Raw genomic sequence first — 72,089 nt, forward strand, 5'->3', positions numbered from 1 at the left:
AGTAGCATGCCGTTCATACATAACCCTTTTAAAAATTTAAAGTCTACACTTACAGGTCTGAACGCTCGTTATTTATTAAACTCCGTCTTACCACAGACGCTGTAAGGTGTTCTTAATTGTGTAACACCTATATTATTTTGTTCTATATGTACAATGTATATTGCTCTATACACCTCTATAATAATTGTTTACTGCAAGTAAGATTATTTATTATTAACAATAGAACATTGTTGTGATATATTATGTTTGTGATATATTGTGTTGTATATTTAATATTTTTAAGCTATTGCATAGCTTCTATCGCGGGCCTTGAGCGCGGGGACTGAATCCAGAAATAGCGTAACGAAAAACCTCACGCTCCCCACTCCGACAGGCACAGAGGTGTGGCTTGAAGGCATGCTATGCAATAGCTTTACCGCGGCAGTCCCCGAGTCTTCAAAGTCATGAATGAATGAATGAATGAATGAATGAAACATTTATTTAAGTCACACGTCTTTTTTTGTTTGTATTGTAACAAATTTTACTTTGCGTATCCATTCTCCTTAATTTCGTATCCAAACTTCAATACTAACATAACCATAATGTTTTAACATTCAATATGTTCCATCAAACTGTAACTTGACGTGATTTAACTCGAAACACAGATAGATACCCACAAACTTTGCCATTAATCACAAAGGACAGTTAACGGAGTACCCTGTCAACACATTAATACATGTCATATACGTGAAGCAACCCTTCAGCCAGACACTCGCTAATCAAGGCCCATAATAACCAATTTCAAAATAATATTAAAGAGATCCAAGCCATTTTCAGGCAATTTCCGCCATGATCGTCACCCTTGTTATTGTGAAGGAACCGTGCAAATTACTTAGTGAATTTCAAAGGAAATCTCATTAATTATTTGTATAGAGAACAGATTTAGTGATTCTGCGAAACATCTGAGTGCTCAGTGAATGGTTGTGCTAATATTTTGTTTCCACTTTTAATTAGCACTATGGGAATATTTTGAATACGTAAATAAATGTAGGATGCGGTATGTGGAGAATTTTCGTACAAGTTCATTCAGTGGATTCAGGTTGATTAAGATGCGAAATGCTTTTGCGTTTATTAAACTATTAATTTTTATATTTTATTATTAATTTTTATGCAATTTATTTACATTTTTTTAATAAAATAATGTTTGAGAATTACCTAGGTATGTTCTCTTAAAACTGATCTTACATCACTTTAAAAATACACATCAGTTACGGCATGAAGGAAAAAAAATACGAAAAATAAAATTGCTGATTGATTGAAAAAATTCTCCTTAGCGCCTATTAAGAAATCTCAATATTGTATAACTACTATTGCATAACAAAATATTTAAGTGTATAAGAATAGCTTAACAAACCGCATCCATAAAAGCATTTTATTCCACCACAGCACACTCATTTATAATAAGTCCACGACTCTAGTCTATATTTGTCCACTGAATAGTGTAATTAGAGCCAATTTCGCCCACAAAGGAAAATAATTAGCTGAACTAAACTACAGTAAAATGTTAATTTGAACGCTGAACGTCCGGCGACTGCATTTTCGTTTTTTGTAACATTTGGAATGCTAGTTGGTAATTCAGTTGACCCATCAGGGAGCCGGAAAAATTCTGCGCCATTTTAAAATGGCCGCTTTTTGTCGTTGCAAGAATACTATTTACTCCTAGTTCCTTGTTGAGAAAATTTGCATCTGTGATGTGATAGTCGGATGGTTGGCGTTGTCTTTACGGGGTTAATGTTTAAGTGCCAAATTTTATTAAAAGACCCTTTAAAATTGAAATTTTCAGTGACTGGTCAGAGTTTACTTCAAGATTGTTGTTTATGTTAAGCGATATCCTTCGACTGTTTATTTTTTAATACCTTACAGGAACTGAAATTATTACGCTTGAAGTCTTAAAATTATCCAACAGAAATAATCCATATTTTTAAGTAGGTACCTGTATCATATTACCAATGTATTTTTATAACAAGTTTATGGACGTAATTACATATCTTGTTACTCGATATTTACGACCCATTTTTTATCAATTTACCACACCAATTGGAATTACTGCCAAAATTTTAAAGTTCATTGAACCCAACAGGGTAGGGTTTCCACCCAAGGTATTACACCAATAGATTAGTATCAAATGATCAAGGCTGTCTATCAATACACAGGCCACGTCCCGCTGTCTAACAATGCAATACAAATTGGCAGCGTGAAGCCACGCGTGACGGCGTGCTGCGTGACACCAGACTCGCTTTAATTTCACCTAGGGTTGCCACATGATGGAAAACTAGATTGATTGAGATAGAGCTTTGCTCTAGCTTGTCGATAGGAATGATTTATACGTGTATTGCTTAAAAATTTGTAATAAAAATTACATTTATAATTAGAAAAAAGGTTTTAGCTGATGTGAGCTGACGTGAACTTGCACAAGATTTACTTTTATAAGGCTTTAAATAATTATCTATTTACTTATCCTACAGGGGTATAACACAGTGACTAATTTCATCTAGTAAAAGTTTGGTCAAACACAAATAGAACTTTTGAGAATATGTATTTCAGGCCTTTAACTTAAAAATAATGATTCAGACGACATTCCTTTTTAAAATGGTTTACTACCACACAATACTTTCTTATTTTAGTTTGATTAATATAAAACTTTACCATGCATGCATATTTACTTCTTTTATTTATAGGTACCAAAGGTTTTTCTTAATTTACTAACATGGGACAACCCTATTGAACCCTTCAGATTGTTAATAGTGTGAGCTCCACATACCTCACTATGCATCAACTAAGAACACATTCGGTGGCGACCGTCGGTTTAATTTGAAAACAATTAATTTGTGTTAGGTACACAGAAAACTCGCTTATTGAAATTTTCTTTGCAATTTTCCCTTCGATGTTACGTTGATAAAGAGTTCAATACCAAAGACATTTTTTGCCATCTGTTGCATTTAATTTGTATTTTTTTATTTGTACAACAAAATGTACAATAAAGATACAAAATGATAAAAATAAAAAGAACAGAAAGATTTGTTATAAACTGAATTATTCTTAGAAACGACGACTTGATGAAGGATGCTGGAAGCCGCTGCATCCTTGGTGATCAATCGTAGTAGAAATGTTTAGAGCCTTTATGTAGCAATGGATGTCCTGAGGCTGAAACAAAGACAAATTTTTCAATATCCTTACATAGTTTACAGTTTAATCTGTAGCGAGCAAAATGTTAATATTTTTATTTATTTTATCGTCGCAATTATTATAATCCACGATATATTTAACCCCGGCTTTACCTAGCTGTGTAATTAACCTATTTAATAAATTAAGAGTATACAGAATATTTATTAGATAGATTTCCTGAGCCGCATGCATTTCTAAGTACTAAAAACAGAATTAGACTACAGTTTCAGGCACTTAACATTACATAAATAGTCATACTATTCATAAGCAATAACTAAACTTAGTCTAAAGGCAAACTAACTCAAACTGTTTTAATAGCTCTAACATAAACAGTGGTGACGCATTTGAATTAAAGTTGTTAGCTTTATTAATCGTATTCAGGCTCAGGATAGACTAAAACTTTAATATCTTACGTCTTAGAGATAAGCCCTTGAATCGTCTTAAACTACATTCCCTCATTCGATGATTTATTTAACTTGGCATAATATTTGTGTGCGTCTCAGTGCCTAATTAGTTTAGTAGTTATGTTTAGAGAATTTGGAATTTCTTGGTTCGAATCTTTGAAAGTGTTATTGGAATTTTCATGACTAAAACAGACAGTTGTCCATGGTAATATAAGTGGTAATAGGTAAAGAGAGAAAAATTCGGTCACTTTGGCACTTCACAGTCACTATTTCCCTCATTCCTTCTGCTGCTGAAAATTATATTCTTAACAAAAAAATATGTTTACTGTTCTGTGATATATGTCAATAGATCTAGACACGCGGCAGCGTGTCAAGCCGAGTTCAAGCGAAGAGAACTGGCGAGCAGCAGCCGTGTGTATATTTACACGAACCATTTCGAGCCACTTTTCACCCCCTTATAACTCGAAAACTATTTAAGTTAAATAAACCAAATTTGGTACATATCAAGAGGACCTCAAGATAAACAAGAACCTTAAATTTCATAAATACAGATTAAACAGTTGCGTAGATATTAATATCCAAAAATCGCAATTTTTAAGACTGACTGACTTATAAATATATACAAAACCTAACCCACTTCCAGATGACCTAGAAAGTTCAAATTTTGTAATCAACTAGGTAATAGTGAGTGTACAAAGACAGACAGAAAATACTGAATTTATTTGTATTTAATTTTTTTTTCAATGACATTAATTTTTTTTGTATGGAAAAATGGAAAAGTTTAAAAAAATAGAAAATAGTATATTCACCTTACTAGTCTTAAAAAATAGATCAAAACTAATCAGTGGCCGAAAAAAATTTTAAACCCCATAATTTGATGAGGCTAGTTTTACATACTATAAAAATATAATTTTGTGAGGTTCTAAAAACTAGCCTCATCAAATTATGGGGTTCAATAGGTCATTAGTTGTTTGCTTTGTGAAAATAATTATATTATTCAAATTAAAAAAGTTATATTTTGGAATAAACATTGTTCTCTAAGGGAAAATAAAACAATTGAGTTTTCAGTCAACCTAAAAACTTAATACATCTTTGTAAATAAATTTCTGGACTGTCTGCAGAACTTGGCACACATTTAGATCTCATTTCTTTTTTTGGCAAATTAAGTCAACGATTGAACTCGGCTCCAAATTTTACATTTATGTTTTTGGTGGGATTTAAAACGTACACAAATATTCTTATTTTTCAACTATTCTCATAATCATTTTCAGACACGTGGTCCCTTACAAAATTTTCTCCATATTTCTGCAGCAGGCCAAAATTAAACATCCCTTAAACCACGAGACGTATTCAGCCACAGGCTAAATTTATTTAGTCTGTGGTTCAAACATTGTATGTATTATTTGTATACTAACGTAGAATAGCATCTCATTTCGTTTGGAAATTAATAATAAAACAAACTCTAAGGAATGATACATAATATTATTTTCTGAAAAAATAAGGGCAATAAGGTTGTTGCAAAATTTTATTAGCTGAAAATATATTGTTATTCAATATACCTATAACTCACAACGATAGATATAATATAAGATACAATAACTTATAGCCTCACTAGCTGTGCCGCACGGTTTTACCCGCATTGCTCCGCTCCTATTGGTATAGGATTCTATAGTATATCATCACGCTAGGGCTATAGCCTTCCTCAATAAATGTCAGAAGTTCCTGATTAGCGCGTTCGAACTAACAAGGAACAAACTTTTTAGTATAGATTATGCCTACAACAAAAACATCATCAAATCAATTCACAAAAATCTCAACTCAACACAAAAATACACAATCACTAACCATATGGAAATGAATTCAACTCGCACACATATACGTGTTGGTTTACACCCATTCTAACCCTTACCACACTATGTTACGAATGCAAACTAAGGCCTCAACTATTAATTAGCGGTTACTGACTCAGCTGCGATGTTCAAATAGGTCTGAACATACAAGAATTTCAAACTATTTTTAATATAAGTTCGTGCTACGCGTTTTAAATATAAAAGTTGGCGTCGAAGCGTCACGTTTTGAACTGCGTTTAAACAAACTTATCTGGTGAAAACATTGGATTCGGAAAAAATATATAGTTAATATCTCTTTCCTTGGCTGTATCCGTCTTGACACGGGAAAAAAGCTGTATTACTCGTTGGAGATAGAGATCGCCTCGATAGAGCTTTCTTTCAGTAATTTTAAAAACGACGAAATCATTCTTAACATTCTAAGAAATTATTTCATCTTTATTTTATTTATTAATTGACATTTTATTGAACAGTATACAGAAAGATTAAAAATTGAGAAAAACTAAGAGTGATTTCTTCCAGACAGCCCAAGCTGTCGTACATAATAATCTTTTTATGATATGAATGCAGGTCTATTCATGTATACAAACAATATATAAATAAATAAATAAATAAATCATTTTAATACAAGTATTTCATAAAGCAAGGTTTTATGTTTTTATAAACAGCAGAGTTTCTGTGATCTGTGCAGCAGATTCATTAATTTTTGTCCGGTAGGTTTTGATTTGCTATGTATAAAATAATTGTTTTCAGGGCGAATAATTATCTAAATATCTAAATTCTAAAACAAATAAAGAAGAAAATTAACAGATACAGAAAATATTGTTATTTTTTATAAATTAAGCCAGAACGAGGCTTCGTAATGGATTTTCAATATTTGTATTGACAGACAAACAAAGGGAGCGAATGACCCTCGATTGGCAAGTCGGCGAAATGACGTTGTTTATTTTGTATATTTTACAATATAAATATATCTCATTTGTATGAACCCTTTAGGCGGTGAGACTGTTAGGGTAGGAACAATTTAATTATATGTATATGATATGCTGTTTGGGACTTTTAATTTATTAGGTACACTTTATTGTACATAATATTATATGAAAGAAAATAGAAAATGCATGATGCATGACTACCTATACGTAGTACAATTGGTGGCCTTATAACTATGCAGTGACCACTGCCAGGCAACCATTGGGAGATGGTAAAAAAGAGAAATATGTTGGTATTTTAATCATATAAAATTATGTACCTAGTCGAAAAAGAAAACAGATTCCATACTTTTGTTTTCACCTATTCAACACTTTTCTGATGATAATAATCTGAAATAAATACTAAAAATACTTAGATTACAAAACAAAAGGTAAAAATACGTTGAATTATTTTCACTCTAATAACACAAATACATCATTATTAAAACAAAGGAATTTTCGAAGAACGGAGGTCGAGACAACCTTTTATCGTTAAATAATGAAAGCTATCTAATTTTAGCAATTTAGGTACTTTGTACTAAACTTAAATTATTATTATATTATGAAGCTTCTAAAAGAGATATCAAAGATATCTATTTATAAGTAAACCATTTTAAACGGCTTATATCGGTTCAGAATATTCTTATATAAAATATACAGAGAATAATGAGTATAAAAGATTTTTTTAAAGTATTTATAGTCTAGCAAACATTCGGCCTGCGGATTCGCTCGCACGCATATCATAATATTATCACGTAACTTTCAGTGACATCAATTTCTATTTTTTTTTTTTAACAAAAAGTAGCCTATGTCTATTTTCCAAAGATTAATCTAACTCCGTTGTAAGCATAGGTACGTAACACATAAGCAGAGGTCTGTTTACATTAATTATATTATTAATTATTATTTTATTAGGTACTATTGATTTCAGCATCATTTTGTCCAAAACTTTCGATTTTCAGCTAGAATACTCAATCTCAAAGGCTAAGCAACTGTGAAGAAAATATTGTAATAATAATTTGAAGTATAAACGAACAAAAACCCACACAAATCAGAATCAATAAAAGTCTACAATAACCAGAATTCTATTACATTACGCTGTACACTAAACTATACCTTACTCGCTTGGATTTAGAACACAAAAGATTTACTGACATAGAAATCTTTCGAACAGCACAATAGAAAATTTGCCTGTATTTGATACCTAATCCAGCTTTATTTAAATATACCGACCCAAGTTACACGTAGATACGTGATTCATGAGAGTTTAGTATTCTTCGAAATTGTTTCCATCCGCATTGTATTGCTTGCTTTTATAGATTTGAGCTGGGTTTTAGGGCCTATTAAGTTGAATACGAGTTTAAATAATAGGTGTATACGACATACGTACTATAATATGGTTAATACGAATTCATATTCTTTGACGCTTCTCCTCGTACATTAGTATTTAGTATATATGTTACAACCCTGAACCAGTCAATAACCTTATTAACTCATTTAAAGAGCAGACATTCAGTCAATATAGGTTTGGGCAAGTAAAACAATAGCGAGTCGGTTCTGGCACTCGCCTTCCGCTGCCGCGGCACGCTCGCTTCGCTCGCTCGGCTCGTGCGTGAGGGTCGCAGTTCAAAGTTCAAACCTAACCTAACCTAGGTACTGGGTCGAATTTGACACTTAAAACTTTCTGTAATGGGCAAGTAAAATTCGCTTTTGCTTCTATTTTACGTAGTATTAATTAAAATATGTCTTCTCAGGTAACGGCATATCTTCAACCTTATATTTAATTTTTAAATATAATGAAACAATATAATTATGTTTGTTAGATTATTATATATATTCTATGCAATGATGAAAGAATTTCTGAACGTGGTTCAGTAGCTTCCGAGATAAGCGCGTTCAAACAAACTCTTTAACTTTATATTATTATGAGTACAACGATTACAACACGTATTACGCGACAAGTATAACGATTTTATTACTTACTAGCTTTCCGCCTGCGGCTTCGCCCGCGTTTTCAAAGAAAAACCCGTATAGTTCCCGTTTCCGTGGGATTTCCGGGATAAAAATCTAGCCTATGTTACTCGTGGATAATGTAGCTTTTGAATGGTGAAAGAATTTTTAAAATCGGTCCAGTAGTTTATGAGCCTATTCGTTACAATCAAACAAACAAACAAAGTTTTCCTCTTTATAATATTAGTGTAGATATAAAATTGTCTGAAAATCAGTGGAAATGATAATATTTTGTTATTATGACAGGGACGTGCTTTTCAGGTTAAGTTTTGGCTCATGAAATTAGGATCTACCACAAAGCTATTAGTGTCGAAATATTGTCCTGAAATTGAATGGTCCTAGATTTTGAAATTACCATTATAAAGTGAAATATGGATAGAACGTCACTTAACAGACTTTATTTTTCTTTATTCATCTTAATAAAAACATGACACACATAAATAAAACAAGAACAAAAAAAAGTCTTCAGGGATCTTGCTGCAAATTCTCCATGCAACTTATTGCTTAACATTCCAATTATGTAATTCCAAAATCTTAATATTCGCTCACTTCTACATAACAAACATTACTTGGCATCTATTTATTCATAACTTTATAACAACAATCATTGCCACAAGAAATACATGAAACATTTGCTGGGTAAAGACAAAAATACCAAGCAATTCCACTTTCTAGAGAGATCACAACTTTTATACGACGACCGCTCGATCCGTGGACCTATGTAAATTTTATCGTCGCGGATAAAGTGCCTCGCCAGCTCTAAGGGTTGCCGTTTTATAAATTTCCGCAACGCGTTTTTGGGATGAGTTTCCACTTTTTCCTTGATTTATATTTTAGTTTTGTAAACTATGGTATTGAGTTGACTATGTTTCAAAAATTTGCAAATTTGAATACAAAAATATTAACTGTGATTCAATGTTTCATTGATAGTCAATGATTGGCTGACTATCTGTCCAATAACAAAGTATAAAATCTTTATCATAATATGATAATAATAAATGCCGACTGAGATACCTCTTACCAGATCATTTTCACTCCTTCTGGTCTGATGTTTGTTTTGCTATAAATAAAATAAAATTGCTATCAGTATTAGTAACCGAAAAAAAAAGTCTAACTGTTCTATTTAATTCACATTGATAATGTACAGAACTTGTACAGAACATAAAAATATAACTCATATTCGAGATACATATAACCTAATAGAGAAGATAGTACCTACTCTGCAAATGGTCGTCACTGATTATTGTAAAGGTCAGTTACCATTTGAATGCATAAAGGCTCTTGAATAACGAGAAATCATGGCGTAATTGCAGTCTAAATTCTGAAAAGCAGCCCGACCATTTTCGAGAGGTACCGTTCGAAATACACCCGCAATTGTCAATTAGGCTTCATTAGTTTGTCTGGGTAGGCTAACCCTCTAATGGGAGTTCCGTGTTAGGCTTTTTAAATATTTACTATTCTGGAAATACACACTCATACATAAATTCATACTTTTAAACCGCTTTTGGCGGTGCATAACGTTCGTTTAGTATTAAATAATAAATTCGTAATTCCAATATTCTGGTTTTCAGATTAGTTTTTATATAGAATCGTCGAAATAAGTATTTTATGTTCTGGCTTCCGGTTTATCTTCCTTAAAGTAAATAAATAAAAATAATTGGGAGAAGGAAAAATAATAACGGTGATCCTTATCGAATTGAATGCTTACATTTTATTTTATTGATGAAACACGAAAATAGCTTATCAGAACAGAGCATCGATTTTATTTTTATTTCTTAAATGATACTTTTACAAATCCTTCATAATTTAGCAGCAACATCCTTTCTACTAATTCCTACTAATATTAAAAATGCGAAAGTTTGTGAGGATGCATATATGTGTATTGTGTATGTATGTTTGTTAGTCTTTCACGCAAATACTACTGAACCGATTACAAAGAAATTTAGCACACAAAACGGGTTTTATCCCGGAAATCCCACGGGAACGGGAACTATGCGGGGTTTTTTTTTGATAACGCGGGCGAAGCCGCGAGCGGAAAGCTAGTTTTCAATAAATGTGTAACAGTAGATATTCGTACACGTCTCACGTCAAACAAGAACTTCTGCACCCAGAGATTTTTGACCATGCAACTTTAAAACAGAATCCACTACATATCAAATAAATAAAATAGATTACCTATCTCATTCTGGCGTGTACGTGATACGACTGGATCGCCAACACAATTCGGTAAAGTAAATTGGAAGGAATTGTAGTTAGTTTGAGGAAAAGGCCCTTCCTTGGAGAACCATTTTTCAAACTAGCTACATCAGTGATTTACCCCTGGCAGCGTGATTGTGGTGTGCTTTATTGTTCTGGAGGATTATGTTCTTTGTTTTGTTTTGATTATGTGTTATTTTTAATAGGATATGTTTAATAGGTCTACTTAACCCGTTTAACAAGACATAATATGATTTAAATTCGGGATTAATTAAAATAACATAACCTCTCTGTAAAAACTTACTGTGATTTTAAAATTCTAAATATTCTTTATTATATAACATAAAATTGACTATCCGACCAACCGACCGTGAAAATTTTATAAAATTATAACAGCAATATTAAGCTATATTTATTATAGATACGTATTTCTATAGATATAGATAGATTCAAGTACCTATATACTTACAACATTAAAATACACAATGTAGCTATATCAATACTGCCCCGCAGTTTCACCTGTGGATAATTCACTATATAGAAAATACTAAACATTTCGAGTTTTTTGGTACATAAACTATTATATACCTACTGACGAATTTCGTCAAAATCCACACAGAAGTTATGGCGTGACTTAGTTACAAGGATCCTGCTTTTATCAAAACTCCCTTTGTATATGCCTATGTCTCGTATGGATAATATACTTACCTACTTGATGTTTTAAGGATCCATTAATCAAAACTTTCCATTTTATTATACTCCTGTATTCGTAGTATAGATAATAGACATGGTGTATGTTTTAATAAATGCGATGTCTCCATTTCAACACACCATAACGCGACCGCATCTCTTGCTCTTATCTTTTCAATTTACGTAATGCAGTTTTCTAAAATATTACGTGCAAATCGCGGCAAGGATCAAAGGTAATGCTATCAAAGCAGATAAGGAACCGTGGATCTTGGGTTGACTAGATATGACTTGATCCAACTGAGCTATGATACCTAATGGTAAGCAACACCGCCCATGAACATTTACCATCTATGCAAATGCTTTGTTTTAAAGTGATACAGAAGAAAAAGAAAGACGATGGGGAAAAAAGTAGCGGTTGGGATTCACAAGTATAAACAATCATTTGAACTGCTACCTATTGTCGAATTATTAGTTCTGAATGCTAAATGTTTCGCCGGTTTAAAAAAAAAAAAAACTACGAATTTAATAAAACTATTTCTGTTAATGTTTCAATTTTCTAATTTGTGTTCTATGCACTGGCAATTTAGCTAATTTGCACCTGATTGAATATAGGAATACATCTATAATAATTATAAAATGTAATACGACCTTTTTATTAATTAACTAGCTTCCGCCCGCGACTCCGTCCGCGCGAAAAATTAAGAAAAATTAAGATTTTTTTTCTACGTATTAAAAAGTATCCTATTTTATGCCCAGGATAATAAGGTATAATTATACCAAGTTTCATCGAAATCGAACCGTTAGTTTTCACGTGATGCCTGAACATACAGACAGACAGACAGACAGACAGACAGACAGACAGACAAAAAATTTTTTAATCACATATTTGGGCTTGGTATCGATCCAGTAATTTTCAATGTACAGAATTGACCCTTTTACAGATTTATTATCTATACATATAATAAATATGTAGAAGGGTCAATTCTGTACATTGAAAATATTGAAAAAATAAATAGCAGGGGGTGTTACTGGATCGATACCAAACCCAAATATGTAATTAAAAAAATTTTTGTCTGTCTGTCTGTCTGTCTGTCTGTCTGTCTGTCTGTCTGTCTGTCTGTCTGTCTGTCTGTCTGTCTGTATGTGAAGACATCACGTGAAAACTACCGGTTCGATTTCGATGAAACTTGGTATAATTATACCTTATTATCCTGGGCCTAAAATAGGATATTTTTTATCCTGGAAAAATACGTAGAAAAAAAAATAATCTTACTTTTTCAGTTATCCATAGACGTTGTTCTGTAGAACCGCGAACACACGTTGCGTATTATTAATTTATTATAGGCCTAGCCGTATTTGGGTCAGATAGATATTTATAAGATGTCATTGTCAGAGTTACTCAAAATGGAGAAACAAACCATCCACGCGAAGACCGACATCCGCGCGGACGGAGTCGCGGGCGGAAGCTAGTATGTAATAAATAACCGAATGCTATGCTGTATCCAGCACTATAGCTCCTTGATAGCAACGGTTCGATGCAATGATTCGTTTTACCCCACGATTCTAGAGACTATAAAAGTAAATTGAAAATGTGTTGGAGGGTGATTTCTTCACCTGATAATCTATTGCTAATCCGGAAGATATATACCAACTTACATTTTCTCGAGATCTGAAGTTTTGGGAAAATCTGCGTTTAAAGGTAGGTAAAGTTTATCTGTGGTTCCTTTGTAATTTTTAAAAATTTTCTCATTTATTATCTAAGATTAAAGATTAATGAAATTTGACGCTTCTATAAAGGTATTATTAAAAAATTGTATCCTAACAACTCACGTAGAAACATGCATTATTTTCAGTAACTTATTTTTCATATAAAATTATCGTATAATTATATTACGTAGGTACATAAATTCTATTTATTATTAATGCTATAAATGTATAATATTTAATTGAGAAATTAAGTATTTCAATCAAATACCTTCTGTTTGATTATAATTAACTAGCTGCTCCGCGCGGTTTCACCCCTGTGGCTCCTCTCCTGTTGGTCGTAGCGTGATGATATAATAATATAGCCTATAGCCTTCCTCGATAAATGAGCTATCTAACACCGAAAGAATTTTTCAAATCGGACCAGTAGTTCCCGAGATTAGCGCGTTCAAACAAACAAACAAACAAACTCTTCAGCTTTATAATATTATAGTATAGATTAAAACTGAAACAACAATTTATGATATTCATTAAAAGGTTATCATTCTGAATTGCGTTCAGTTATTACAACAAGCTTAAACAAGTGGATTCTCTTGAATAGATCATGTTGGAATAATTTGGTGTAATTATTTAAGTAGATTTATTTATTCTAAAAAAAATATATGCCTATACAGGGTTACTTGTAAAACACCAGCAACCTCGCAGGACAAGATAGCTAACATCATAAATAACAACATTTGTTCTACGACTTTTGATAATTTGTTAGATTTTATTTTCATACAAAAATAAATATTCATTTAATTTTCCGTTTGAATATTATAAACTCTACGCGCATTTCAAAAATTACGTAAACAAGAAGCGAACGGGAGGGGAAAGGGGACGTCGCGTCGTCCTTTCGATAATGAATAGAACATAGACTTACAAATGTTAGGAGAGTACAATAAAAGCTTAAAAAATCATTTAAAAATAATTTATTGCGTTATGCCAAAAGTCGTAGAACAAATGTTGTTACTTATGATGTTAGCTATCTTGTCCTGCGAGGTTGCCGGTGTTTTACAAATAACCCTGTATACATTATTTTAATATCAGTGAAAGAATTACATGAAAGTATTATTTTATTGTAATTTTCGTTATTTCAATAGTTTTTAGTACGAAACGTACAATCAAATCTCTACCATAAATTTCGACAAAGACCACACAGTTACATAAGAAAATATGAAACTTATCTCATTGCAGACAATACAGTTACGTCGAACAAAAGCCGAGCACCCGCCAGCCGCCTTATCAGTTTCTACCTCAATATTGTAATTAGGGCGGGCAATAAAACTTTGACAATTAAATGTGACTCAGTGGAGCCGCGATAAGATGTCCTTACTGGGGCACTTTGCCCATTAACGGGTGCCCCAAGCTTGGAGCTCAAACGGATTCCTAGATGCGAATGCGGCACGGTTGGGGCCCCAAGTTTTATTTTTTCTTTCATTTTTTAACTACCTAGATTTTATTATATATGTATTAGTGTTCTCTAACGTTCTGTGACGTTCTGTTTCTTCATATTGATTATAAATTGCTAATATTTTGAACTAGAACTGTTCAATTTTACCGGTATTATGTATTAAAAATATAGAACAGATTCAAGACGGCGATCATTAAAATATCACTAGTTTTTAAGGGCCAGTTTCACCGCTTGCCGATAATGTTAAATTTATGATAGTCTAATTAAAACTATTTGACGTACATTTTTATACATTATATAAAATTTTATCTGACAGATAATTTAAACTGAACTGTGAACACATCCAGAAGCTGTGAAACTTTTATTTTTCAATATATGAGCTTTAATTTTTCATTATTTATCAATTGGTTTTCATTATTATGAGTTTTCTTGTCATAAAACAAGTTAAAATCTACAACTAACTGTGCAAAGCAGGTTTTAAAATGTGTATTAACACTCCGGTACATGGAACTATACTACAAAATATATTTATATCATGTCCTTTTTCCGCAGAGCCGAAGGATACATTACCGCGTGTGGCCCCACAAAACCGAAGTACGTCCCTGCATATAGCTTCAGCTAGAAATACTCTTGACATTAGAGTATTACTGCGGCTTTGAGAAGCTCCCTGACCGTTTGTGCGATACGATTCTGAAGCCTCATTGCTGAAATGGAATCGAAACAGTGGCTTTTACTCTTTGAATTATGTGAACTTGGATTTAATTAGAGCGGTTGCTTGTGGTTTGTGATGCCTTTGTATGTATAAAGTGATAATAGTTTTGATTATAATTAAATAAGTTTGAAAGTCTATGGTTATTTTTTTATTTAAATAACATATATCATAGTTTAATGTAGAAATTAAGCTAATCTATAGTATTTTCTAGTGTTTGATTTAACGCGTGTATTATACATTTAGAAATTAAAGACTTTTTAACGGATTTTAAACGCAAGTTATTCATTCAGGTCACGCGGTCACGGTCATTCTCCCCGTGACCATGCTCGCTGTAAAGTGTTCGAAACGTCGGGAAAATAATATAATGAATAAATCGCGTTTAAAATTCGTTAAAAAGTCTTTAATTTCTAAGCTAATCTATGTTACCTACCTCAAATATCCTGTTCGTTGAACTTTAGAATTATTCTTGCAAACCAGCGAAATAACTATCTACCCAAAAAGAAACTAAATACTACCCTTTTAAGCTCTTAATCATACAATCATTCATTACATCCTTCATTAGTTGTAAATTCATTAACTTCAACTGAAAAATGCTCCGTAAAATCCACAAGGGAAAATACAGCTTTTGCTCTTTTGAAATCGTTACAATTTAATGCTCAAAGAACACGTACAAACTTAATTAACACAATTAAAGTCGCCATTTTTATGAGCTCCTTAAACATTTCCAACATTAGTTATAATTGGCAAAACTTCTTGCGACGGCTGCGAACCGCCAACTTTTACTTATGCTTCTTTAATTGCATTTATTACTTTTCTACCACTATTAAACCGTCGTTCTGAGAGATATATTACGCTCCTTAATAGCATCGTTTTCCTTCCGAATGTTTATTAAGAAGGACAGCGGGGAGGCGCACTTGACTTGCGGGAAGATTGGTGAAATAGATACCAATTATGTAATACCTATTTATCAACATAGGTGAGAATATAATGTGAATGCTTTATACTAATACGTGCTGATGCTCGTAATTCACACGATTATTCAATACTAGCTGCGCCTCGCGGTTTCATCCGCGTGGCTCCGCTCCGGTTGACCCTAACGGGATGATATAGCCTATATATGGCCTTCCTCGATAAATGGGCTATCCACCGAAATAATTTTTAAATCGGACCAGTTATAGTTCCTGAGATTAACGCATTCATAAACAAACAAACAAACTTTTCAGCTTTATATTATCAGTATAGATAAACTAGCTTTCCACCCGCGGCATCGCCCGCGCAGTCAAAGAAAAACCCGCATAGTTCCCGTTCCCGTGGGATTTCCGGGATAAAACCTATCCTATGTCCTTTCTCGGGTATCAAAATATCTCTATACCAAATTTCATGCAAATTGGTTCAGTAGGTACACAGGTTCAGTAGTTAAGGGCTTAGGCGTTATTGAGTAACAGACAGACAGACAGAGTTACTTTCGCATTTATAATATTAAGTAGGGATGTAGGCTAAGTTACGAGCTTATACCACAGATTAATAATTGATAGTTATTGAAACTGTAAGAAGAAAGTAGGAAACTGTAAACATCTCTTTAATGTAGGTACTTCTGTAATGAATGAAGAATGGAGAAATTCACGGCACAATCTGATCCCATACTAAGCTTTCGCTTGTGTTATGGAGAGATTGCTGATATACATACATATATATAGTTTCAAATAAATACCTACTTATATAGATAAGTAACACCCAGACACAGAGACATTATATCACACAAATATTTGCCCTGGGTGGGGATCGAACCCACGACCTCTGGCTTGGAAGGCTACCAATCACTACCAACTAAGCCAAACAGCAGTAGGTAGGTAACTATTAATTATTATTATAATCTGTGATATAACTATTTTCTGATTGATGAAACTTATTTTGATCCGTCTGCTACAAAGCAAAAAAAAATAGATAACACGCTCAAAGCAATAATTCTAAGGAAATTATCTCGCTCCCATATAATTCCTACGAAATAATCCCCCTGTCTCCGAGTTAAGGACACGCTAGCGAAAATACGACGGCAATTTTCCTGCATTTATAGAAAAATGGCTGTCGCTTAGCATTACGCATGGCCGTCTAGAGTATATCACAACTTGAAGGATGAGCACATTTGTTAAGCGGAGTTAGTTTTGTTTTATTTATTATGCCTCGTATGCTGTAATTAATAGCCTCTAGTTTCGTATGTGCGGCGTTGTTTGGAACATTTTTAAGACTTCGCGAGTTAGTGAAATTGCTGTTTTCGCTTGCATCTTTGATACAATAAAGCATTTAACTCCTATGTTGTCAGATTAATTGTTTTCAACACGCCTCTAATAATTTGATGATATGTACCTATTTTTTATGCTATAGTTTTTATTTACCTATCCTATCCTACAATAATAGATGTCAAAACCTGAAATTACTATTGTTGTTTCGGCTAATCCTAACTAAATTAAGTGCTGATTTACACAGGATCAGTAGACAAGTCAGTCGCGGCGCCGAATTTCGGCGTCTTTAACTGTTTACATAGACTTCAAGCCTCTGTACTGACTTCAAATCTGTTTACACAGGGTTTTTTTTTGGGTCAGCACTGATTTGCCTCGAATTTGTAGTCAGTTACTGACCCTGTGTAAATCAGCACTAACGTTAAGGTTCCACAAGAACGTTATACATTATTAACGTCTTTATTCAAACGTCATATTAATACTCGTTTTCCCCCATTATGAATAAAGAACATTGAAAAATTGAATTCGCGGCTGTATTAATTCAGAAGCGACGTGATTCGCGAACCGTATCTAGAGTGATTACGTAGACGGTATTTACAGAGAGGGTAGCATGGTAGGCTTGATTAGTTTTTAAATATTTCAAAGACACACACGTAAATTGTATACCGTGTATTAACATACACGTATAATGAAGGCAAATTAAAAAGGGTATCTACTTACACGTTTGTTTTAGACGTGATAAATAAAATGTAAATTCGTGTTAATGACGAGATATATTTTGTTATTTAAATAAATGAAAATATTTGTACCACGACTTACCTTATTTTAATAGGCCCAGGACGTCTGTGTACCCACCAAAGAGAATACAAATACTACGTGTAGGTACCCACATTTTGTTTGTAAAATGTTTAGTTCTATGTAGGTAGTAGTATACCTGTCAAATTCCTATAAAATTTTTAAAACAATAGATTAGTAACTAGCAGATATTATAAGCAATGCCTTGTAGGTAGTACACGTACTTACACCTTCTGCAAAAGTCCACTGCAAAGAATATCTCTAAAAAGAAATCTAAAAATTGATAGTGCTGTAACAAAACAACATTCAAGAAATAGAAAGGTAGTTAAATGGAATTGATAAAAAACATAAAAGTTACATACATGAGTTTGTAAACCCGATCGCTATTGGAGCAAGATAATCCTGCCGATTGGTAGTACGCCAGGACCTCCATCCAACTGGCTTCCCGCCAGATCAAATGAGCTTAGTGATGTACGCATGTTGCCAGTTTAAATCGAATATTTTCTTTCAAAATTTAAACGATATCGCCCTGTGATATCGCCAATCTCTGTAAGTTTGACAACTGACGTTTTAATATACAGATAACGAATAATTGGACGTTGGAGATATAAAGTGAAGTGTTTCAAGGTGGTTCCAAGTGTTCCAAAATAAATGTCGAACTAGAGCATTCTGATATCCTGTTTATTTTCCAACTATAACATAATTTTGTACAATGAGCAACTTAATTACAAAACAAATTAAATTTATCTATAGCGTCAATCTAAAAAATGATATTAATCAATTTGGTGACATCATTTTCGAAAACTTTTTTTTTTAATTCAAAACAAACCTCCTTATTCAGTACATAATTATTATAGACAAAGAACATCACTAGTCACTACCCCGTTGTATTCTCGTGGAGATCAATGCGAACGCGGCTAAAAGCCTGTTACGGCGTCAATTAAACGGCTGCGCACGTATTATCGTTCCGAATAAAACTGACAGTGTACTTATTTAGTTGCTTGTTGTAATTTAATTGTATTGTCTTACATAAAGGCGTACGTATGTACCTTCTTATATACCTATACTAGCTTACCGCCCGCGGCTTCGCCCGCTTTATCTAAAACCTACTAAATTATAAATATACTAAAACCTTCCTCTTGAATCATTCTATATATTTAAAAAAAAGACGTGTGGCACTCGGGGACTGCCGCGGCAAACACAGCGGCAAAGCATATATTGCATAGCATGCCTTCAAGCCACACCTCCGAGCCCGTTGGAGTGGGGAGCGTGAGGTTTTTTCGTTACGGAATTTCTCGATTCGGTCCCCGCGCTCAAGGCCCGCGATAGAAGCTATGCAATAACTTAAAAAACCGCATCAAAATCCGTTGCGTAGTTTTAAAGATTTAAGCATACAAAGGGACATAGGGACAGAGAAAGCGACTTTGTTTTATACTATGTAGTGATAGGTAGTGATTGAAGTATTAAGCGTAATAATCTACATATTATGTAGCTTCGCCTACTTAGACTAAACGTTAACAAATTATTTTCTAAAATCTTCCTCGAGAAACATTCATAATATCATAATATTATACAATAATTAGATAGAATACATTAAAATAGGTACGTTACGCAGATTTATAGATCTAAGCATACAGGGACTGGCAGACAGTTAGGCCGATTTTGCATTATACTATGGAACATAAGATTATGCTTTCGACTTCGATTTTATTTAATAAGTTTAAAAATAAAATATAAAAATTTACTATTTTTTCATTAATGATAGTACCTAACTAATGATATGTTATTGATCGTAAAAAAGTTTTAACTATATACCGAAACTACTTTTAGAGATCTGCCACTCAAATGCTTTGTATCCACAACGTCAAAATAGTGACTAGAAAAAAAAAACCATTTTCGCGGTATTTTGAATGTCAATCTGTCACTGAAGTAAACTTTGTGAAAATTTTAAACTGTGAATTTAAATCAATAAAAGGTTTTTGTTATGATTTAAGAAGTGTTTTACATTCTTTCTGATATTGATAAGGGGTTATAGTACTTAGAAAATGAGTTCCTTACTGTCTGCTGAACTTTCTGCAACATGCAATGCACTTGGAACTTTTAATAAAAAGACTGGAAAATACATGATAGATGACTTCACATTAAATACAGTTAAAGATTTAATAAGATACATGCGCAGGGATGGTGAGGATCACGAAATTCGAAGGCATTTAGGACAGACTAAAATTCTTCAAAGTGACTTGTTACCAATGTTAGTTGACCATTGGGAAAACAATGAACTTTTTGATGTAACTCTTAGGTAAGTAAACAATACAACTTATATCTATTTTAATACGGCGCACATTATAGATATATTATGGTGCTTTGTATATAAAAATCCAATAAATCATTGTCCTAATATTCTCACCAATAAGTATGTATATCAATATGAATTCAATGAATTAATTTATACATACCTGCTTATAGTAAATACATTCAATCCCATAGAAATCTAAACCTAAGCCAGGACAAGCATTGCAAATATTATGATATTAATATTTTTCAGGTTAGTCGTTAACTTAACAAACCCAGCACTATTACTATTCAGAGAAGAAGTGCCAGTAGAAAGAACAGCTCGACACAATTATTTGCAAATTCTATCCCACCTACAGTCTTATAAAGAAGAGGCGTTTAGTAAAGTTGAGAATTGGCAGGTGTTCGCTAAAAAACTGACTAAAATACTGGAAATTGTATGTATTTAACAGTGTTTAATTTCAATAAGAATCATTGATTTTAATTTAAAAGTTATATTACAGATAAGACAGGGAAAATTGAACACAATTTAACTTTACCTTATAGTTGTCGGCAAGTCACTTGGCCACTTTTAATGTAGTGGGGGAAGCTTGCGTATTTAAAAATGTACTAAAACTTGTTGCGCAAACTTCCCCCACCACGCTACATTTTTGCCAAGAAGTTGGCCGGGCGCTATACATAAGTGTTAACTTTGTCTTACAATTAACTACCTATTTTAGTAACTTACAAGTTTCTACCAATTACCTTTTCAATTATAAAACTTTTGTTGTGAATAAATTTTATCAATATATTAATTTTAATAGGATTGGTCTGAACGAGATGAAGACACTGGTCTAGTAATAGAAAGGATATTAATTCTAATAAGGAATGTATTACATGTACCTGCCGATCTGGACAAAGAGCGGAGACCAGATAATGATGCTAGTATTCATGATCAGGTATTCAATTTTATCATTATTATTTTATTATTTAAAAAAAAATATATTCTCTTCCAAAAAGAAATAATAAATTAATTATTTAAATTTTAAAGTATAGTAATTAGGATAAAAATGACACTTTTTAACTGTTTGTATTAGCCTCACCTGTATATTTTGTATGTAACCAACTTCTCTGACTCCAACTTTTCAACTACATTTTATTTGTATTTCTATGTAGTGAATATACTGTTCTTAAATAATTTTATTTTTCTCAATGCATCCCACATAGAAACAACTATACAAATTGTTTCTTTTTTAGGTACTCTGGGCATTAAACCAATCAGGAATCCTAGACATAATTCTCTACATGTCGTCAGAAAACGAGAAGCAATACTTCATGCATATATTAGAGATAATCACTCACTTGCTTCGTGAGCAGAACCCAACGAGTTTAGCTGATGCTGCGTTACAGAGAAGTGTGGATGAGAAACTGAGGGATGAGCAGGAATTACTGACTATTAGAATGTCAGAGACGAAAGAGAGGGTTAATAAAGTTAGGCAGTATTCTTCGACAAGGTATGGTCGTTTTAAATAATTAAAGTGGTACATTCATTGAGATAATATTACTACCTACGTATGGAGGAGACACCACCATCTGTGCGCCATTTTTTGCTCTAACTAAGTTTTAAAAATTATTATCTAGTTAGGTACTTACCGATGAAAGTTATTCCTTTGCACTTTTCCGTATTATTTGTGCAATATCGTAACACACAAAGGCATATTTGATATGTTTTACTTTAAAACAAATAAAAAATGAGCGTGCAGTTACGCCATATGTTTTGTAAGTGGGAGTCGAGCATGCTTCGGCACGAATTGGGTCACGCTCGCACCGGGGAAGGTACCACACCCTCACAGAATATCGGCGCCATAGCGACAGTTTACTGTCGCGTTCCGTACGGTGATTGAGGGGTCCGGAGGCCCACATCCCTTCCCATCCCCTACCCATCCTCTCCTTCCCTATCCTCATTCCCACCCATCCTCGCCCTTCTCCCTAAATCCTTCCAAATCCCTTTGAGGATAGCAACACATCCACTTCCCAGTGGAGTGGATGCTTATGGGCGGCGTGTATCGCTTAACACCAGGCGACGCGTCTGCTCGGTTGCTATCCTATAGCATTAAAAAAAAAAAAATATGGCGTATGTTGAGCGGAACATAAGTGATGTAGGCGGTGTCGTCTCCATAATATTATGTATATATCTCAATGGGTACATTTTGTATTTTTATAAATGATTTATGTTGTGAGTGAATAAAATTATATCAATGATTCTTAGGTTTAAAGTTTACATAGTTGAAGAGCTTTAAACAAGTACAAGTATCTAATGTATGGCTTGACCAATTTTGACAGACTTTTCATTGCTTAATTATTCTATTTATTTTAAATAAATATGAATGTGTTTTCTGTGTATCATTCTATATTGCTTGTGAACAACTGACTTTATAAATTGAAAAGTATTCTAAGATTTATCATTAAAATTGTATTTCATAGAAATATAAATATTTTCAACCATATTTGTGCAATAATTTTCATCCAAAAATAATTTTATTTTAATAGGCACTCAAGATTTGGAGGGACCTACGTAATACAAAACATGAAATCAATATCAGAAAATGAGCTAATATGTTTGAAGCCTCTGAACAAAATATCTAACTTAGACTTTAACGGTAGCAAGAAATCCAAGTTAGTGAAACCTAAAAACAGGAGGCCTGAAGAGAGTGGTGCTATGGAGAGACGATCGCCTTTTGCTGTTAGGTATGTTATATACATGTCGTGGCCATATCGTAGATTTGCTCATTTCATGATATGGCCAATTTAGTTTGGCCAGATCGTTAAATCGTCAACGTTTCACGATTTGGTCATCATCATTTTGCCAGATCGTCGATCTGGCCAAACGTGGATGGCCATTTCACGAAATGCTTTCTTTTTTAAAAAGCGATCCGCTTCTGGCACTCGCCGGCCGCTGCCGCGGCACGCTCGCTTTGCTCGCTCGACTCGAGCGTTGTTTATTAAAGTCTAACCTAACCTAACCTAACCTATATTTTATACGATCTGGCCAAATGTCGATGACCAAATCGTGAAACGTTGACGATTTAACGATCTGATCAAACTATGTTGGCCATTTCATGAAATGAGCAAATCTACGATATGGCCACGACATACACAAGAAGCATAATACATTTTTGAAATATTTTTTTATAAGTTTTGCAATATTTTTAAGACGTTTTTTATTACGAGGTACTTAAAATCAATTAATTACATCATATGATACTTATTTAAGTCTTTCATATTATGTGTGTGTTATTATACATTCATGAAAAATAAGAATAATTACAAGTTTTAACTGTTTGTTAAAGTTTTTTTATACTTATAATGTCATGTTAACTGAAAATCAATGGCATAGAACACACTCAAAAATTATTTAAAAAAAATCTGGTTGTGTACAAAAAAAATGTTTAATCTTTTTCCAGATTATTTCTCAAAGAGTTTTGCATAGAATTCCTAAACAGTTCTTACAACCCGCTAATGCACTATGTCAAAGATGTGCTAGTTAGAGCTAAAGCCCAACAGAACGATGAATCTTACTTCTTGTGGGCGATGAGGTTCTTTATGGAGTTCAATAGAGGACACAAGTTTGATGTCGCTTTGGTTAGGTGAGTTTATTTATCTCAATTTACGCGTTATTTTTATATAATAACCAATAAATAAAACTAGTTCATGATTTTTGTGAACTGAAACTTCTTTATGTGAGATGCGAGAAAAATTTCAAGGTCATGACAATACCGTCACGTCATGGAGTAGGCGACGATTTTTGGTATCTTTGATTCTTGCCAAAAAAGTTTCACTTCTGACACGTGCGCTCTTTTTTATTACTTAATTGTTTTCTGTTTGACACTATGATTAATGGTCCATCCATAATTTAAAAAAAAGATAATCAAAAGAAAAAATTTTCATATTCTGTGCAGCATTTTCGCAAATTCGTTCAGTTATAATATTTTTTTCTAGTGAAACAATGTCAGTGCCTATGTTTCACTATGTCCAGCAGCAAATGGAAAAATATTACGACATGATACGAGTTGAGAAGAAGAAATATCATGCCTGGGTTCGGAGATTGCATTTAGCATTGAAGTGTTATAAGGTAATCATAAAAATAATAAAGTTATGCACAGGACTTCATAAGCAAAAATAAAGACTTTTGAGCATGAAGTCCTGAAAATGAATATAAGATTCTTTTAAATTTTTATCAAACCAATTAATTTATACTATGAAAAAAGAAACAGTTTACAAAATGAATCCCTTTCAAAAATTTAGTTTATGATATTGCTATTTTTTCCTTTTTTTATTTTAGGCAATCAAATTAATAGTTTTTGTACGTATTTAAAATTGTTCTGTGTCTAATACAAGTCAAAACTAAGTTCAACTAAGTTCATTCAAGTTAAAACTTCACGCAAATACAAAAAACTTAGCAAAATTTTAAGTATGTAATTACATTTTTTTTTTTTTAATTCCCAGGAGTTATTAAACACACTTCTAAAAATGGATAAGTGTGATAGTGCTAATGTGAAGGAATCAGCAAAAGTGATAAAAAGCAATGTTTTCTATGTGCTGGAGTATCGAGAGTTCGTGCTGGCGACCATTTTGAATTATGATGATAATAAAATGCCGAGGTGAGTTTTATTTATATATTTTATATGCTTACTGTTAAGAAAGTGCTTAGATTTTTTTATAAATAAAATGTTTTTTCCTTATACCTATGCATTGGTATATACAGACATACATTTAGAATCTTAGTACTTGATTTACTACTCAAATATTGTGTAATTTGATTGAACAGATCAAATTTTTACTTTTCAATTTTTATTTTTATAGTAATATCTCAATAAGTGAGATAGGAAATTAAAGTAATTGTTTTTGTGACATAAAGTACTGTTATATTATTATATAGAAAACTAGCGGTCCGCCCCGGCTTCGCCCGTGGTATATTTTTACGTTTTCTCTCCATAAGAACCATCCTCGTACTTCAAGAAATGTAATAAAAAAAGAATTAACGAAATCGGTTCAGTTGTTCTCGAGTTATGCGCTTACCAACACATTTTGCGATTCATTTTTATATTATAAGATTTTCGCATATCGAAACGACCAACGACGGCGTTAAAGTCCAAACCATTCCACTAATCTTGATGATTCAAATACCTAGTAATTTTTATTGATTGAATTAAATATTTTAATTTGATTTTAGATCTTATCTATTGGATTTGGTAGAAACAGTGCACTTGTTCTTGAAAATGTTGGAGCATTACTGCAAAAAGACTGGTCTGGTTGTTCAGAAGAAAGTTAGAAGGAAGGCTAAAAGTAAAAGTAAGTATTTTTACTTATATTTATTTTAACGAACATTATTTATTGTATGTAAAATATACAGTTTCATGAATCGCATGTTGTGTTTTATTGCTACATACTTTAGCTAAAATCTATAACTTTAGTAGTAATTTTTTTTTTCAGTACGGATATAAATAAATAATTTATTTATTTACTCAAAACTAAGCTACTATTCTTTGCATCTTAATAACTCAACCTCATATTAATACATAATAAAAACGCATAAAAAATTAACACTTAAACAACAGAACAAAACATTAATATAAAAATTAACGGAACAAAATCCAATATGGCCGACAAAACGTTAAGAACAACCGTTTCACGGGCGGCTTGTCAAAGAGACGCTTCCATACATAATTGCTTATACGGATTAGTGTGTGATTTTATTTTAATTTCCATGGGAATGATTTTCATAGATTTTTCTTAAGGGATGTGTGAAAATGATAATTTTAAACTGATATTCGTAAAAAGTGGTTTAAATTTGTGTTTTTATTTTTCTGTTAAGTATTATATGTTAATATTTACAATCCCTAATTTGAAAAAGCTTTATATTATTATTAAAAGATCAATTATTTGTGACAATACAATAATTTCATGAGTTTAGGCTTGTTGTTTGTTTTTGAATTGAAACTTCTTTAGGCGCGTTTAGAGTAAAATTTTAAGGTCGCGTCATGTCAATACCGTCACGTTATGGAGTAAGGCGACGATTTTGGTATCTTTGAATCTTGGCAAAGAAGTTTCACTTTTGACACTTGTGCTTGGCACACGACTACCAACCTATATAAATTCTCTATCGTTGTATAAAAAAAAATATCATTTTATTAATTCCTTCTAGAACAAAAGCCCCGCCCAAAGCCCCAAGCCCCCAAACCGGATATCCCGCAATGGGAAGCGGTTCGCGAGCAAATGGCGGTAGTTCTCACTTCGCAAATAGACAACTACCCTCCACCGTTTGACGCGGCGTCTGATACACCGATTGATCAGCAGAAGTGAGTATTTAGTATTTAATTGTAAAGTAAAGAATTTAAAATATTTAAAATGCGATTTAGTCATTATATTATTTATTCGAATGTTACGAACCTAGTGTTCAAATTGCGTTTAAAATCCGTGAAAACGTCTTTAATTTTTAACCGACTTCAAAAAAAGGAGGAGGTTATCAATTCGGCCGGTATATTTTTTATATTTTTTTTTATTGTAGCTTACCGCCCGCGGCTTCGCCCGCTTTGTCTAAAACGGAAAACCTAATAAATTATATACTAAAACCTTCCTCTTGAATCACTCTATCTATTAAACAAAACCGCATCAAAAACCGTTGCGTAGTTTTAAAGATTTAAGCATACAAAGGGACATAGGGACAGTGAAAGCGTCTTTGTTTTATACTATGTAGTGAGCATACGACACAACCTTGAAAATTATATATACGTTTATATAATAACTACTAACACATAATAAACATTCATAACAAACAAAAAAACGCATAATTCAACTATGAATATAAATCATTTATTTGAATTTAATTTGAATGTTTTTGTAACAAGCAAAATTAAAAAGAGATAATTTGATTATAAGGCTGGTTGCAGAGCTTGACCGACTGTCAGTGCGTACCGTCGGTCCTGACGATACGCATCAACAACAATTGCATGACTATGACACTAATGCGCATGACAATACGCGTGCGTATGGTCGGTCTAGCTATGAACGGTTTTATGAATTTCCATACATATGACAAGCGCGACTGACGTACGCACTGACGGTCGGTCAAGCTCTGCAACCAGCCTTATTCGTTATACCACAGATAATTAAATAGTTACTTTATAGAATATAAAATTGGTTACTTGGTAGAATATAAAATATACATAATTTATTTACTTGAGAAACATAAATATAATGTATTATCTGGAAAGCGCAATTATATTACCTATTCTTGTTTTCCTTTTTCTTTGTTTTGGAATTTAGAAATGAATGTATGTTCTTTCTTTAAAAAAAAACTATAACTACCTTACTTTATCAAAATAGGTATAAGGCAAGGCCAAAAATATACTTAATCTATACTAATATTATAAAGCTGAATAGTTTGTTTGCTTGAACGCGCTAATTCCAGGAACTGGTCGAATTTGAAAAATTGTTATGGTGTTATATTTAGGTTCATTTATCGAAGAAGGCTATAGGCTATATATCACCACGCTAAGACCAACAGGAGCGGATCAATGCGGGTGAAACCGCGGAGCACAGCTAGTTAAATATACTATACAAACAAAACCATACTTAAAAATACTCTTCTTCACACAGTCACACTATATTTTTCCTTTAAAAAAGCACACACACTGTCACAATAGTCTATTAACGCCCGTACACCGACGCATTCGCGAGCGGCAGCGAAACAACGAAAAATCTGTCAGTAGTATGGCAGGTTTTCGCATATGATATGTCTCACTCTAGCACATAGATAGATGAAATAGTTGCGTCCTTGTCAGTATTGTTTCGCAAGGAACTGCGAAATGGCCATTACACAGACGTATTGCGAAAAAGTTTCGAAAACATTGCTGTGTACTAACGTTCCGCAGATATTTCGCTACGCAGTAGTTTCGCAGAGATTCGCTGCCGCACGCGAATGCGTAGGTGTAAGTACTAAAGGCGTAAACACCAAATCAAAAAGTTAAATTTTTGGTACATACATATTTAAATTAACCTCTTATACTTTATTTTCGATGTCCAAAACTTTTTAATTCTAATATTAAAACATCAACCAGTTCTACAAGGCCAAATACAGTTAAATTTAGTGCCATTATACATTTTATGTCATTATCCGACCTTGTAATTACGTAGCCTTGAAACTAATACATATTAAACATAAATTATCGCCTAATGAGTCTCTCGGTCGCCTCCCAAAACTTCTGGGCCAATTCCACATTCTGGGCTCGACCACTTGGATTCCCTAATTTACACTCAACATAATAACCACCTGAACAATTTTCTAAGTCTGGTGATACTGCTAAATAATTGACGGTCTGAGCTCCTTCCCAAGGAGATCTTAAAAACATAAAATTAATTTTCAACATCAGTTTAAGTGCAGTTACATCAATTTCGTCAACTAAATTTGTTCTAACTGCACCCGGGTGCACGCAGTTAACTGTAACTCCTGTTCCTTGTAACCTTCGCGCCAATTCGATGGTCATTAAATTGATGCATAACTTCGTTTTGAAATACGCAAAGATGTTGGAAAATGTGGACATTCTTTCGGGCACTAAGTGAAGTTTTTCTGTATCAAAGCTTGGTACCATCTTGTGTGTCATTGAAGATACATTTATAATTCTGCTTTGAGTTGATGTCTTTAATAACGGCAAGAGTAGGGAAGTTAGGAGAAACGGTCCAATATAATTGGTTTGCGCTATCAGGGAATAACCGTCTTCAGTCTTTTCGCCAGCTCCCGTAAATGTTCCCGCGTTGTTTATGAGTATGTCCAATCGTTTCTCTGTTTCGAGTATTCCAGCTGCGAATTTCTCGATCGACGTAAAAGATCCTAGGTTCAAATGGCGATAGGTGACATCTGCGTTTTTGAACGTTTCCTTAATTTTGTTAATAGCGTCTATAGCCCTTTGTTCGTTCCTACATGCTAATATGACTCTAGCTCCCCTTTGAGCCAGATCTTTAGCGACCTCCAAACCTATGCCACTGTTCGCGCCGGTCACTATAACAACTTTGTTCACCAAATGCACACTGCATTTACAAATACCGCGAGTGACATAGTTGTAAATGTATGCCAAAAGAAATATAAAAATTATTATTATTGTACAATAAATCACGATCATCGTACGCGGAAGCTGTGTACAGACTGATATTAAAACATACGAACGCTTTAAAATAATATGTTAAGGTTTTCTACGAATCATGTGTTAAAATGACTTGTGATAATTGAATGAATCTAGTGATTTAAACAAATAATTTTCGGATTAGAATATTATTTTGTGTATTTATTGTTTGTAGTATCCGGTACATATATTATATAGTATAGATATTCATTTTACCGTCTACCTGCTATTTCTTATCTATACAATACAAAATTTTATCTATAAACGGTCAGTAGTTTATATGATGTACATCCATTCTTATAAACGAAGTATTTATAAAAGTTATCGAATTGTTATTATATAATATTGATTTTTTGTCCAATAATAATCAGGGTCAAGGAAGTCTTTATCTTCAAAAACATAATTATTTAACACTAATAACTTTAATGACGTGACAAAAACCATTTTAAGTAGTTATGTGTGTTTTTATAACATTTTTTGTGATAGCGTTGTTTTAACGTTATTTATGAGGATGGTAGTTATTATAGTACTACCGGTTTTACCCTCAGTGCTCCGCTCTTGTTGGTTCTAGCGAGATGATATAATATAGCCAATAGCCTTCCTCGATAGATGAGCTATCTAACACCGAAATAATTTTTCAAACCTGACCAGTAATTCCCGAGATTAGCGCGTTCAAACAAACAAACTCTTAAGATTTATAATATTACTAGTGGTTCGCCCCGGCTTCGCCCGTGGTACCTACATGTTTACGTTTTTTTTTCATAAAAACTATCCTATCTCTCAAGTTGGATCGAACTGCACATAGTGTGCGAATTTTATTATAATCGGTTAAGTGGTTTAGGAGTCCATTGAGGACAAACATTGTGACACGAGATTTATATATATTAAGATTATAGATTAATGGTTATTCGCAACCGACATCACAAAAGGAGATCGATAATAACTTTTTTTGTATTAATTGTCTCAGAACTTTTGTTTGGGTTAACAATTTTGCCAAATAAAATTGACGCTTCTGTGTGCTCTTGTGGTGTTAATATAATTAATTTTACATGTATAAAAAATCCCGCTAAAAATTCTCTCTCTCTTTTGTCGGTCCCTCATGTCTGAGTATCGTGGTCAGCATCGGGGTTGCATCTGGAGCTGATGATGCCTCCACCGGTCTCTGTCCATGGAGTCTCTTACTTCTCTTAAAATTAGTTCTTTAAAAGTTTTATTTCTTAAGAGTTTCATTCAGATACTAACACCAAGATATTTCCAGGGAGGATTGTATGAAGAAAATACAGAAACTGATGCGCGAACATAAATATGAGGACGCTGTTGGCACATTCCGGGCGGCGAGGTATGTTTATATTTTATGTTTGATTATTTTGTATATATGTACAACTTTATAGCTGATTAAATATTTTTTGTATGAATCATTTCATGTTTTTGTGTTATAAACAAACAAACAATATGTATTTGAAATATGAGGGTACTTAGATATTACGTCAGTTCAAATTGCTTCATATATTTTAATGTTTTAATTGACTAGTTTTCTTCAATTTTGGAGGTGGTTTATTTTATTTCATTTTTTGTTTAAAGATTATTTAAATTCAAAATATTTTCAATGTTTTTTCAGAAACATTTCTAAAAGTCTAGTGTTTAATATTTTATTTGAATATTTTATTACTCTCTTAGAGAAGTATGGCCGGAAGAAGGTATTTTTGGTGTGGAAGGAATTCAAGAACACGAAGAGTTAGATATGCTAGAAACTATCTATAACACTGACTTGGGAGTTGAAATTACAGGTAGTGTATACTAAAATTATATGGATAAGTTTGTGTGTTTGTTTGAACAGGATCATCTAAGGAACTAGTGGTTCATATAGAAAAAATCATGTTATGGTTCATGTTAAACTTAGAAATAAAATATTATTTTGTGTGAAATAAAATATTTACAATTGCTCTAAAGTAATTGAAAAATTTGTTCCTTCTAGTTTAAAAAGAAATTTTTGTTTCAGAAAATGTTGAAGATGACAATCAAGAAGATAATTCAGAATATGACGAAGAAGGTAAGATAAATCTTTAATCTACTAATTATTTCCCATCTTGTAATCCTCAGGTGCCTAAAGTTAGACCTTTACATTGTAACTTTCATACCAAGAATGTGAACAAATATTATATTAAATAAATAATTAAAAACGTAATTATTTTAAGTTTTTAGTTAAGAAAACATAATAGAATGAATTAGTTAAACTCATTATAAAGGGTGTGCCAGAAAAGACTGACGCGGGCATATTCAAATTTATAATTAAATAAGTAATTCCTAATTAAATAATTAAGTAATTCCTACAATAAAATAGATATTTTCGTTTGTTAGATGAAGAAGAAGAAGATAGAACGACTTCGGTGGTAGAAACTGAATTTGATTTCCAAGACTTCGTGCAAAGGTAAATATTAGAATAAAATATTATGTTCATTAAGATATTTAAAATATTTTAGAGTGCATTGGACTTATACGACAGACGGAAAATATATTGTATTTATATATAAATCTCGTGTCACAATGTTTGTCCTCAATGGACTCCTAAACCACTTAACCTTTTATAAAAAAATTCGCACACCATGTGCAGTTCAATCCAACTTGAGAGATAGGATAGGTTTTATCCCAAAAATCCCACGGGAAAGGGAACTATGCGGGGTTTTCTCTGAAAACGCGGGCGAAGCCGCGGGCGGAAAGCTAGTTGTTTAAGATAATTGTGAATATCCTACATTCACAATTATCTGTACGCTGGCTATATATTTTTTTCCCTGATCAACTCGGACGAGCCGGGGCGAGCGGTTAGTATTATAAAATACTAGCTTTCCACCCGCAGCTTCGCCCGCGCAGTAAAGAAAAACCCGCATAGTTCCCGTTCCCGTGGGATGTTCCGGGATTAATCTATCCTATTTCCCGGGGTAAAAAGTAGCCTATGTCCTTTCTCAGGTATCCACTTAACCGATTATAATAAAATTCGCACACCATGTGCAGTTCAATACAACTTGAGAGATAGGATAGGTTTTATCCCGAAAATATCCATCGTGGGCGGGTTTTTATATCTCCATACCAAATTTCATGCAAATTGGTTCAGTAGTTAAGGCGTGATTGAGTAACAGACAGACAGACAGAGTTACTTTCGCATTTATAATATTAGTATGGATAGTAGCAATTTTACAGTATTGTGTTATAGCAATAGTTTTATGTATTCACATCTATACATATAATAAATCTGTAGAAGGGTCAATTGTGTACATTGAAAATATTGAAAAAATAAATACCAGGGGGTGTTACTGGATCGATACCAAGCCCAAATATGTGATTAAAAAAATTTAGTATAAAAAAATTCTTTGTTACATTATAATTTTTTTTACCTCACTCAAAGTGTAGACTTATTCTAATATTATAAAAATTATTTGTATTTTTTTCGACGTCAAAGTCTAGACTTTAACTACTAATTAACACTTTAATGTATTATTTGTATTTCCTTCAATTCACAGATTTAAGATAATTCTTTAAATTAAACTCAAATATTTAACACTACTTTTTTAGTAGTTTTCTAGTTTTCTGGCTAATTTCGTAATTCCACACGGACCGAAGTCGCGAGCACATCTAGTGAATAATAAAAATCACTACATAGTATAAAACAAAATCGCTTTTTCTGTCCCTATGTACCTTTGTATGCTTAAATCTTTAAAACTACGCAACGCTAGTTTTAAAGATTTTTTTAATAGATAGAGTGATTCAAGAGGAAGGTTTTAGGTATATATATATATATATATATATATATATAATTTATTAGGTTTTTGACAAAGCGGGCGAAGCCGCGGGCAGTAAGCTAGTAAAACTATAAACAAATGAAGTTCTTATTTGATAAATTATTTTTGAAAGAATTGATTTTATCTATTTTGTCAATGGTTATTCCTTACTAAAACAGTTTATTTCTTTAACAAAGACAACCATTTAAAACACATAAATAACACCAGCACAAGCACTAAAAATGTCTAGATATCTAAATATTAATCTAGAATTCTATATTCTGCCAAATCTCTATGAGAGTAACGTTTTTTTACCCTTAGAAAAATTAAAAATACGTCGTGTGTCACTCGGGGAGTGGGGCGGTTGCGCTATTGCATGCTATGCCTTCAAGCCACACCTCCGCCCGTCCCCGTGGGGAGCGTGAGATTTTTTCGTTACGGAATTTCTCGATTCGGTCCCCGCGCTGAAGGCCCGCGATAGAAGTTATGCAATCTAGCTTAATAATTTTTCTGGACATTCACAATGCAAAAGCTAACAAATACCTACAAATCTTGATACAAATCTATCCTTTTAGATTCTGCCATCCCCGCGTAGTAAGCGCATGTGCATCACTATTAGAGAAATACGACAAAAACACTCCATACACAAACCATTGTATTGTGAAAATGCTGCACCGAATTGCATGGGATTGTAAACGACCGGCCATGATGTTCCAGGCGTCCATGTTTCTGACCTTCCAGAAGATTCTGGGAAATCGAATTGCGCATTTTAAGGTTAGTGTTTAAAATTGTTACCTAGAAAATCTATTTTTTTATACGCCATCTAGTAAAAAAGTGGGCGGAATATCTATACTATGTAATTTTTTTATTCAACCTTATTTTATTTTATATTTAATAGTAGTAAGTATGTATATTTAAAGTAAAATAAATGTGGATGTATCTCATTTTGTACAAAAATCTGTCCTTTCATTTAATGGTTGTCCGCAAGACATCGTTTTTAGCAATAAGACTGACTTTTATACACTAGCCATGTTTTTCTTAGGTTAATTATGTATTCTCGAATCGTCCTATTTGCTATAAACAATAATATTAATAAATACTATAATTATAAGTACCTATTTGTTAAATCCTAAGATAATAAATAACATGTAATAAAACAACTCAAATAAATATTTGTTGGCAAATAACTAAACAATATTACATAACTGATAGATAAACAAATATATTTGTCTAGATAAAAGTCGGTATTCATATTTCAGTCTAGATCCAGACTAGCCAATTTATAGTCTGACAAAACTATTTTGGCAAGACACAAAAATCGTATCTAATGTATCTCTATGGCAGATATTATTAATTACGAGAATACTTAGTAGGAATAAATATCAATAAATAACAATATTTATAAAAATGTCTTATATTTTAAAGCTCTAGACACATAGGACTAAAAAGACAAATGCCATGTTCAATTTTTCTTTTTTTTAATCTATCAGCACAATATTAGTTAAAAAAACAGTTCTTATTCGTACAACAAAACCGTAATTGTCCTACATGTACAGAAATATGGAAAAAATAAATTTACTCTATACACATACTTATGCTCAAAAGTTTATTACTAAGAGCCGATTTTTCAATCCTTGGTTAAAATTTATGCGTCCAATAAAGTATTACACGAACATTTTTAAATGTCACCTGTAAACTGTCAAATACGGACAATTAGAATACATTTTTTGAAATGGTAGTTTAATACGTTATTTGATGAATAAATTTTAACCAACGATTGAAAAATCAGCCCTAAAAGTATTAAGATCCAACTAAATTTACCAGGGTTTTTACCTATCCTTGTACCTAATAAAATAATTTATTTCCCATACAGGAACTCGAAAAATTCGCCATCTACGTAATAAGGAAATTCACAGAGATAGCCAGTAAGAGTCCAAAAGCGTTCATAGAACTATTGTTTTGGACCAACTCTAAAGATGCGATCGACGTTGAGTGTGGATACGACCTTTATACTGATTCTAGGTAAATATTAAAAAATTGTTTAGACTTGATTTTTTTGGAAATTTCAACCAACTGCAAAAAAAATACTTCACTTTTTTGGAAATTTTTGCAAAAAAAAAATATTTTTTATTTTTTACCCCAGAACTTGTGATTGGAAGAACCAACATTGATGCACTATAGTTTTTTTGATACATTTTGTTTTTATTTTGGAGAATATTTTGATTGGCCCGGGAAAATAAATGTGTTCTATTTGTAACAGAACGGCTGTACAGATTTTAGTGAATTTTGTTTGTTGGATTTATCTTCGCTCGGTTAGGTTAATAAGTCGTAAAAAATTTAAAAACTTGTTGCAAGAGTTTAGATAATTAATATAAACTTAAAAATAAAACTTTTTATCCCTACTATCCCTACTAATATTATAAATGCGAAAGTAACTCTGTCTGTCTGTCTGTTACGCTTTCCCGCTTAAATCTCTCAACCGATTTTGATGAAATTTGGCTCAGACAATCTTTAGACCCTGAGAAAGAACATAGGCTACCTTTTATCAAAACACCACGCGGGCGAAGCCGCGGGTGCAAGCTAGTACATTTATATAGGTAAAACTTGGTGTATGTATCCATATTTAAGTTGTGAAGACGTTACTTACTCACGCAAATAGCACTCAACCGGTTTACAAACACTTAAACGACGGCTTGAGAGGTGTTGTTTATATCGAGTTAATTATGAAAGTAATGCTGAGTTTATAAATATACATAAAAAATAAAAAGCAGTATTTTTGCTACCAGGTATAAAATAACTAATTATTTAAATTTATTTATAAAAAATCCTCGTGTCGCGGTGCGTGTGATTAGACTCCTCCGAAATAGGAAAGGTGCGAATCGGTCAACATCTATGTTTCATACGCCTAAGATACAAAATTAAGGCAGAACAACGCTTGTCGGGTCAGCTAGTAACACAATTTTTAATATATATATATGTCGTGGCCATATCGTAGATTTGCTCATTTCATGAAATGGCCAATTTAGTTTGGCCAGATCGTTAAATCGTCAACATTTCACGATTTGGTCATCCACATTTGGAATCCAAACGTTCACGAAATGCGACCATTTTTGTTTCTTTTTTAAAAAGCGATTCGCTTCTGGCACTCGCCGGCCGCTGCCGCGGCACGCTCGCTTTGCTCGCTCGGCTCGTGCGTTGTTTATTAAAGTCTAACCTAACCTAAACTAACCTATATTTTATACGATCTGGCCAAATGTCGATGACCGAATCGTGAAACGTTGACGATTTAACGATCTGATCAAACTATGTTGGCCATTTCATGAAATGAGCAAATCTACGATATGGCCACGACATATACATGTTCAAGCGTTTGTACACAATTTTATTTTCTACACTAAAATTATCTTTAAAACTTACTTAAAATTTCTCATTGCTCCATCCAGTCCTATAAATCCAAACGTGATGACATACATTAGCCTTACTCGATAAATGGACTATCTAACAGTTAAATTATTTTTCAAATCGAACCCGTAGTTCCTGAGATTAGCGCCTTCAATCAAACCTGCTCTTCAACTTTACAATATTAGTACTTACAGATTAAATTTCCCTATACTTTCATAAAATTAAATTTTTTATAAACAATAAACAATCCCAGTATATTAAGATAGCGCTCGTATAGCTCCATTTTACAATCAGTATTTGGATAGCCGCCAAAGAGCAGTCATAATTCAGATTCACAGCTACAACTAGTTTTGGCGAGCGGCTTTGCTTGTATGAATTATATCCCCATGGGGTAGTAATGGGCGTTTGTTTTAACACTGCCTCAAAAAATTACATACAATTTTTCAAAGGATTAGAGGTTGATTTTCGAAAAAAGCTTGTCTTAAAGGTACAATTCCGAAAAGGGCCGCAGACCGCAAAGTGCAACAGCAAACTGCAAGCGACAACACTTGTTTCTATGAACATCTATGAATCGCTGCGCGTTGCGTCTGCAGGCAGCAGTGTTGCCGCGCTAGAATCAATTTCATAGAGTTCCTCAGTGCAGTTTGAGGTCTGCGGCCCGTCTCGGACTTGTACCTTTAGGCAAGCCTCATGTTTTTTAATAAAATTAAATTAAATTCTAATTCTTAACTGTGAAAGTATCTCTTTCTGTCTGTCTCTTCTCGCCTTAACTCAATTAAATTGAATTAAATTATTAATATAGTTTTAGACCCGACAAAGAACATAGGCCAAATCCCTGAAATCATGTGAACGGGAATTATGCTGTTTTCTCTGTGACTACGCGGACGAAGCCACGCGAAAACTAGTCTTGTTAATATAAATAATTCAGTCCAGAATTATTCCCAATATACTAGCAAAACTTATCGAAACGTAATATTCTCGATCAAAAATATACCCAAAGGTCCATTTTAACTTTATTCATATCTTCGTAATCGTCTGGATTTGACATAACAATGTGTTTCGCAGCGGGCCCGTCTAAAGTTATAATAAAGATCGTGCTCTCAATGCTTTATTTTTAGATAGAGAAAATATTGATTTTAGTACTGTAGTATATAAAATATTAAAACAGCTTTCCGCCCGCGGCTTCGCCCGCGTTGTTAACGAAAAACTCGCACAGTTCGCGTTCCTGTGGGATTTCCGGGATAAAACCTATCCTATGTGTTAATCCAATGTGTATGTATGTGCCAAATTGCATTGTAATCGGTTCAGTAGTATTTGCGTGAAAGAGGAACACATACTCGCAAACTTTCCCATTTATAATATTATGAATAGTAGGATACGGAGCAAACGTTCTGCTAGTACTAACCACTTAGGGATATGAAATATTCCTAACTAGCTTTCCGCCCGCGGCTTTACCTACATAGTCTAAAAGTTAATCTTTATGGTAGAGGATGAAATGTGTTATTAGAGAAAGTTCTAGAGAGAACTGAAATAATGAAAATTAATATATATATATATAAATACAAAATATTTGACTCTTAGGGTTTTTATCACGACTGCAAAAAAAATGTTTTTCGAATGTATGTATGTGTGTGTGGCACGCTCGTACTTTGCTACTAACTTGATATTACACTTAAATTGTATTAGGTATAATTTGTTTTATAATACACTAGCTTTCCACCCGCGACATCGCCCGCGCAGTAAAAGAAAAACCCGCATAGTTCCCGTTCCCGTGGGACTTCCGGTATAAAACCTATCCTATGTCCTTTCTCGGGTATCAAAATATCTCTATACCAAATTTCATGCAAATTGGTTCAGTAGTTAAGGCGTGATTGAGTAACAGACAGACAGACAGAGTTACTTTCGCATTTATAATATTAAAGTATGGATACCACTTATACAAATACCAATTTAAATTATCAAGTCTCTTAAAATCAGAAAAATCTCTTAACTTATTCGCTGTTTAAAATTTCTCAGTCATGACTTCTTAAAGTAAAAAATTCCCTGCATTTAAAAATTCCCTAAAAGTATCTGGAATATAATAACCTCAACACAAACACTGCAACGAAACTCGAATATTCCCGAAGGATCGAGAATTTAATCAGGACATGAACGGAATAAAGAAAGAAAGAAAGCAAATCTCATTTCGTAAACTTTTTGATTGCCCAAATTCGTAATTAGAGTCAACTTGCAAAATAAATTGCCTCTTACGTTGTATATTTAAAAAATAATTCAACCTTTTGTATGGGAAATTGAATTGTTTGTACGAAGGTGTGCAATTATGTTTTTATTTTTTAATTTAGAATCTGTAAATTGTATTTTCATTTTACATAATATGAAGATTGTTTTAAAATTACATTTTGAGATTGCAGTGTTTTATGGACCATATTCTAAATAGCTTGTTTGTTTTTAATATCTAATTTAAGGAACTAAAATAAAGACAAACACATTTTTGCGTTATAATATTGGTCATAAACACACATTATTTTAATTCATTTTATGGGAACTAAGGGAAAAAAAATTATCGATACCACATTAAACTACAGTCTAACTTTAACGTAAATTTAAATATTATTCAATGAAAAAATGTTGAATTTAAAACAAATCGTACCAAGATCTTTTATTTATTTGTTTGTTTTCTAATATTGTTTCATCATATAGGGATAAACCAGGCAAGAATACTTGGTCAGAAGAACAAGAGGATGAATTACGGAATCTATATATGGAGAATCAGAGCAATCCACAGACAGATCAGGGTATGTTTCTAGAATAATTATTATTTATTTTATGTTTTATTTTATTGTTATTAATATAAGTAATTTATTTTTCATATTTTAATGGAAAAATATTTGTCATAATAATATATGAGGACTTTGTTTTCATTTATTTATGTGTTGTGAAATTAAATACTATTACCAAAACAGCTGCATGAAAAATAAAAACACAAGTACCTACGCCTTAAATACCACCTTCAATGCAAATGAAGCTTTATTCAAACTTGAAACATACGAACTCTTTGGAAAATTTGTTCTTTAAGGTGGTAAAAAGGGATTTAAACAGATGAGACCCCTTAAGTTACCAAAAAGGCTTTTCTAGTGGTCTAGTAGTGTTGGGACCTTAAAGAGTTTGGTGACAAATTAAGTTTCAAATATTAGTAAAAAACTATACCGAACGTACTTACAAAAAAAGGATATGTGCAAAGCACACGTGTCAGAAGTGAAACTTCTTCGTCAAGATGCAATGATACCAAAATCGTCGCCGTCATGACGTGGCGGTATTGGAATGTCGCGAAATTTTACTCTCAACGCGCCTTAAGAAGTTTCACTTCAAAATCCTCCTCTAAATCATAATGTTATCTTTTAGGTTGCAAAAAGAGATTGAAACATGGTTTAGATATATATAGTTTGAAGGAGTACAAGCAAGTATGGTGCCAAATGGAGTCAAATCCTAGTCAAATTTCAAAACTATCAAGTACAAAAGAACATGCTCTAAACATCAAAATACCCTCTTTTTAAAAATATTCACATTTCCTAGAGCAGGAATCCACAGACATAATACGCCAATTAAATTAATTCCCAGTCGAGACGTCTTAAGTTTCCACCAACAGTTATTCGTGCTGAGAAATTAATATCATTTCCTCGTAAAAGGCATTTTCTTTCACCTTCCCCGTGATATAAAGTTACTCTTGAGAAAGGGTATTTACTAGAGTCAGATTTCTGTAATTACTTTATTTATGTTTTGCACTTTTGTATTGGAGATAGGAAGAGAAATAATTTGTATTTATAACCTGTTAGAGTTTTTTTTTAAGTTTGGAGGTTATATATAGGGATATACTAATAGAAGAAAAGAGTAAGAGTGAATTTCGTTAGACTGTCCTATATTGATTATCATATAGTACTAAAAGGAGAAGCAAATTGTTATTTGTATAAGTATTATACTTGCAAGTGAAGATACATTAATTCAAACTATTCTTACGAGTCTTTTGACCCGGTTTTGCCTGGTCTGGCATGAGAAAAATATAGCCTTACTAGCTTTCCACCCGCGGCATCGCCCGCACAGAAGAAAGTAAAACCCGCATAGTTCCCGTTCCCGTGGGATTTCCGGGATAAAACCTATCCTATGTCCTTTCTCGGGTATCAAAATATCTCCATACCAAATTTTATTAAAATTGGTTCAGTAGTTTAGGCGTGATTGAGTAACAGACAGACAGACAGAGTTACTTTCGCATTTATAATATTAGTATGGACTAGCTTTCCACCCGCGGCATCGCCCGCACAGAAGAAAGTAAAACCCGCATAGTTCCCGTTCCCGTGGGATTTCGTGGATAAAACCTATCCTATGTCCTTTCTCGGGTATCAAAATATCTCCATACCAAATTTCATGAAAATTGGTTCAGTAGTTTAGGCGTGATTGAGTAACAGACAGACAGACAGAGTTACTTTCGCATTTATAATATTAGTATGGATTTTACTCGCTAAAGATGTATATTTCAATTGAAGTGAAAAAACAAGTCATGTTGTTTACAAACAAATAAGAAATCAAATCTACCCTCTTTATAATATAGGTATCGATTATATTTTTGCTCTAAAAAAAAGTTTATGTGCAATTAGTTAAACCAGAATATAAATTGGATTACAAATAGAGGTTTATTAAAAATTCTTATGCGTGGAACATTAAATTGGTACCACAGTATATTTCAAATCACAGTAGCACAGTGTAGGGTAAACTCACCTAATTGTGTGACTCACTTAATTCGGAGATACAACGTTTGAACTCTTACACAGCGTATTAGGAGTAAAATCCAATACATTAAAATTAACCTTATGGTAGGGTAATAAAGCTTCTTTTCGTGTGCAAATTTTTGTTAAGATCGTGCGAGTGAAATAGTAACAATCACGGGATTTGTCATTGCGCCCGCCATGTTTGACGTTTCACCGGTAGCGTGCGACTATGCTGTCATTATTTAATTAATTTTAAAAAGAAAACGTGAGTTTAAGTTCATGATGCTTTGACAATTAATTGTTAAAAACATATATTTGTTGATACCGACAAAGGTTTTAGTAATTTTTCATTTGTTTTTGCATAATACCTTATTTCCTGGGTTCAAAAAGTTAACGATTCTCAAGATTGTAACTCAAAACAGTGTCACCGAATTAACCAAGCAAACTTTTATTATTTTCAATTCGTGTATTAATAATTGTCTTCAGTACGTATACGTTAGTAGTTTAAGTCGGAAAATATTTATTTTGACTCAGGTAAAAAAGTAGGATCGCATTCAAGCATTTTAAAAAAGTCCGATATTTTTTTATCACATAATTATGTGAGTTATTTTAGACAGCATGGAGGAAGACAAAAATAAAAATAGAAAATATAATGAAACAACCCTCACATCCGCAATTCAAAGTATTCTGCAGTCAAAAATGAGTCCGTACACACTACACACAAACAATTTATAAAGTCCAATATTGTTTTTTTATTGTTCCCCGCTTTTGATAGTTTCTCGTTGATTAATAAATACATAATTATTACTTTCAATATGTTATATTTTTTATTAATTTTATTTTTTTGTTACTTTTGTGTTAAAAAATAATAAATACTCGCATAATTCGGTTATAACAGAATTAGAGAAGTACTATCACCGAATTATAGTGATTGTCACAGAATTAGACAAGTCATCGCGGTTTGATTATGCTCATTTTACGCTGGGTTAATTCATATTTGTTAAGATTACACTTGCTCCATATGATAAATAGAAGACTGGTTAATGTTCCTATTAAAAATAAAAATAAAATTTATAAAGTTTAACCTGTTTTTTTTTTCATATTCTGTTTTGTCACAGAATTAGATGAGTTGACCCTAATATTTATTATTATCAGAATATTAGCTTAATCCAAATATGAATTTTTTCTTTATATTCTATTTATATTAAATTCAACTTCTTTCAAAACGGCTTGTACGATTTTAATTTTTTGTATCTATATTCGGTAGACTTGACTCAGGGGTATAATAAATAGTCGGATCCATTGGTCATAAACTATTTTTATACCCCTGAGTGATAAGGGTGTCCCGAACGTTTGGCTCAGCTAAATAAAAATAACGTTTCGTGGTTTTTTATTGTTTTATTCTTCCCAAGTTAATGTTTAGGGGACCTAGTCAGTAATACTTCGTATTTTTCTTTTTCAACCGACTTGAAAAAAGGAGATCGATTGGATTGTTTTTGTTTTGGGTTTGTTACCTCAGAACTTTTGACTGGGTGAACCGATTTTGCTGATTTTTGTACTTGAAAGCTAGCTTGAATCTCGTGATATCACATTAAAATTTTGTCCATTACTGAAGGTGTTTTAGTTATTTGTTATGAATAATTGTTCCGTGATAATTAACGTTTTAACGATAGCTATTCACTAAACGTCAAGAACAGTTATTTCTGTACAGAATTATCCAAGATATTGTGGTTAGGTGGTGTACCATTATGTCTAAATCAGTCGTATTGTGCTGACTGTGGTGGTCAGCCAAGGCTTTGATTGTTCGCCATATTAACAAAGAATATTATATTAAATAAAAAATTCATTTTACAATATTTGCGGATTGTTTCTGTTCATCTGTTATCTGTCAGTTAAAAGGACGAGTGTATGAAAATTAACGTTAAAAAGTTTTATATCTATACTAATATTATAAAGCTGAAGAGTTTGTTTGTTTGCTTGAACGCACTTATCTCGGGAACTACTGGTCCGATTTAAAATATTCTTTCGGTGTCAGATAGCCCATTTATCGAGGAAGGCTATATATAGGCTATAATATATCATCATGCTTCGACCAACAGGAGTGGAGCCACGGGGGTGAAACCGCGCTGAGCAGCTAGTAATAGATATATCAGCTAGTGTTGGAACCGTCTCTTGCAATCACAAAGTAATAGAAGAAACATATTTTTATAAAATAAAAAAAAAACCAAGAATTGACATATTATCTCTGAACGGGGACAAAGACAGACTTCATAAATTATTAACTTCTTTCATTTCTAAACGTATAAACTCAATATCAAACATTTATTTATTCAATTAGACTTCTTCTATAGCACTATTGAGTCGTCATAACAAACACAAGATAAACTATCTACAATCTATATGTTTGAATTAAAACTAAGAGTAGTTTTAATTCAAACATATAATTTGACTCACACACATGTGACATACACAAACATTGAAATTTATAAGACAAAGTGGGGTTTCAGTATATTATGTATTTTAGACATGTACCCAGCATCAAAGCATGTGCGGTGTAGCGGTAATCAATCGTTTAACTAATTTAATCAACGAGGTTCATTTCATTTTAACGTATCAACTTGAACAGGATAGAATTTAGTTGTTTATACAGGGTGTCCCACTATCGGTATACTAAGCGCGAAGGGACTTGTAGTTTTACATACATTGATCACGTAAATAATACGCTAAATTTTTCCTTAAAATCTATACCTCCTTTGAGCTTAGTATACCAACGGTGGGACACCCTGTATAACTGACTACAGTACAAAAATATTTGTTAATTCAAATCAATAATTTGAGATTAGCGCGTTTAACCAAAAAAAGTTTCTTTCTTCCACGCTACTAGAAAAACTCGATAGATTCCCGAGTAATGTATATTATTCTATTATTATCACTTCTATCCTAAGTCAATTTGGGTGGTTGGAATTTGCTACTTATTTATTTCTGGTATGATATGAAGAACTCTTTTAAAATTTCACATTATATTTGAAGGAGAATTAAAAGTTCTCCACGGATTGTTTATATTTCTCTTACATTTTGCTTTATTTCAAAATGTTCACCCGTAATAATGACCATTTTTATTTTTATGTATTTCAATGTAAAATGGTGCAATGGTTGGTGGTAATGAAACACTTGACTCGACTGTAAGCTTGTATTGAACTGGTTTTACAACTGCCCTAAAACTGAAGAACCACAGGACTATATAGTATGACGCACACATACATATAACATACATTATATACTGCAATGATGTTGTTCAATAAATATATTTATTTTTTGTCTACAGACGTAATAGACTGGATCCTAGACAATCTAATAGACCAGACTCGAACCCGACGCAACGTGATAGCCAAACTAAAAGACCTGGGGCTTATATTCAAAGCACCAACCAAGAAGAGTAATAAGGAGAGAAGAATACAGAAAGAGTTTAGTGAGGAAGAAGATACCTTGTTGGAAGAATTGTGGACGCAGTATAAGGATTCAGAAGGTATGTAAATAATTAAAAAAAAGTTTTTTTTGTAGGAGTAAGATTTTTAAGGGAATAAGTTTTTGTTTTTAGTAGGTACTTGGTCATTTGGATTACTCCAAGTCTTTTTTTTTTTTCTTATATTACAGACATAAATTTAGCTCTCGCTGCACTTGCGCCCGTGGTTTTAGTAATTTAATAAGTAATTTTCATGGTATAAACTTTAATCAAACAATTCAAATTGATCTCCTTGGGGGTACAATTTATAAAAAATTTCATCCCGATCTGTCTAGTTGTTTAAGCTGTGCGTTTATAAGCCAGCCAGTCAGACATCTTTGCGTTTTATTTAGGAAATTCTTAAAAAAAGTCTTAAAACTAGACCTACATATTTGATACATCCAAAACTACACTGTCATCAAAGACCTACATATAAAAGTCTACGCAGAAACATCTGTTATAGGCCCGAGTCACGTTTGTAGGACTCCATCTTATTGTCCGAATTCCGTAACCTAATGAAATAATAACGGAAGAAAATGTACAACTATTTTGTGGATGTTTGTCCCGTGGGATTTCCTGGATAAAACCTATCCTATGTGTTAATCCAAGTTACCCACTATATGTGTGCTAAATTTCGTTGTAATCGGCTCAGTAGTATTTGCGTGAAAGAGTAACAAACATACACATCCATCCACAAAAACTTTCGCATTTATAATATTAGTAGGACTGCCTACGAAACAAAATAATATAAAACTAGCATCTTGCTAAAAAAAAATAAACGATAAAATTTATATATTTTTTAAAGTATTTATAAGCCAAAAGTTTTAAAACAACTATAGCAGTATCGTTTCATGACACCGATCGATTTCTTTGTTCCGTGATGCAATAAAACTTATGTCGTTTTATCTCTAAAGATTTCTTGTTCGTACAGTTGGAAGAAACTTATCTGACATCACATGTATGATATTATTTTTATATTGTATTCATTTATAGTTTAACAAAATGTAGTTAAGAATATTAGGCGTTTGCTCACCCGCATTTGTACATTTTTATTTTTTGATCGCATCGATCGATAATCTAATATAAATAAATTTAAATTTAAGAACAATTTTCACACAGGGCACGATCTGATCCCATAGTTGGCTGATAAACATACATATATAATTTTAAATAAATACTTATATAAATAATTAACACCCAGGCACAGAGCAAACTATGTTCATCCCACAAATATTTGCCCTGGGTGGGAATCGAACCCACGACCTCTGACTTGGAAGGCCAACCAAGCCAACCGGACAGTCCTAAGATCCCTAATCCATCAAGATGGATTAGGACCTAAATTTATAAATATATTTTTCAGTACATTAAATTTAATTGAAATATTAGACTTATTTCCAATGAAGAATTTTGCTTAGTTTACGATTTCAAATATAGGATAGCATTTTAAAAATAATATAATCAGACTTTTTTTATTTCAATTTATGACCAGAATTTTTTTCATTTCGAGTAAGCGTTTTAATACACAATTATTACATATTTTATCAGTTTTTGCAGAGTTATTTGTATTTATCAAAATGTTTCCCTTTCTGTTCCCTTTTTATAATAATAGTTTTATTTTTAGATCCAATGGCGCTTATAATGCCCAGAATGCCGAAAAAACGACAAAAACGCAGTTTCATAGACCGTTTGTTAGAACTCGGCTTGATTCAAGACAAAAAGGAGTGCCGTAAGAAGAGACAGAGAAAGGAAAAGAGCGGCCCTCAAGGTGAGATTTAGAATATCGAAATGAGTAGAGTAGAGTAGATGTTGTTGCAAATTTTTGTGAGCTTTATTTCATCTTTGATTCAAAGTTTCTTTTGATTTGTCTATTTAGTATTTAATTTTTGACTGAGACTTCGTTTTCTGTTCGTCTGTCTGTCTGTCTGCCTGTCTCCAGGCTGTATCTCATCAACCGTGATAGCTAGAAAGCTGAAAAGCAATATAAGAATTGTTTATAAATACCTCATTATTTCTTTTAAAGGTTCAATTTATGTTGATGAGCCTTGCTGATTTAATAATTAATTTTATCATATTTAACTAATTTTGACATCAAAATTAACAAAATATAATGAATTTCAGATGACACAGACTCCGAATCCAAAGAATCGAATTCAGAAAGAGACATCTCAAGAAGTCCATCACCAGTTAGAATAAAACCAAAGAAGAAAGAACCCAGAAAGAAAGAAGAGAGGAAAAGAAATAACAAGAGAGTTGATATGAGTGCGAAAGAGATAGCAAGAGTTATGGTACAGGCTGTTGATAATGGTAAGTTTTATTGTAAAAAAAATGTTAAGTTTCCTTATACATGTATCCTTTGGTCGTAAATGTTATTTATATATTAAAATTCATGTTTATTTATATTAGCCATGGTTATAACGTATTAAAAAAAAATATTTAGGGACAATTTTCACACACGGCACGATCTGTTCCAATACTAAGCTTTCGCTTGTGTTATGGAAACCAGATGACACATAAACATACATATATAATTTTAAATGAATACTTATATAGATAATTAACACCCAGACACAGAGAAAATATCTATGTTCATCACACAAATATTTACCCCGGGTGGGAATCGAACCCACGACCAGTAGCTTGAAAGGCAGGGTCACTACCAACCAAGCCAACCGGCCAGTCAACTAACTATTACATTCTATCTAACTAACATTAAAACGTGATTTTTTTTTCATTATTTTATTTACCCCACACTTACCAACACTTACCAACTTTGTGGAAGACAATACTGAATGTAGCAAGTATTTATTCCGAAAGTATTCAATAGCTGATTTTTTAATACTCATAAAAATAGACACAAAAAAAACTAATTTAATTCTAAATACAAAAATCTCATTTAGTAACCAACCAACCAACTTACCAATCAAAAAGCTATGGGAAAAATAAATAAAAATACAAGTTATTTATAGAATATCCAATATAAAATTTGATTTGATGTTGATTTAAATCAAAATACGAAATGAAAATGAACATATTAAACGCGAAAGAAAAGTCTACCAGAAAATATTATCAAGGATAAGCGTATTAAAAAAGGAACAAGGTTATAATATGAAGTATAATATATCGGCTTTAAATTATTTGGTACAAGACAAAAATGCACTTTATAGTTTTGGTATACATGTCTATGTCTATATTTACTTAACTAAAAAAATTCTAAGTAGAATCTACCGAAACACAAAAGTCTCATAAAAATTGGTCAAGCCGTTTCGGAGAAGTATGATTACAAACAGACACGCGAACAAGGCCAATATTGGACCTCCTCTACTACTACTACAAAACATAAATTAATTTAATCAATGCTAAAATTCGTACAAAGTACCTAGCTAGATTGCTATTTTTTCAAGTCAGTCAAAAATATAATAAGATCACTCAGGTACTTGACACTCGGAAAAGTAAACGCGTAAATAAAGATTCCATTTCTACCCTCTACAGATAGGAGCTTTTAAATATTTTCACTTTGCGACATGCCGCAAGTAAACAGATCGCGTTTATCAAGTAAAATATTATTTCCCTTGTGCTAAAATATATAATAAATATTTTGAATCTGTATTTATCTATATATAAAAGATTTTGTGTAGAACATTATCGTAGATATCATATTGATTCGCGTAAGGAATTTTATAAATAAAAATATAAAAATAGTCTTATTTATTTATTTATTTATTTACTCTTTATTGTACTTACAAAAGTCTTATAAAATAAAAATACAACAAAACCATTCAAAATGTACAAATGGCGGCCTTATGGCTCAAAGCCATCTCTGCCAGGCAAGTCGCCATGTCTTAAAATACTTCGAGGACAGAAATATAAAGCATAAGTTCCTCTGAAATGAGAATATTCATAAGTAAGATAAATGTACTTCTCCTATCTCAAATTATTATTTGTATATACTTATATAAGAAATTAAACACGAGGCCGGGTTAAATATTAGTTTGAATGTAATAAGTATGTACTGCAATTCTACACAGCTGCCTAATTGATATAGACAATAATTGTTATTGATAACAAATCGCACCAAGTCAACGACTATTAATAAAGTGAGGGTTGGGTCGAACGTCGTATAAACAACGTCCGAGCCCCTAGGCACGGTTCGTACGAATGTGCCACGAGTCAAAGAAAAGCTTTTTATAGTATTCGACAGCTAAGCAGACATGAAATATTGATAAATACACTGACAACTATTCATCCACAAAAATATTAAATCAAAAATTTCGTCTAACAATTTGTGGATAAAAATCTTTATTTGATGTTTCATATAAATTCTGAGTATAATGTATTGTCACGCTCGGCTCGTGGTCCGAAATTGGAATTTCGTACTATTGACTTTCACTTGACATTGAAATGGAACGTACACAACAACAACGTAATAATCCATAATCCATACTTAATAAATGCGAAAGTAACTCTGTCTGTCTGTCTGTTACTCGATCACGCCTAAACTACTGAACTAATTTTCATGAAATTTGGTATGGAGATATTTTGATACCCGAGAAAGGCTACTTTTTATCCCGGGAAAATGACGCAATCCCTGAAATCCCACGGGAACGGGAACTATGCGGGTTATTCTTTGACTGCGCGGGCGAAGCCGCGGTCGGAAACCTAGTTTTATATGTATCATCCCGATACGTCAAAGTGACATTAAAATACATAGGACCAGACGACCCAATATATATTTATTGATATAAGCGAACCAAAAGCTTCTTATACTCTACAAAAATCCGCAACCCTTTGAAATCGGCTTAAAAGAATCGGCCAAATATAAGCCGCAAGCAATATTTATTTCCCAAATAATGAATTCCATCCCAGAGTCATGAGTACTTGGAAAGTTTTTAATATAAAACTTTATGCGAAACGCCTATTAATATTCGCTCAAAGTTTAGTCCTCAAAATGCGTCATGTAAATGGAATAGGTAATTTTCAAAGATAAAACATTTTCAACTTTCCGACTTTTGATAAGTTTATTTTGGAACCGTGGAAAAGGTCAATGAAAATATGGGGCTATTTGAAAATATTGAGTTTTTCGAAGATTATAACTAGACTTAAAAATAGTTGCATAAATTAATAGGCTAGCTGTAGATTAAAGATATTGATAGAAAGAAAGAAAGAAAGAAAAATGTTTATTGCCACATGTTACACACACTTAACAACTACTTATATTACTAAAAAAATATACAATAGTTTACATAGCAATCGGGTCAGACTCAGCCATGCTGTCGGGTTTTAACACCTGAACAGCGCTGATTTTCAGTCTGCTGAATGTTATAGTTGTTATATTATATAGAGTATAATAGATTGATAGAATGTTATAGTCAGCGTCCTCCATAATAATATATTGCAATTTCTTTGTATACTTCTTAAATAAACTTCGCGTTTCTACACCAGATATATCTATAGTTTAACTAATGTTCGAGATAACACTTTATCAAAGTTAAGACTATATTGTCCCATTTATTACATTCTAGTCTATGATTTAAGAACTTAATAAAAATTCATACCAAAGAAAATAATTTTCACTGTAAACATAGTAATCGAAGGTAATACAGCCTTCAAATATGCTTATCACCTGAATTCCTTAACAATAGTACTCAAATTACTTAATATAACCTTACTTACCTCGTATTAAAATTAATTTTCCATCACAGGTCAAACAGAAGCCCTAACCTGGCTAGCGGAAAACCTCGAAGAGGTAGCCCTAGACCAAGAAGCCGAGGGCTATGACCCTACTTCTGAAGGCACTCCCTTAGTACCTATATCCAAAGATTCCATAGACGCTATGGAAGATAAAATGTTCCAGAAGGTTCTTAAAGCTGTCGGAGTTATGCCACCTAGTGATGAACAGGTAATTATTGAACTATAAATTAGATTTGTTATTTGTTCCTTAGTTTTAGATAGGCTCCTAAAGTACTGGACCGATTTTTATGAATTTCCACAAAAAGAAAGCTACAAACATGCATGATAGTGTTAATTTTTAAAGATTTAAATGGATTGTATACGTTCTTGTATACTATACTTTATACTAAATTTTCAACCATCAACCAAGTAGGTTGCCTGCTAGAATGTCCTCATATAACATTATATCGTGTTATTATATAAATCGCTCATTAAAGTCATAATGTACAGAGTGACTGGTAAGACGTCAGACGCATTTTGACAGGAGCTTCATCTCATGAAACTGAACAACTTTTGTTCTATGACTTTGCTGAATTCGTAGAAAAAAATTTGGACTTTGTATGTAAGTCGGTCAGCTGATTAGCGAAGTTTCCTTACAAAGTCCAATTTTTTTTTTACGAATTCAGCAAAGTTGTAGAACAAAAGTTGTTCAGTTTCATGAGTAGAAGCTCCTGTCTAAATGTGTCTTAACGTCTTACCTTTCACCTAGTATGAACGTTTAATTCATATATAAATATTTGTTTCGTCCAGGAGACATACTGGCGCATACCAGCTGACTTACACCACGAAACAATAAGGAAGCGTCGAGAAATCATTCTTAAAGCTATCAACAAAGAACTCATAGTTGACACAAATATATCTGATAATGAAACAAATAACATTAATACAGATATGGCTAATGATTCTGATTCTAATGATAATCAAAATGATGAAAACTCTAATAATGACCATGAAAGAAATAATGATATTATTATAGATATGGCTAATGATTCTGATTCTAATGATAATAGACAGATTGAAAATAATGATATACAAAGAGTTCAGAAAAGTTCACTTTTCGATACTTTGTTAAATAATGATGATAGTGATAGTGATGATGATGAAAATACAACAAACAAAATAAATAATGATAGTGATGATGACGGTGATAAAAATAAAACAAATAATGATGTATTTGATAAAAATAATACAAGAAACAGTCGTAAAAGAGTTCGTAGCGTAGAAACAGAGGAACAAGTGAACAAATTAGCGAGAATAGACGAAGATGATGAAGATATATTGTCGTTTGCTAAGAAAACACTCAATCAAGAGATTTTACCAGACACAGAGGATATTTTAAGTGCGTTACCACGACGTAATGATGGTATGTAAAATGTATATTTTTATATTTAAATATTGATAATTCTCAGTACTTATTAAAAAGCGAAGAATATTTTTTGAAGTGAAACTTCTTTATCGGGGTTGGAAAAAAAATTAGTGTAACATTTTTTAGTTACGCGTGACATTTTTCCGTTACGCGCCATCTTTTTCTTACCCCTACTGTGGGGTGCGTGTAAATGACTATGTAGGCACAGTACCTTTTGAGTTTTGGGTTATGCACTAATTATACACACACTCACAATTTGTTTATCGTTTATTAACTCCACAGTCTACACAGAAGGAGAGAGGATTCTGTTTATAACTACTATACACGTGAAACAACACTTTGAACATTAAAGGACACCAAATTAAAGAAACTGACAATGAGCGTATTCAATAGCTAAGATCGAACTAGTTAATTTTACAATGAAGAAACTTGATGCAAAGTATTACGATCTACCCGCTGGATCCGTGATAATTTTAGTCGCGGCACGCATACTACGCAAATACCGCGACTATGCTATAGAATAATAAATATTATAATTATTTTGTATAAGTGTAATGCATGTCTGTATTTCTTGTGTTTTTGTGTAATGAATGTTTGTGTTATAATTAAATACGAATATAAATATGAAATAAAATATTTAAATAATTGTTGTGTGTAATATATACGTATGATAAAATACATACACTAAAATATTGTGTGTTAGCCACATCACTCCCCTCCAGAGACCGGGTTAAGGGCGATAAAAATCTGGGAAGTGAACTCTCCTCCCAGAGCGAGTGGTATATGCCACGGGAGCACTGGGAAGAGGTAGGGGAGGACTGGGAGGTGGAAGAGCGGGAGCGGGAGAAGGAAGGATTTCAGTAGGAGACGATAGTAAGTAGGCTGGCTTAAGGCGGTCTATGCTTGCCGTCGTTGACTTCCCTTTTAATTTAATTTTGAAGAATTTGTGATCTCTTGAAATGACCTCGTATGGTCCTGAATATGCGGGTTGTAAGGAGCCACGCAGTGCGTCTTCCCTAAGGAATACGTGACTACATGTGGCTAAATCTTTGTAGATAAATATTTTTTTCTTGCCGTGATGTTGTGTTGGTACGGGGCGAATATGCCTGGCGAAATTCGTCAACCGAGCTGATAAGTCGGTGATATCGGTAGTGTAAGACGAAGTGTCGTGGCCAAAAAATTCACCTGGTAGGCGAAGTGGTTCACCGAAAACCAGCTCAGCTGAGGAAGAGTGCAGATCCTCTTTCACGGCGCTTCTTATGCCGAGAAGCACGAGAGGTAGTGTTTCTACCCAGTTTGCGTCAGCGTGACAGGTAATTGCAGCTTTCAATTGTCTGTGGAAGCGCTCCACTAAGCCGTTGCACTGCGGGTGATATGCCGTTGTCTTACGGTGATCGAAGCCGATAGACTTAGCGAGCTGCTGGAATAGGGCCGATTGAAATTGTGCACCGCGGTCAGTAACGACGTCGGTTGGACAACCATAGCGGGCTACCCAGCAGGACACAAAAGCTTTCGCGACGGTTTCTGCGGTGATGTCGGTAAGTGGTACAGCTTCCGGCCATCGCGTGAAGCGATCGACGGCTGTTAGGCAATACCGATAATCACCGCAAGGTGGTAAAGGGCCGATTAGGTCTATATGGACATGTTTGAATCGCGCTGAAGGTAAAGCGAGCGTACCAATAGGTGACGCGACATGCCTGTTTACCTTCGAGCGCTGACAGGTCAAACATGCCTTAGACCATTCGCGGCAGTCCTTCCGCATTAAAGGCCAGACAAACCTTTGTGCAACGAGCTTGGCTGAAGAATTTGCACCTGGGTGGCTTAATGAGTGCAGACAATTGAAAACCTGCTGACGCAGTTGTGTAGGAACGAAAGGTCTGGGAGTCGGTGTACTGACGTCGCAGTACAGCGGAGTACGACTTCCAGGTACATTCATCCGTTTTAGGCGAAGAGATGATTCGCCTTTGAGATGCGCAGTGAGTTCAGGATCTGAAGCTTGCAACCTTGCCATCTCTTCTAGATCGACCGGCCTCTGCAGTTCACATACGCGCGATAAAGTATCAGCGACGACATTATTTGCACCTGATATGTGCTGTATGTCGGTTGTGAACTGCGAGATGTAGTCGAGGTGTCTATACTGACGCGGCGTGCAGTTACTTTTCCTTTCGTGGAAAGCGTAACATAACGGCTTGTGGTCAGTATAGATCGTAAAATGATTAGCCTCTAGCATGTGTCGGAAGTAACGTATGCTCTCGTAGATGGCAAGGAGCTCTCGATCGTATGGAGAATACTTCACCTGTGACGGGCTCAACTTGCGCGAGAAGAATGCGAGTGGCTGCCAATCATCATCCTTAAGCTGTTGTAGGACTCCACCTATCGCTGTATCTGAAGCGTCAGTGACGAGTCCTAATTTAGCTTCACTGGCAGGATGAGCAAGGAGTGCAGCTTCGCAGAGGCTTTTCTTGCAGTCTTGGAATGACTGCAGCGAATTTCCTTCTATGACCACGGGATGAGAACCTTTGACGGAACCTATAAGCAAGGCGTTTAATGGTGCTTGAATTTGGGCAGCATTGGGCAAGAAACGTCGGTAGAAATTGACCATGCCCAAGAATCTTCGAATCTCTCGAACAGTTCTTGGGACAGGAAAATCGGCGATATCTTGCACCTTGCTGTCCAAAGGTTTGGTTCCCTTTTCAGAGATTTCGTAGCCTAGAAATGTTACCTTAGGAGCGCCGAAGACACACTTGGCTGTGTTTATAAGAACACCATAATCTCTCATACGGGTAAAGAGTTGGCGCAGGTGGTCTTCGTGCTCTTGTGCTGATCTGCTGAATATCAGGAAGTCATCGAGATACGGATAACAGAAATCTAGGCCTCGCGTCAATTCATCGACAAATCTCTGAAAAGTTTGACCTGCGTTGCGAAGTCCGAAGGTCATAAAAGGAAATTCGTACAAACCGAAGGGTGTGGTGATCGCTGTTTTCGGGATATCGCTTTCAGAAACAGGAATCTGATTGTACGCCTTAACTAAATCGATGACAGAAAATATAGTACAACCAGACAGACAGTGTGAAAAGTCCTGTATGTGCCTGATTGGATACTTATCTGGTATCGTTCTTGCGTTGAGAAGTCTGTAGTCACCGCATGGACGCCATCCATTGTCCTTCTTCGATGCGAGGTGAAGCGGAGACGACCACGGGCTGTCAGATGGACGGGCTGTTCCGTTGGCTATCATAGCCTCAAATTCCATCTTTGCAATTTTAAGTTTGTCAGGAGCCAGGCGCCTAGGGGAACAGGAAACGGGAGGGCCAGGAGTTGTGCGAATGTGGTGTGTAGTGTTGTGTTTGACAATACCTGGAGTACCAGCGGGGCGTGTTAGTTCTGGGTATTGCGCTAAAATTTTATGATAGTTAGTATCACCACCAGTTACAACCTTAACACTAGAAATATTACAATTAATCATATTACAATTTATTGCTGAGCTGCTGACATTGGTTAAGCCATCGATCAATTGTTTTTTACTTACATCAACAATAATTCGGTAGTGTGAAAGAAAATCTACGCCAATAATAGCTTTAGTGACGTCTGCTACAACAAAACGCCATGGAAATACGCGACGTAAGCCTAAGTTAAGGTTTAATTGAATGTAACCGTAAGTATCGATGACGGAACCATTGGCAGCACACAGTTGATAGTTAGTCTTACATCTTTTTTCAGACACAGCAGTTATAGGGAAAACACAAATATCACTACCGGTATCTATTAGATATTCAACATTTAGAGTGGGGTCCGTAATGAAAAGACGACCAGGGGAAATGGGACAGGCGTTAGTCGCCATCACTGAATGTCGTACGCGTTTCGTGTCGTGCGATGCCTTGAAGTCGCATGGCTTAATGCATCTGTTAGCTTTTGTGCCATGTTTGTTATGATACCAGCAGATGGGGTAACGCCGGTAATTAGAGTGGGATCGTCGAGAAGAAGACTGTTGGCGACGATGGGGAGAGGGGTCTCTGCGCACACGGGGACCGGGTCGGGAACCGCTTACTTGGGTGGATAGCGCGCTCGCCTGGCGCGTCAGCTCCACCACCTGGCGTGCCAAGTCGTCCATTGCTGAAGATGATGGTGAAGAAGTCGCCGCATCGTGAGGAGTGGGAGCCGCGATGTCATACACGCGGTCAGCCAGCTCAGCCAGGGCGTCCAGGGACAGCGTAGGTTGTGACGCAACGATAGGCTGTAATCCAGCAGGTAGTCGGCTGGTCCAGATCGTTTTCAAAAAATCTTCTGGAATTTCGGGACCAGCTAGATGCTGCAAATGCCGCAGAAATTGAGACGGCTTGCGTAGTCCCAGCTGCTCGTGCATCAACAGCTGTTTCACTTTGTTTTCTCTGGACACGGATAATCTTTTTATTAATTCCAATTTTAATTTCACATAATCAGCAGGGCCGGTAATGATGTCTTCGACCTCGACCGCATACTGTCGATCTAATGTTGCCAATATGTGATAAAATTTGGTAGCATTGTCAGTAATGTTCATAATAGCAAATTGTCCTTCAACTTGTGCAAACCATATTGCAGGCTTTTCAGGCCAAAAAGGTGGGATCCGTAAATTAACAGATGGTTGCTGGGCGGGCGACACGTGCAACGGTCGTTCCGCCATTTTGACGCACCTTCGCGCTTGAGTATTAACTCGATCAGCGTTTTCGGAATCACTTGCACTGGACATAGTTTTTATATATATATATTGTTCAGAGGGGTCACCAATTTGTGGGGTGCGTGTAAATGACTATGTAGGCACAGTACCTTTTGAGTTTTGGGTTATGCACTAATTATACACACACTCACAATTTGTTTATCGTTTATTAACTCCACAGTCTACACAGAAGGAGAGAGGATTCTGTTTATAACTACTATACACGTGAAACAACACTTTGAACATTAAAGGACACCAAATTAAAGAAACTGACAATGAGCGTATTCAATAGCTAAGATCGAACTAGTTAATTTTACAATGAAGAAACTTGATGCAAAGTATTACGATCTACCCGCTGGATCCGTGATAATTTTAGTCGCGGCACGCATACTACGCAAATACCGCGACTATGCTATAGAATAATAAATATTATAATTATTTTGTATAAGTGTAATGCATGTCTGTATTTCTTGTGTTTTTGTGTAATGAATGTTTGTGTTATAATTAAATACGAATATAAATATGAAATAAAATATTTAAATACTTGTTGTGTGTAATATATACGTATGATAAAATACATACACTAAAATATTGTGTGTTAGCCACACTACCACGCGTGATTAGACGTATTTCTGTAAAGTTGCATATAGTAAATTATTTTTTTTAATAAGGTCATAAGAAGTTTCACTTCTTACGTGTGTATACTTATAGTACACGCACACATTTTTTTTTAAATTAAACTAAATAGTTCCTATCTTTGATAAGTAGTGATAATCCTAAAAAAAAATGACGAATAATTTTGATATTTTTTAAATAAAGTGTTTTTTTTTTTTTGTTATTTAAAAGATATGTTTTTGTACATGTATATGTTACAGTCAAAACCCTTAGCCAGTCAAAAACCTTATTGACCGATAAAATTAGTCAATAAGGTTATTGACTAAAGGTCTCGGTTAAACCCTTATTGACTAATTTTACTGTTTAACATATAGACATAAAAAATAATTATTATACATTATAATGGATTTAATTTAATATGAAATGTAATATATTATATGTACTAACTAATAATAATGTTTTATCTTACAGATAGCAGTGATGAAGACGCGCCAATAAATATACCGAAACGGAAAAAACGTCTTGTAGTTAGCGACGATGAATCTGACTAAATATTTGATTAATTTTACTTTTTGACTAAAAATCATCATCATACATACATACATACATTACATTATTATTACATCATCCTTTTAAAATGTGAAAAAAGTAATTAAAACTTACTAAGCTGGTCTTGTGTATTAAAATTGTGAATGTTATTTAAATTGACGTTTTGATAATACTGTTGCTAATAAATATTATAATAGTAATTTTTTGTTTAATTTTAATACAAAAAGGTGTTAAACAAGAGTTATTAAACTACCATTTCAAAAATGTAAACTAATTGTCCGTACTTATTTGAAAGTTTACAGATGACATTTTAATATTATGTTTGTGTAATACTTTATTGGACGGATAAATTTTAACCAAGGATTGAAAAATCGGCTCTAAGTGAAATAAAGTATTAATAAATAATAAATAAATAAATACACGTTATAATACCGAAAACCCAATTTCAAAAACATACGTGTTCCAACTTCAATACAGCAAGTTTATATTGCACATAGATTTAAAAGCCAGTGATATTTTTACAGATAATATCGCAATCAAGGCACAAGGCAACACTTGGCAGGCCATTGTGACCAGCTATTGCAATCTTTATTTCTATTTTTCTGTGTATGGAATGCTTTATAAAATAATGGAAGTCATTTTAAGTTTTTTTCACAGTAAAATCACAGATAACATAATATTACTTATACTAGCTAAATATATTAATAAAGGTAGGTAATACGAAATAAGTCAGACTTACAGAGAACAAAACATGGATTTTCAGGAAAAATAGCAAAAAAAATTGACATAATTTTGTTTGTTTAACTATTTTTTACGTCATCAGTGTATGCAAAACTAATACTAAATAACTAATAGATTACTCATAAAATATTAGGAAAAAAAGGGAAATTATTAAAATCAAAGCAATTAACGACGTGCGTATAATCTGTATTCTAGGTTCAATGTATGGCATTTTTTTTTATAGTTTTTTTTTATAGAGTTCTAACAGACGAACGGCAAGTTGTGAACGGCCGCGGCAGAGGTTACTTCATCCGTCGCCACATGTCGACGGCGCGTCAAAAAACAATATAATAAAATCAACCAATTGGCTACAAACCTACTATTATTACAATTGGCTACTAACTTCAATCTACATTGCTATAATTAAAACAATAGCTACATACAAGTAATGTACTTATCTTTAATTTATTGCAATAAAAACAAAACAAACTGGCATCAAGTGTATCTCGTTACCAACATAAGGAGGGAGAAAAATGTACAAGGGTAGAATGGCGAAGGAAAAATGATTTATTACTGTGTCGAATGATCCATAGATACAGTAAGAGGAGATAAAAATTGGGGGGAACTCGGATAATAATGAAAAGTAGACGTATTTTTCTTCGTAGTGACATCAGTATATTTTTAATTAAATCTTGTTATTGTAAAACAGACTAAAAATGTATTTTTTTTGTAATAAGTGTTACAAAGTTTAATGCACAAGTGACACAACCCTGATAATAATTAAACTGTTATATATATCAACAGTTGTCCCTGGGATGTCAGTTAGAGTCAAAATTGATTTCTATTAGAACCCTCTTAATATTTTGTAATTTGTTGTCCAAAATAACTTATTTGATATTATAGTATAATCACTCTTACTGTAGAGTATTTAGATATCTATTTTTGATTTAGATAATAATTATTATCTATAGGTTTTCAGAAGCCACGTTTAAGGAGCTTAGCCGACACAATATCAATTTTCGTAGGCTCAAATAAGACTAGGCTAGACTAATAATCTTGTCGTTAATTATTTCTCATATCTTATAATGAACAAGCATTATTAGGTAACCGTATTCTACACTATTAATGGTTTTATGTGTACTTCAGGTATTATATTATGTACTTAGCGTAACCATCGTGATTAGTAAATAATCATGCACCAATTACCTACTTTCTTTCTATTTCAATGCTGAATATTAATATCAAAGCTTGATCGTTCGAATTTCATTACCTACACGTCGGATATATAAAGAATGTGTCTCCGTGAAAGAAAAAGTCAGTTATTCATTTATGACACAGACACGATTTCACCTCAAACTTGATCTTAAGAATTGTACCTACACGACCTTGAATTAAAGCCACCACAACCTTAAATGCCTAACATGGCCTCCCATTCACACTATCCAAAACAAACGGTTAATTAAGCCCGATAATTGAATCCCCACTTACAAAGACGCAGGTCACAAGCCCCAATCTTGCCTGTAAATTTCCCCTACCATCAGATTAGAGCCCCTTGCAATACATTGGGGCGGCGTGTTTTTCTAACATTATCTACATTGTAAACATTCAAAGGTAACTGAAATAACATTTTGAATTTACATACTTTTGTGTTTACGATCCGTATCTAGATAATAATAATATATTATCAAGGCAAACAAAACTTGATATGTAGGAGGTAGGACGTAGGTATCGTAAACATTCTTAATCTCGGTCTAGTTAACAAAAAAGGATTCATTAATGGTAAGTGGAAAAGTTTGATTTAGGATACGAACTAGCAAAATATTGTTATATAATTTACAATGATGAAAGGTCTGTTTGTTGTAATAATAATATTTGGGCACTCGTGGAGAAAAACAGATTGAACACAGGCTCCAAAAGTTATGAAACTAATTATGCAGGTTTTTGTATCTGTTTTCTATAGATTTTGGTAACTTTAATGAATAATTTGCGTGATCATAAAGGTTGAATTGAAATATTTTTAACTGAAATTTCTAACACACAAAAATGAGAATAAAATGAACATTAACATAAATAATAAACACAAAACAAAAGCGAAAGCATTCATTATCCTAACCTCTAATTTACACGCGTAATTACATAAAGGCATTGTTTGAATTCGTTATTACAGCGCAATATTAAACCGCCTTTTACTTAAACTCGGCTAAAATGCCGTCTCTTGTAATCTCTCGGGATCCAGTTTTTATTCAAATGTTAAGTCAGCTATTTTTATGTTTCTACAACGGTTCATCAATCTTAGCCAAGCCCGAACCTGCTATTAAGAGCGCCCTCGCAATTATCCAGTCGAATAAAAACATTTTAAGTGTTAAATTAACGATATCTCGGGAACAAGTGAAGGCTAGTGCAAGGCCTTTAAAATATGGGGCCCGGAGATAGCGTTTAATCTCATTGCTCGTTCGTTAAGTCGAATGTACTTTTTAAATGGATGTCTTTGAGTTAATGTGATTGTGTGACAATTACCTATGGCTGTTGGGTTTTGGTTACAATACCAGTATAGTTACTTATCCATTTCTACACGTAATCCCTTTTGATGTTTTCAAAATTAGGTATGTGTTATGATTAGTATAATATGCACTTATAAACATCCTGCTAAGTGCTAGATTTCCCGGTATTATCGACGAATTACTATCATGTCATAGGTACCTATAACTAATCGTTAATGACTTCGATTGTTTTTTGATTGAAAATTACAGAGCATAAGATGATCTATAATTGGACCCTGATTACAGCTTAATGATCCTTCTATAATTGTAATTACGTATAATTATAATTGACATAATTCCCCGAATTAATCAATTGGGCAAAACGGGTTGAAACGTTCGAAAACGGCAATTTAAAATGTAGCCAATGCGGAAACCAATTTGTATATGCAAATTTTGCGAAAAAATCATTCTATTTCCCGCTTTTTTGATGCCCTACTTTTCTAAATTACATCCGTGAATGATTATTGTGATGCTACATTTGTTGCTCTTTAGTTACTCGTGTATATTTTCTTTTAGACCCCTAATTCTACAAGATAATTTAAAATAAATAACGAAAGAGAAGCAGTTATTTTTATAAAGTATTCGTATTGCATTTTGTATTTTATTTTCTTTCAGACTTTCACGTATCCAACTGAAAAAGACGGCTTCAACGGTTCATTAAAGTTTGTATTAATCAAGACGAGAAGGAATATCAGGTTAATTTCCTGCTATTTCTACGTAGAAAACGTAATAATTGAGCTTTTGTCAAAGTTTGTGCAACTAAAAATAGATGGGTAGACAATAGGTAGGTACAACTTTATGAAAAATAACAACCGTTTAGATCTTTATTTAAAAGACTTTATTTCTGTCAAAGACAAATAATTCTCCATGCTAAAAGTTGGATATTAAATTTCATATATTTAATATCTGAAGTCTGAAGCCCCAAGATGTAAGTAGGTACATTCCTGTCCCTAATTTAAAGCAGAACTTTGCAACTAATAGTGCGACTCTTTGACATAAAGATCATTTATATCTATTAAAGGCAGACATTTTCATGAGATTCGGCTATTATAATACCTACCTTATGAGGGTCTAACGCTTCAATAGGCCAGGCATATGTAAAGGGATAATTCAAGGAGATTTCTCTAACAATTTGAGCTTTAGAATATCTTAATAGGGCTCTATATTTTTTACGCACTTCTATTCATATTAATTTTATTCAGGGGTGAAAACTTATGGCTAATAGGCCACATATGTTTTTTAAACATTAAATCGCGACAATTACAGCTATATTTTTTATTTGGTTTGTTCGTTTTCGACCCTCATAAATAGATATTATATACTTAAACCTATTAGTTTATGCTTTCTATGTATTTTATATCTAATATATAAAAATCAATGCCACTTTTCGTTGTAATTCCATAACTCGAGAACGGCTGAACCGATTTCGATAATTCTTTTTTTATTATATTCCTTGAAGTACGAGGATGGTTCTTATGTAGAGAAAACGTTAATATGTACCACGGGCGAAGCCGGGGCGGACCGCTAGTATCCAATAAATATTATACAGAGCACCAATGATTCCCCGAGACCTAATGTCAAAAATATTATTTACTGTCAAAATGACATTTCACGCATACTTATAACATTCTTAATAAACCTCAACATAACCTAAAAAAGGATCTCTCACCAAAATAAACGTCGTTTCGCCCTAGATTTTCGAGATAAGCACAGTGTAACCGGTAAATTGAATCTACAAAGTCACTCAAAGCAAAAACATTCCACTCTGAGCCCAGTCACTTAGCTACGTAAATATAAATATTCATTCATCTTGCCCAAAAGAATGACGAGAGAATAATGTAAATGAAAATAAAATCGCTCTGTCAACATCTATTCACTGGATGTAGCTACAGTTTGAATGTAGGTGGTATTTTCTTTAAGTTTGAAGTGGGATTAATTCATGAATAATTAAAAAGTTAAAATAATAATACTAATTAAAATATCAATCTCCATATACCCAAATCAATCGAAAGTATGAAGGTTCAGATTTAAACAAAATGAATAGGTATTCTTTTCATATAAAAATAGTTGTGCCCCGCAGCTTTATGTGATAATATAGCCTTCCTCGATAAATGGGCTATCTAACACCGATTTTTTTTCAAATCGGACCAGTAGTTTCTAAAATGCGTGCGTTCAAAGAAACATTCTCTTCAGCTTTATCTATAATATTATAATATAGATAATTATCTAATTAATTAATTAATTATCTAATTGTATTATTTAATAACACTAATAAAGTCACGTTATTCTATTTGCAAATATATCCGCTACAAATAAACGAAACCACACATCTCCATTAGTGTTAAATGTTAACGCGTGGAATTGTTACCTACCGCCATTTTAATTAAAACCTATATTGTTCTCCACGCTCTGTTGCTAAAATACTTCAACTGCATGTATTTACTTATTTGCTAATAGCGAAACTAGTGTTGGGAAAGTTGTTTTTTTATTTATCGATATTTTTTTTGCTAGAGTTTCATATATTATGTCAAACTATAATTATTATGCATAAAGAATACAAATTATTTTACAGTAAATCAATTATTGTTTAATGATACAATTGCTACAAGTATTTTTTTTTCTAGGAAGTAAGGTTTTTCTTGTAGGTACATACTCATTTCATTGTTAATTGCAAACAGAAATAAACAATAAATATGTTTTTTTTATATATTTTGAATTATTAATTAAGTAACTCTAGTTAAGAGCATCCATATACCTAAATACGTTGTTCACAACATTATTTGTTTATCCAACTACAAGAATAGCCACGGGCCACTCCTCATCAAGACAAAAGCCTAGAGGCAATAATTATTTTCCTACTGGTGCTATAAATAAACGTAAAATAAATAAAATATGATATATACTATCTCTACCTACCTACTTTTACAAAATAAGACATTTATACTGTTTAAATTGTTGATTTCTGATAGTCATAAATCTATACTATTGAACACATAATAGCTATTCTAAGTATATAAGGTATGTAATAAAAAATATATAATACCTACTATGCACTTTTCAATAAAATATTAAAAGTTCAAAAGTTCATCAAAGCAATTTCCCCAAACATTTCCCCACAGCTACTTAACATTTAAAACTCAATAGAGTGATCGCTTCAAAAAGAAACATCCACGAGTCTACAAAGTTGCCACCCCATAGCAAAAATCGAATTGAATACACCCCAAACACTACCCTATCGTTTAGATAAATCTCGAACGAACACGGGAAACAAAGTTTAATAGAAAAGTAAATAGAATCGAAAAAATACTCAAAGAAACTTTTAACTGAGATAAGCGTGATTCCAGCAGATTTATTATTTGAATTTCAAATCGCGAAATCACTTCCATTTTTAAGTATATGAATAAGTTTGAGGTTTATTATCAGGCGATTTATTTTGTCTGTGGAAATGAAAGAGATAATATTATTGGTACGGATTATATTGTGATTTATGTATTCGGATACATCATACAGAGTTATATTTTTTAGGTGATAAATGGAAGCAATTTGGCATCAAATATTATTATGTATAATTGCGTAGTCACTTACTTTTTATTACTTTTAGGCACTTACGTTATACAACTTAGTATGTAAGTATTTATGAACCAAATAGCACCTGTAAACTTCTATTATGTACGTAAAAATATTGTTAGGTAAATTAGGTGTAGGTATATAATTTAATTAAAATTTTACGAATCTTAAATTCATAAAATAAAGAATGTTAAAACTAAAGACTAGGTAAGTAGATAATATTGCATTTAACAGCAAACCAAATTCGCATAAACAAATTATTATCCCCAATAAAGATACTTAAATATCAGCACTATATAATGTGTTCAGTCCTTTTATAATCGCCATTTAGTAGATACAAAATAATGATCATTCAGTTAATCGACCACTCGCACTGTAATGTAACTTTACGACGGGTCTTACCGTTAATTTCAGCGGTGATTCCTATTTCAAAAGCTTTGCCACGCTTCGGGATAAATTATAAATGTTGTACATTTTACGTAGTATTAGTACTTACGTACTAAAAATAAATGTGTGTTAGATTTGAGGAGAGATCCTTAATGATTTAAAGTTTAATAATGTGTGCAAATAGAAATAGGGTACAAAAATAGAACTCTCCGTCTTCAAGAACAGTAAAAATAACTTCATCTGTTTCTATATTATTTACGATACCACGTATCTAGATAAAACATTTCTAAAATTGATATCCCAGTATATTTATGTACACTATCCAATTATCCAGACTAATATTATAAATGCGAAAGTAACTCTGTTTGTCTGTCTGTTACGCAATCACGCCTAAACTACTGAACAAATTTGCATGAAATTTGGTATAAAGATATTTTGATACCCGAGAAAGGACATAGGCTACTTTTTACCCCAGGAAATAGGATAGGTTTTATCCCGGAAATCCCACGGGAACGAGAACTAGGTATGCGAGTTTTTCTTTGACTGCGCGGGCGAAGCTGCGGGTGGAAACCTAGTGTGCTTATATTTATACCTACGGACCTACCTATATACATAAATACTACTACAACAATATAACTTATAAGATGCATTACATGAAATATGTTCATATAGGCACATTCTCTTAAATTGTATTTAAAAACAAATGACGTAGGCACATAATGCAAATATCTTCGTATAGCCTAGTCTTTTTAGCAAATATGACGACCATAGCTAATCCCACCCATTGTAAACAAAGCCAGCCATACCAGAGACTAAAACAAAATCTGCATTATCTGAAAGGGACAGTCAAAAAAAGCATTTTCGAATGCATGTTGATCGACTAACCAGAGGGATTAACTTGCATTTATCCTTTCCCTCTACCGGCTTTTTATAGTAGGTATCTAACAACGTTTCTGAAATAGACTCTCTAAATCATTTGCTAGAATGTTATTTAGACAAAAATCCTTCACATGAAAACATTTTTACTTCTTGTTTTTATTTTCGGGTATGGGTATCTTTCAACCTACGTTGAGAAATTAAAGGTGACAAAGGGATATTTTAGATTTATGGTATTTAAATGCTGTGTATAAATATACCTACATTTTTAAAGAATAGAAAAAATTCCATCACGAGGCGAGATTCGAACCCGCGTCTTCCGCCGAAAGGGATTGATTCCTATAAACCTAAAATCAAAAAATATTATTGTATATACTTTTGTTTTAATGTACCTAAGTAGCATGAAAGGCCTAAACTGTGTTTTTTTTTTCGAAATCCCAGCAATTTTCTATAAATAAACAAACACTAAATTAACATAAACCATCTCAAAACATTACAAAGTAGTTAAGGAAGCTGTAGATACGAGTTCACACTCGTATACGTAGGGGATGGGAATGGCTCGTTACGTCGCCAGTATCTAGGGTAAACACACGTCCGCTCACGCCCGAGGCTGCTGCGTGACTGTCTCCCCACTACCCGCGAACCCGAGACATCCGGGGATATAGTACCTATACTTTACTCAAACACTACATCCCTTCCTTATTCTATTTTTTTCTTTTATTAAAATACAATCGTTTACAACAAACATACATTATAGAAATCTATCAGACTGATTTAGTTAGGTATTTCCTTAGCGGTATTCTTCGCTTTCATTTACATCACCGTTGTCTCCACTTGTATCCTGAACTTTCTGGACCCCTTCCATTCCATTCCCCCTTTGTTCTTATTAAGTTACATTACTTCTATGCTTTTGGCTAGTATCCACGTTTCTGACAAGTACGTATCCACCTTCTAATCGTTCTACACTGTTTCGAGTTGGTTTAAAGTTTGCTCTCAGTTTGTTACGCTTTTCCATCTCCTTTACATATACTTTATCACCTGTTATTGACCTTGAAATCTCTTCTTTCTATCTGTATGTTATTTTCTATTGTTTTTTAATCCCTATCCCTAACATTGGAATTGACAAATTCTTGTTCGTTATACAACCGAGAGGAAATTTTATCTTTATTTTTATCTTTATTTTCTGTCTTCCAGAGAATGTCCTTGTTTTCCAAAAGAATTTCATTTCATCGGTTGTTCTTCGGAGCTTGTTTGTATATTCAACTTTCCAGCTTGGTTCCGCAGTTTTCCTACAACTTCTCGAATATCTCTCGTTCTTCGTTTTATTTGTTGAAACATATACTTTTCGATAATTAAAAACACAAACTCAACATTTATTCATTCAATAAGACTTCTTCTAGAAGCTCTTTTGAACCGTCGTAACATAATTTCACGCTTTACCACCAATTCGGAAAGCAGCATCCATGAATGGAACCGGAAAGAAACTCTTTAGCTACTCCTCTAACATCATGACAATATTACATTTTAATTTAACATATAACATAATGATGATGCCAAAGAACTGTCCCGTGGATCCCACGCGACAAGCCTCCATGGCTTTTCATTCTCCATAATACATATTATATTCCTTAATGCTGTAATAGGCTCACTGAACTAATACGTTTTATATTTAAGTTTTAAAATTACCAATACTAAACTCTTTAATTCTATCAGGAGTTCTATTGTAAAAGAGTATAATATCTCGACCCATTAGATAGCCGGAAAAATAGCATGTCCATTTTATTTTTGTTCTTTATGTGATAACAATGTCCATCTCTTTCTCTTGCGTATTATTGCAGTATTTTATACATTTAAAACGTTATTAAAATTTAATTATATACTTTGAAGGTACAGTAAGGATGCCAGTATCTCTTAGTGAGTCCCGCGCACGTAATTTATATAAATGCGTATGGACCATTTGTGTAATATAAAAACAGTTTCAATATCTGCTGCCAAGCCCCATAGTAACCTTATGCCATGAAAGTAGTTAATAAACCAATCTAGTCGTATCTTTATCCGTGAAATGATGCTTCATGTTCCGAACTGTACGCAGCTGAGCTGGTCCTAGCAGCGGCAGTGCTAACATAGACTCCCCATTATAGCTTCTCGTCTTATTTTCCTATAGCTGTGGCAAATAACTACACCGACTCCTTCAGAATCAGTTACATATATTTCAGGTAGACTGTAAATAGTCTCCTGTAACTCAGATCCACCTAACAATAACAAAGTGACCCTATTCTTTCCGGCGCCTAACGCGCATCCAAGAAAATCCAAGAACACCTTTTCCATCTTTTCCAACAAAAAGCAAGTGTTGCATTGTCTTCTTCTAGGTCGAGTATACCAGGAGGGAAAGTAAGTTGGTCATTCTTTAGTCCAATAGGGACAACCTAAAATCAGGTTTGATTTTATGTGATAACACCGGTACGTATGCTTTACATTAATATAATGAAGGCTCATACTGCCTACTGCTAACAAACAACATACATTATACGTATAGTTTACATTTTAAAATGAGGCCTATACAGCCATCGCAAATTTAAGACGAACGGTTTACAAATTTACGAAGGCCCGTCCTGCCCACACTACTTTTGCATAAGGTTTGGAGGGCCCGTACAGAGTAATATTATTAGTACGCACGTACTTTCATGAGGGCCCGTACAGTCTATATAAACAATTACGTACAATTTACCATTTATGAAGGCTCATATAGCCTATATAACAAATAACGCACGATTTACAATTTATGAAGGCTCGTACAGCCTATGTCAACAATCACGCACGATTTTCATTTAATGAAGGCTCGTACAGCCTATACAACCAATCACGCACGATTTTCATTTAATGAAGGCTCGTACAGCCTATACAACCAGTCACGCACGATTTTCATTTAATGAAGGCTCGTACAGCCTATACAACCAGTCACGCACGATTTTCATTTAATGAAGGCTCGTACAGCCTATACAACCAGTCACGCACGATTTTCATTTAATGAAGGCTCGTACAGCCTATACACACAGTCACGCACGATTTTCATTTAATGAAGGCTCGTACAGCCTATACAACCAATCACGCACGATTTTCATTTAATGAAGGCTCGTACAGCCTATACAACCAATCACGCACGATTTTCATTTAATGAAGGCTCGTACAGCCTATACAACCAATCACGCACGATTTTCATTTAATGAAGGCTCGTACAGCCTATACAACCAATTACGCACGATTTTCATTTAATGAAGGCTCGTACAGCCTATATTTCTTGCACTAACCAATAATTTTATTCATTATTATTATTTTAAATTTGATTTGTACACCGTGTGTAGTCTCGTCTAACTTGAAGATACCTATCAAGAAGCTTATATTATCTACACTGGAGATTGCACTATGACCATTAACTTGTAACAAGAAAATATGACGTTGAATGACGCCTGTATGTTTTTTATCCCTTTCACACCAACTTGCCAAGTTAGGTGTGAAAGGGATAAAAAACATACAGGCGTCATTCAACGTCATATTTTCTTGTTACAAGTTAATGGTCATAGTGCAATCTCCAGTGTATTAGATATAAGCTTCTTGATACCTATCCTAGGTTACATTTCAGTTTATAGACGCAAAAATATTGTTTTTTTTTTATTATTTGACAGTCAGTTCTCTGTGTATCTGTTACTTCCAATCGATCCTTACATAATATGGCAACATCTATTGACTGGATTGAGTAAGTATTCAATAGATGGCGCTATTTAATAATTAGAAGACTACGCGTTTGACCGTTCATATTCATAATTATTAAGACAAGACAACGTCTGTCGGGTCAGCCAGTATGTATATATTTATCGAATATAAAAATAATATTTACAATTGCATGCTTTATTAAGTGAAATACGTAGATCAAGCGTAGATCAATTATAAAGTTATATCTTTCTTTTGGATACTACTTACATAATATTATTTTATTTCATTTAGTCGGTACACAATTCGCTTTAAGATACTACAGTACAGTTAATAGATTTTGTATCCAGTAAGTATAAGTTGTAGTACCTACATAAAACTTCCGACTAATTAATACTCTAAATAGTTTTATGGCCATACAAATGTGTACAGCGGGTACTGTGCAGTGAGCACGCGTAAAGAGTGTAATAATAATAAATAATAAAAATACTTTATTGTACACACAGATGAAGTTGACAGAAAGACAATAAATAACAGCAAAAGAGGTTAAGGTACAGTAGGCGGATATTATATGAATTAAGTATATTTGAACAACTAATACGTAGAAGAGGAATTAGGTTTAGAAACATTTATTTTTCAAAAGAATTTTACAATTCACTTATTCTTATTCAATAGTGTTAACTTGTACACCTTGACAAAAAAGTTAAAAACTTGCGGGTGAGCGGAGAACTACTCTGTACAATAATATCGTCTTATGACGGTATGGCTGTGTTCGTAAGGAATGCTAACGCGGATATAAAACAACTAAATTAGTTAAGTATGTCTTCATTTACTTTTTACGACAACATATTATATAAACAAATATATGTCTGTCTCTATCTCTGCTAGAAAAACACAGTGTCATATACGTTATATTTATTAGAAAATTATTGCATCCGTACAGTCACGTGGTCTCCCCTGAGCAGCCATACCCTTCAATTAATGGTTTATGCTTTGCGGTAATCCTTTTTGCCGCTATTGCTATTTCTTCTTTTTTATTTTATTTTATTTGATTATTCAGAATTGCATTTTTTTCTTTATAGTGGCACATAAAGTCTTCTGTTTCGAAACAAATCATCATGTCATATTTATTAATTGTTCTGATACCGACTATATTATAAAATATAATTATTATTTATAATAAGTAGTTACAGCCCTATAAATGTTCATATTATTTACTATTATAAAACAGAGCGCAGCAATCACATAATTAAATCATAATACATATTTAATACAATCTACAAAATTTATGATACAAAATCATTAGCCGCTTTGTTTGGCTTATTTAACCTCATGTTGGTAACTACATATAACTTTGGCAGACAGTGCACGTACTTAGCACCGCGTTGCTTTAGTGTCACGCTCTGCTCATGTCACACAGATTGACTAGTGCCTCGCTAAGCAAAGCCCTATACACCAAAGCGTAGCAAAACTCGCAAACCATTAATTTAAGAAACTATTGCATTACCACCGATTACTGATAAGTAGGTATGCAAATACTGAACCAAATTTGCCCGTTCAAAATGGGTTAAAATCTAGTCTGAAGGACTAACTTAATACAAGTAGGTGAAGCTATTAAGAACATGTTATAAAGAGAAATCATTTAGCAGAATATCATTGTTTGTGTCATGAGTATATAAGTAAGAATTATCATAATGCAATACTTTTGTACACGCTAGGTTTTTTTTTCGAACTAATAATATCCGTTTTACTATAATTATGTACTCAAATACATTAAAACGCAAATATTTCGTCTGACGCTAATATAAATTTTATGAAAATTATAACGTTAGACGTCAAGCGTCTGACGTAGTACACCCAGCGCTGGCGCTTGGTAATCTGTTTAGCAGTATAATTACTGCGCATTACAATCATAGAAAATATACTGGTACAACCAAGGTACAACACGTTAATTGACATATTAGCACGGCGTCAGGTTAGTGTTACGTTTTAGTTTAGTGCCTTGACGTCGCGTACCTACGTACGCATCCTATGTGTCAAACTCAAAGCCTAAATCATGATTATCGCTTACGACTTGAACAAAAGCAAAACGTAACGTAATTAACATTAGTAATCTACCTCCCTTATTTTTATAAATTCTAAGAATAATTATTTACAATTATAGGTCTGACCTTTATCCTCGTCGCCAAATGTAGATACGAGTTCACACTCGTATACGTAGGGGATGGGAATGGCTC

General features: G+C 33.3%; 1 protein-coding gene across 1 annotated transcript; it reads left to right on the plus strand.

The window, feature by feature from the left end:
• Positions 1-20,145: 20,145 nt before the first annotated feature.
• LOC123693191 (protein timeless homolog) lies at positions 20,146-58,254 on the plus strand. The gene is made up of 23 exons (XM_045638192.1): positions 20,146-20,519; positions 20,766-20,949; positions 21,316-21,450; positions 21,749-22,005; positions 23,042-23,239; positions 23,956-24,138; positions 24,491-24,623; positions 24,998-25,152; positions 25,725-25,843; positions 26,697-26,850; positions 30,929-31,009; positions 31,348-31,457; positions 31,670-31,720; positions 32,029-32,098; positions 34,019-34,217; positions 35,317-35,465; positions 39,546-39,640; positions 44,931-45,131; positions 46,729-46,872; positions 47,226-47,411; positions 50,807-51,003; positions 51,585-52,197; positions 57,977-58,254. The coding sequence occupies exons 1-23, from the start codon at positions 20,266-20,268 to the stop codon at positions 58,054-58,056; spliced, it is 3,948 nt and encodes a 1,315-aa protein (XP_045494148.1). The 5' UTR covers positions 20,146-20,265; the 3' UTR covers positions 58,057-58,254.
• The last annotated feature ends 13,835 nt before the right edge of the window (positions 58,255-72,089 follow it).

The sequence above is a fragment of the Colias croceus genome, chromosome 7 (assembly GCF_905220415.1).
Source record: "Colias croceus chromosome 7, ilColCroc2.1".
Taxonomy (NCBI): domain Eukaryota; kingdom Metazoa; phylum Arthropoda; class Insecta; order Lepidoptera; family Pieridae; genus Colias; species Colias croceus.

Excerpts from the sequence above, each read along its gene's own strand:
- LOC123693191 (XM_045638192.1), top strand. The coding sequence starts at position 20,266 with ATGAGTTCCTTACTGTCTGCTGAACTTTCTGCAACATGCAATGCACTT. Across the intron at positions 31,010-31,347 it reads GGCACATTCCGGGCGGCGAG|AGAAGTATGGCCGGAAGAAG; the intron begins GTATGTTTATAT and ends TTACTCTCTTAG. Across the intron at positions 35,466-39,545 it reads GACCTTTATACTGATTCTAG|GGATAAACCAGGCAAGAATA; the intron begins GTAAATATTAAA and ends TTCATCATATAG.